This window comes from Rhineura floridana, chromosome 8 (assembly GCF_030035675.1).
Source record: "Rhineura floridana isolate rRhiFlo1 chromosome 8, rRhiFlo1.hap2, whole genome shotgun sequence".
Taxonomy (NCBI): Eukaryota; Metazoa; Chordata; class Lepidosauria; order Squamata; family Rhineuridae; genus Rhineura; species Rhineura floridana.
This window is the reverse complement of record NC_084487.1, coordinates 136,107,878-136,179,157: the sequence shown is the minus strand read 5'-3', so window position 1 is coordinate 136,179,157 and position 71,280 is coordinate 136,107,878. Positions and strand designations below refer to the sequence as shown.

The following is a 71,280-nucleotide window of genomic DNA, read 5'->3' as shown; positions in this document are numbered from 1 at the left end:
GGGCTTTGGTGGAAGCAACAGAAGTGGCTCCTTTAAGGCATATAGGCCACTGCCCAACCAACAGCAGCATGGCCATAGCTCAGTGGCAGAGCATTTGGTTTGCACGCAGACTGGCCCAGGTTCAATCCCCAGCATCTCCAGACAGGGCTGGGAGAGGCCCCTGCCTAAAACCCTGGAAAGCTGCTGCATGTCAGAGTAGGCAATACTGAACCTCCTCAGTATTGTTGGCAGTAAAGCACCAACCCTTGCAACAACAAGTAACCTGAGCCAGTAGGGGGCGATAGACAGAAAGGCCACCTATTTTCCCCTTACTGATTCCTTGTTTGTTTTTCCTCAGGCTTTGCTTCCTCCTGGCTCTGCAGTAGCCACATGTATGTCTGTTGTCAGAATGATTTTATTCCCCAGTGGTAATAAACCTTACATTTCTTTACCCCTTCAACCAACAGCCTTTTGAGACTATTTTTGCATCAGGCTATTTGTGGCAATATATGCCAACTTACTTAGGCTCAGACTAAGGCAGCTCCCTATGATCGATGACTCTTAGTCTGCCTTCAGTCAGCCCTCACTTGCCCTGCCTTCTTACTTGCAAGCAATCCAGGGGGTGGCACTGCCTTTGAGCTTCCTCCCCCTTAGTCTCCTGAGTGTTGCCCCTCATTGAACTCAGCCGGGAAGAGGAGGATAGAGACAACTAGAATGAGTTGGCTCTGACTGTCTTTGGCTCTGGTTCCACCTCCCATTGGGGCTCCCTGCCTTTCTGCCCCAACAGTCCCAATGGGCTCCAGCCACCGTTGGATAGAAGCCTTTCCCATCACCCACTCCCTGAGCCTTTCAACTAGAAGTCGGAAGCAGGGCCTTCTGGGGCACTTTGCTGCAGTCGGTTGTCGATGCAACCATCTGCCCCCTCCCATGCCTCTTTATGAGCACTTCCATGCAGAGAAACACAAGGAGACACAATGGCCCAAACTGGCATGCGGGCAGACTGAGCCAGCAGGCACATGGGAACAGGATGGCTCTGAGCGGTAATTGCGAAATGGTTTGCCTGCCGCCACAAAGCATAATGGAAACTGCCATTTGTAAAGTTTTCTGGGAATTTGTAGCTCGGTCGGGAGAAACCACAGTTCCCAGGATTCTTTGAGGGAAGAAGTCACATGGTTTCAATGGGCTTCTGCTGGGCGGATGGGCGAGATATAAATCTAATTAACACCACCAACAACAACAGCAGTAATCATGTGTGTTGGATGTGCTTTAAATGCATGGTATTGGTGTGGTGTGGATCTGCCTTTAATCTACGCTGGCCAATATGGTGCACATCCTTGTACGTTCGTGGGGGGAGGGCAGGCTCCAACAGGGAACGCTGCTGCAGAAATCTCTGTGCCGTAAGCCACACTGCCCAACCAAGGGCAGCATTCAGTTCACCTGCACAAAGGTGCCCTCGAACATTGGTGCATCTCCATATGGATAGTATTCAGGCTGCCGCAACACCTCCTGCAGACTGCCAGTTGCTGGGGCCCAGCCAGGGAAAGGCTGCTCACGGATACCTTTGGTGAGATTCTGCAAGCCCTTCTGCTTAGTCCCTGGGAGACCGGAAAATAAAAATTAACAAAGAGGATTCATATGAGAAATGACAGGGGAAGTCCAGGGTCAAAACCTTCAGTCTGCAGGACCTGGCTTTTGTCTTGCAGCAGGACTCAGGGACCCTTCCCTTTTGCAGTTCACTCCCTGTGTCAAATTATCAGCAGCGGCTTGTGGTTCCATGTCAGTGGAATCTGCTCTGGGTTTTCGTCTGAACTTTTGAGCGCTGTCCAAGGTGCTGAAGCCTGACCCCAAATTTAGATTCAGCACCCTGGACAGCTCCTTGAAAGTTCAGAGTGAACCCCGGAACAGATTCCACCACCCCACTGACATGGACCTATCAGCCTCCATTGCAAATTATAGGTTGTAAGCCTCTTGGGGCAGGAACTTCTTCATAAAGCCGGTGTGGGGAACTTTGGGCCCTCCTGATGTTGCTGAACTATAACTCCCATCAATGCCATCAAGCATGGCCAATGTCCAGGGATGATGGGAGCTGTAGTTCAGCAACATTTGGAGGGCCAAAGGGTCCCCACACCCACAGTAAAGCATCACACACAGTGATGGTGCAAAAATAAAGCCTCATTATACCCCCTCCCACATATGTTAAAGTTCACTAAAGGCCACTAACTTAAAATCATAGAGTTGAGAGATGACAGGGACCCAAAGGCTATATAATTCAACCTCAAAATCAACTGGCCGCCAGTTCTTCCCAATAGATTTACATTATTTATTTATACACCACCCTCTTGCAAAACATATTGGGTGGTGTACAGCAACATAAAAGCATTTGGCTGCAGACCACAGCGCCTGCCAAGCGAGCAATGGCTCTGGACAAATCAAGCAAGTGAGCCAAGCCATGTGTGCAGGTGACAGGCAACACTATGCCTGCTTGCTCCTCTCAGATAAATGAGCCAACATGATCTGAGGGGAAATTCCTTCCTGTCCTCAAACACGGCCATCTGTTAGCTCTTGAACATGAGCAAAACCTTCCATCTCACAAGCCTTTCCCTTGAAATCAAGGCAGAATTCCGTGGAACTCAATTATCTTCCTCCCCTCTCAAGAACCTGGGCACCCTAGGTCCTACCTGCAGGGTACGTGTTCATGGCTGTGGGACTGAGTGGAGACTCAGGAGTTATAGGGCCTTGCTGGTTAACATGGCACAAGGCATCCCTTGGGTCACAAAATACTGGCTCATGATTCCAGGTGGGGAAGGGCCCCCCCATGTCCTTTGTGCCTCTGGGGCTCTGTGCCCGTGGAGGCCTCTCTTCTCTGCAAGTGGCCCCCATCAGCTGACAGGCTGTAAAATGGCAGTAAAATGGCTGCTTATATGCCTGCACATTATGGCATCATAAGGCAATTCAAGCCAGTGCCTGGAAACTGGCAGTAACAAGGTTATTGCTGCCTACAGCACTAGAGCTCCTGGAGTGGGGGCACTGTGGCTTTTTGTGCCTTGGGACACATCCTCAGTGACCAGAGTCAATGGCTCCCTTCATGGGCATCATCACTGGCACTGCATGATTGGTGGGCCTTGGTGGATTGTCCATGGAAGTTTGGTGTGTGTGTGTTCTTTTTGTGCCATGTAGGATTTTCTGTGGTGTTTCCCCCTCCCAATCTGAGCATGTGTAAGATACGGCTGCTGTTCTGCCAGTGTAACCCCCCCCCCGAAGCGTTGGAGTAGAGCAGGAAGGGCTAGCCTGTGGCCTTCCAGATGGTGCTGGACCACAAGACCGAACAACCCCAACCATTGGCCGTGCTGCCTTGGGCTGATGGGAGTTGGAGTCCAACAACATCTGGAGGCCCAAAGCTTCCCCATCTCTGGAGCATAGGTCTGTAAACACACTAGTCACCAGATCAAAGCTTTTCCATTAGCCACAGCTGGAGGGAACACAGGTTGATCTGCTGTGAAATCTCTCTCAAGCTGAATTTTTTAAAAAAAATGCATTCAAGCTGCTCCCACCAGATTTTACAGGGAAAGAGGCAGGGTTTGTCTAGCGTTGTGTGGCCCTAGTTTCAGAAGAGAGAAAAATGGAGACATGCTGAAACCACTGAGTGTGTTTCTACCCTAGGAGTGCTCTGTTCAGTTAAGAGTTGAAAGAGATGTTGATGTGGCTTTCAGTTGAGTACCGTTTGCTTCTGTCAGCCATGGAGCATATTTTTGAAGAAAGCCAGGTAGTATTGTACACACCTGCTGGCTTTCAAAACCACTATTTACCATTTTTTTACAACCTCTGTTGCAGGTGCCCATCAAGAATTTCAAGTCCCATGGCCTTTTTTGTTAGTTCCATTAATTAATTGCAGGGGGAATTTTTTATTCTGTGCATTCAGCATGGATTTAGCTGAATCCACGATGCTTTGCTACCGGAAGCTGAGCCCATCTCTTTCATGCACTCTCCTAGGGCCAATACCTTTTTAAAAAACAGTCGACTGTCTGAGATCCCAAAGAGCCACTGCCAGACCACCCTTCCTTACCTTGGTACCTTCCAGATGTTTTGGACGACAGCCCCAGTCCAAAACATCTGGTGAGCACCTGGTTGGGAAAGACAGGAATAATTATACTGGGCTAGATGCAGCAATAGTTTGATTTGTTATGAGACAGGTTCATCTGTTTAAAGCAGGCCCTCCAGATGTTGCTGAACTACAACTCTCATCATCCCTGGCCATTGGCCATACTTGTTAGGCTGTATGAGCAGCCAAAGCAGTCTCTAGCCCATCCGACTGGTGCAGGACTGGACCGCCTGAAGTACTTCCCTTCCCTTCAGAGGTTAGAATATTTGTAATAGTTCCATGACATCACAGCAGTTCAGCTAATGGCTAGGAGCTGCATCCTGAGAAGTTATACATGAATCAGCTTCTAAACTATCAAATCTGGGGAGTAGTTTCACTCATCCCACGTTACTCTTCCTCAAGAGGTGGCAGAATTTCTTCATCCTTTGGCTCAAAGTCCCCGCCCAGTTTGATCCCGAATTTCTCGTGGAGTACTGCTGGGATCTCAGAGGTCTGCAGGGCAGTCTCTGTACGCTTCTCTCCCATTGTGGAAATGAGACGCCAACCCATGTAAGTGAGGCGCCCGCCATTTTCTTTGTGCAGGGAGCAGAAAGATTTGCACGTGAAGATGGAACTGGGTGAAGTCTGGTGGTAGAGGCACACGCTGGTGAAATCGTCCAGTTTCTTCTCCTCTAGGGTGAATTGATATAAGGGTCTCCCCTCCCTCCCAGAGATTTCCCGGCGCTCCAGCACCCAGATTTCCCCTGTCAGGTCCAGCCAAAAAATACCCCCTTCCTGGACTTGCTCCGTTGCGAGCTTCAATTCTAACGGCTCCATAAAACCTTCACCAAAGCCAACGTCGCAGAGCAGCCGTTGCCCATCCAGCTGCACCAAAATCACCATGTGGTCCAACGGGGGACCATAACGCCCCGTGAAACGGTTCCGGACACGCCCAGCCACAGCTTTGGCATCAAATCCTAACACCTGCAGTAGCCACAGGAAAAGGCCGTTCAGCTCGAAACAGAAGCCTCCCCGATGGCGCCGGATGATCTTGTCGTAGAGAAGGGGCAAGTCCAGGACAATGAGCTCCTTGCAATGGATGCCGAGGCTCTCAAAGGGCACAGAGAGGAGGTGGCAAGGGTGGAGATGGCACAAGGTCTCCAGGGAAGGCTGGGTGGGGCCCCGGTACCCGATCCTCTGCAGATAATGTCCAGTGTCCATACTGGACCGGTTTCAGGAACTAGAAGAGGAGAGTGAAGAGGTAAATCAGGATTCCTATTCTCTCAGTTCCCATAATTCACTTTTGACAGTTACTGTCATTGATGGGGAACCTTTTTCAGCCCAAGGGCTACATTCCCTTCTGGACAACCTTCCAAACTCTGGGGTGGGTGGGTGAGTGGGTGGGGGAGATAAAAGCCAGTGGAGCAACAAATCTAAATGTCATATGTGCACCAGTTTCTACACACACTCACAGACCTGTCTCTATCCTTCTTGGCAGACAAGAGGCATTAATCAGAGTTCAAAGGCACATCCCGGCCAGGGCAAAAACGCTTGGTGCAAAGCTGGGCTGGTAAGGGGTGTGGCCTGGAGAGAATTCCGAGGGCCAGAATCAGACCACTTTCAGCTTCCAGACCTGAAGCTCCCAACCCTCCGTTTGTTTATTTAAAAGCATTTGTAAAATGCTTAATGTTTTTTAAAAACTCTCAGTGGTGTACTCTGCGCACAATCTAAAGACAATATCTATAGGTTACAATGAATGGGGGCAGATCCACACTATACAATCTTTAATTCTTCACATTTATTTATTTATTTATTTATTTATTTATTTATTTATTTCTCACCTTTCCTCCAAGGAGCTCAAGGAGGCATACATAGTTCCCCCTCTCCATTTTTATCCTCACAACAACCCTGTGAGGAAGGTTATTTAAGGCAGTGTGAGGCAGTGACTGGCCCAAGGTCACCCAGTGAGCTTAACAGCTGGGTGGGGATTCGAGCCCTGGTCTCTCAGGTCAGGGTCCAACCATGAAACCATGTGTTCCTCCTCTCCAAACTGTATTCCAAGCTCAGGACACTCAAGAATCTTGGCTGTCACCCTGTTCCTGCTTGCTGGCCTGGTTCCAACTCTCCTGCTCTGGAAAATACCTTGATTGGAATTTCTGTGGGTAAAAGCCGGCGGTTTTGCTGTGTCGAGAGAGCGAGAGAGGAAAGCAGAGCTGTCACATGACCATTGGCATACCACACATACATGCGCAAAAGACTTCCCACTAGCTCCTATTTCAACTCTGTGGCAGCATATTAACCCTTAGTAGCCTCTGGCCAATTGAATTCACTAGGGACCTGAATCAATAGTGTAACAGAGCAATGAAAGCTGGTGTTTTATGTACGTGTGTGTATGTGTTATAATATGTGTACAGCAACCAGCCAGATACATATACTACAAATTTAAACCAGTTGCAAATAGGAATGGGGGAAAATTTGATTCAGTTCACATTTAAAGCCAAGTCTATCAAATTTGCGGATCCTGAAATAATATAAGAACTGAATCACAGCCATCTTTCAAAATTTGCAGTTCTCCCAATTTTACAATGTAGTTCTCCAACCAATGTTTACAAAAATGCATCTATTAGGGGAAAGTGTGCATAAGATGAATGTATTTGTGAAAATAACAAAAGTACATTATATTAGGAGAAATTGCTTGCAAAAATGTTTACATCAATCAAAACTGCATAAACAATTGTGTTTATTGGGGGGAATTTGCACTAAAATGCTGAAGAATTTTTATGGGATTTTTTTAAAAAATTGCAAATTGTTTCAGAAGTGTGGAGAACTGAATTTAATATTGGAAAAAATGGAAAGAACCAAAATTGACAGAGCCTTACATGCATAGTTGCAAATCAGTTTAACTGTTCTAAACAAGGACTTCAAGACTAGTTCTGCGTAGACTGTGGCAGAGATAGGGAATCTGTGACTCTCCAGGTGGCAGAGGACTCCATCAGCCCCCCAGCAAGCATGGCCGATGGTCAGGCTTGATGGAATCTGAAGAGACACAGATTCTCCATTCCCAGATTGGCACTTTAAAAAAAATGCTGACAGTCTGATGACACTACCCAGAATTCCTAGAGGAGAGCTATGTCCATCAAACCAATTTAAATGTATAGCATTGTGTTCTGAGGTTCCTTCAGTTGACAGTCACATCTCCTTAAGAGGAATTAGTTAATCATCAGGAAAACTTATTGATGTCGTCCAAAGTGCAGTAGTGTTAAGTGGACAGCACTAAAGTGCAATGAAGAGCATCCAATCTTATTTCAAAAGACTGCAAAACTGTGACTGTAGAATCTTGAAGGTGGCCAAATTCATACAAATGAATACCCAAAGCTTGAGTTCCAAGTATCTTCCACATTAAGACAGGGCTAAGGGAACCTTGGCGAGAGCCAGTGTGGCATAGTGGTTAAGGTGTTGGACTACGACCTGGGAGACCAGGGTTTGAATCCCCACATAGCCATGAAGCTGCCTCTCAGCCTCATGAAAACTCTATTCATAGGGTCGCCATAAGTCGGAATCGACTTGAAGGCAGTACATACATACATAAGGGAACCTTAGGCCCAGGGACCAAATGGAGTCCTCCGGCCGTCTCTATCTGGTTCTCGGGACTATCCCAAGGCCACGCCCTCTCCCCAGGTCATATCTCTGATTGGTCCTGCTTTGCACCCAACGTGAGTGTTTTTGCCTGGGTGAAGTACGTCCTTGAACTCTGCTAATGCCATCAACCAAGACTGCCATCAACCAAGATGGCGGTGGAGACTTCTTTAAGGGGCTGATGCCCCTACCGCCATCTTGGTTGATGGCAGGCATGCGTGTGCACGTAGCATACCACACATGCGTGCCATCAACCAAAATGGTGGCGGGGACATTAGTCCCTTAGAGAAGCCTCCACTGCCCTCTTGGTTGATTGCAGCCATGCACATACAGCAGTAAGAGACAGGAGAGAAGTGGGATAGGCAGGAGCCACGCAGCCGGGCACGCTGGTGCCCAAGGGCCCAGTAATGCCTGGTGCCGGCCCTGGTAAGGACAGTGCTGGAATGCAGCCCCTTCCCATCCCCAGCTGTTGACAACCATTATGACTTACTTATCTATTAACTTATTCCTTATTTACTTACAATCATTTATTGAAAGCAGGCTTCTTCAATCTAATGCCCTCCGGCCGTGCTGACTTGGACTGATGGGAATTGTAGCCTAAAACATCTGGAGGGCACCAGATTGGGGCAGGCTGATTCAAAACATTTATCCCTTGCCTTTTGGCATCAGTTTGTCTTTTTTAAAAAAACAAAACAAAAAGCTGAAATCTGTATTTCATCACAAAATGCACATTTACATACATTTTTTATTGCCACGTATTGAATTTCTACATGTAGTTTACTCTAAAATGCGTCTTTCAAAATGCATTTGGGCATATTATTTCAGCCTAGAACTGCATCCCAATTCCCGAAGCATAGTCAATATTGGGAAGGGCGGTAGCTCTGCGGTAGAGCACCTGCTTTGCATGAAGGAAGTCCCAGGTTCAATCCCCAGCAAGTCGGTAGGGCTGGGAGATGTTCTTCCCTTGCTCTGCTCTTGCACTACAGCCTACACTGAGCTAGATGGACCAATAGGCTGAGTCAGTATAAGACAACGTCCGGTGTTCTATGGCCCCAGCAAATTGATACACAGAAATACACAGTATGTGAATGTAGAGCTTCCTTCTTAAGCTTGCATGGATGGAACGGTCAGTTTTGATTCTCTCCATTTCTCCTTTTTCCAATCTTAAATTCAGTTCTCCAGATTTCTGCAGTAAGTAGCGATTTAAAAAATCCTCATGAAAATTCTTTAGCATTTTAGTGTGAATTTCTACTAAAAACACATTTTTGTATGCGGTTTTCCCTTACAGAATTCTGCAAAGCAATTTTCCCTAATATAATGCATTTTTGCATGTTATTTTCACGACTATCTGCATTTTATGCACAATACAATATGCATTTTATGCACATTACTTGGTTGGAGAACTGCATTGCAAAATTTGAAGGTGTGTAAATTGTGAAGGATGGCTCTGTTTTGGCTGGTGTATTATTTCAGAAAGTGTGAATTTGGTAGGTTCGCCTTTAAATGCAAACTGAATCACATTTCTCCCCCATCTGTACATCATGGAGAACTGAAGCCTCTTCCATCAAGGATGTTTCTAATTCTTGTCACGGTTCCATCATCTTTTAAAATGTGTTCTGACTGTAAAAAGTGCCGTTCCCAAATGGCATAGGCCAAGGTCACCCACAGGGATTCAAATGCATTATTTGGTTGTTTATAATCCAGATGGATATAGAGAAATGGTCTTTGGGGGAGAAGATGATGCATCCCACATGGAACAGGACCAGAATTGTTACTATTGCACAGAGCTCATAAATAGATGATAGTTACGCATTAGACAAGGACTCGCGGAAAGGAAGCATTCAATCCATTTTTTCTTCATGGGACAACAATGGGCCAATCGAATCCATGGCTGGAAGCAGGTGGTAGACTCCCTCACTTTAGAACTGGCGGGAGGGATTTCTTGAAGGAGCTTGAAGCTCAGCTAATCCTGCTTTCATTTTATTCACACTTTCCTCTAACATATGCATTTTTGTAAACATTTTGTGAATGTTGCCATTTGGATAAGTTTTCCTTGGGAATATGTACAGGCAAGGTTTGAAACAGATACAGGAAAGGAATTTTGGGAGAATAGACATCTTAATAGCAGCTATTTTCCCTAACCAAATCAAGTTCAAATGGCTCCAACTGCTAAGTTCCCTCCAGATCTATTTGTACACAGACCCAAAATTTCTATTCCTCATCTGTTGCAAAGTGCGTGGAGCAACAAACGTTTACTCATACAGCCCTCTATATCCTCTGTCCAGCCAAAGCAAAAGCACTCACGTTGGGTGCAAAGCAGGACCAATCAGAGATATGACCTGGGGAGAGGGCGTGGCCTTGGGATAGTCCCGAGAACCAGATAGAGACGGCCGGAGGACTCCATTTGGTCCCTGGGCCTAAGGTTCCCTTATGTATGTATGTACTGCCTTCAAGTCGATTCCGACTTATGGCAACCCTATGAATAGAGTTTTCATGAGGCTGAGATGCAGTGAATGGCCCAAGGTTACCCAGTGAGCTTCATGGCTATGTGGGGATTCAAACCCTGGTCTCCCAGGTCGTAGTCCAACACCTTAACCACTATGCCACACTGGCTCTCGCCAAGGTTCCCTTAGCCCTGTCTTAATGTGGAAGATACTTGGAACTCAAGCTTTGGGTATTCATTTGTATGTGCATGTACACACTAGGAATGTGCTAGAATTCCGCCCAATTGGGATTTGGTACCAAATTTTCCATTAATTTGCTTATTCTCTTTTGTTGCAGATCGGATGTTTATGTTGCGTTTTCCATGATTGATTTTGAACAGAGATTTTTCTTATTTTAAAAGAAAAAGTGCAACATTGTTTCATTGGTGAACTACATTGCAAAATTTGAATAAGTGTGAATTTTGAAGGATGTCTGTGTTTTGGTTCTCTTATTGTTCCAGAAAGTGTGAATTTGATAGATTCAGCTTGAAATGCAAACTGAATCTAATTTCTCTCCCATCCCTAATCTGAGCACACTCACTTTTGTCGTATCCACCACTAGTATGCAACCCCAGGAAAGGTTGACCATGAGAGGATGTGGCCCTCGAACTGAAAAAGGTTCCCCACCCCTGCTAAAGGAAGTTCTTCCAGGTCCCCAGTTTGGCTTGGGTTCACCATAGGCTCCCAGACATGTTCCTCTGAGGAGATCTCCCCAGGTTCCTGGTTGGGCAGGAGCCTGAAACTTTGGGGATGGATGGCAGACGATCTGGGATGCTGAAAAGGAGCATGCCACACTGAAACATTTTGCAGATTAAATAAACAAATATCAAAAGCCCTTTTCCTCCCTTTTTCTCCCTCACTATTGAAGCAAAGTAGAAGATGAACATTTAATGTAATGCATGCAAATACACCCAGTTACCAATAATATTTTTTTTGTGAATAGTGTTTTATTGAGATTTCTTGTAAATATAACAACAAACAAGTAAAACAACAATCAAAGTACAATAAACATGTCACTCTATATAAAATAGAAAAAAAGGACATTCAGCAAGAGAACTTTATTCTGTATATAAAATAGAAAGAATACCAGAAAGCAGAATAATAGAATTAAAAAGCAGGGTACACATCCCACCAAAAGAAAGTTAATGATGAGGGTGGTCTCACTTCTGCCCCATCTTCGATAGCATAACATAACATCCTAGTCTGTGTCTGTGTTAGAATTGCTTTTAATATGTTTTCTTTAATAATATGTTTTTAACCCTTTTTAAAAAGATGTTTTTAAAGCTTTTTAAAAATGTTTTTAATGTTGTTTTGTTTTAATGTATTTTAAGGTCTTTTTAGGATGTTTTAAAGTGTTTTTAGCATTTCTGTTTGCTGCCCTGGGCTCCTGCTGGGAGAAAGGGCGGCATATCAATCAAATAATAATAATAATAATAATAATTATAAGGGATACCATGTTGGAGTAAATTTATTGGAGGATGTGTCCCCCCAAGCTTTTCTTCACTCGAGCTAATTTTTCATCTAGTGCAAGTTGTCAAAGTCTAGTAAACCAATTTTTTAACAATAAATGTTCTGCCCCATTCCAATTTTTGGCTATTTCAAGCTTCACTGCAAGTTGGAATCTAGATAGGACAAACACCTGAGTTTTAGGAACAATGGAACCCCCTTTAAGGAAAAGAAGTGCCAATGCCAGATCCGGGATAATTGTAGCTTCAAGAACTTTACTATTTGGAAAACATCACTCCAGAATTGTCTCACTTTATTACAGTTCCACCATAAATGTAGGAAAGAGCCACGGATCGGACATCCCCTCCAGCACAGAGGGGAGATGGAGAAGATGATATACTCCAGTTTGACCAGAGTGAGGTGCCACCAATGTATAACTTTCAATGCATTTTCTTTGACTGAGGACTGAGGCTGCTTTTGAGTGTGGGCCTATCCATACATCACTCCATTCCTCTTCTGTAATTTCCCCCTTCCCCAGATCTTTACCCCAAGCTTTATGTGCCAAATTTTCTTTTCCATATTTAAACTCCTAAAGGAGGCTATAAATTATAGAGATAGTGCCTTTTTGGCCAGAAGTTCCCTGTTTAAACAGGGCTTCATAGGATGTCAAAGAACATGGCAAACCTTCTGCTTTATAAATTGTGTTTATAAAGGAGGATACTTGTATGATTCTATACCAGGTGACTCCTAACCCAGAAAGACATTTTTCTAATTGAGAAATTTGTAAAGGACATCCTCAATCAAACAGATCTCACATCATTAGCAATCCTCTCTACTCCCAACCTTCAAATTGCCTATAATTGTCAATTTATTTATTTATTTATTTGTTTGTTTGTTTCATTTCTATACCGCCCATAGCTAATAGCTCTCTGGGCGGTGTACAAAACAAGATTAAAATACAATATTAGAATAAAATCAGTAACAAATAACAACAAAATTAAACTAAAACATTAAGCATAAAACATTGAACATGAAAATGCCTGGGAGTATAGCCAGGTCTTAACTTGGCGCCTAAAAGAAAGTACCGTAGGTGCCAGGCGTATCTCCTCAGGTAAGCTGTTCCACAATTCGGGGGCCACCACAGAAAAGGCCCTAGATCCAGTAACAATCCTCCGGGCATCCTGGTGAGTTGGTACCCGGAGGAGGGCCTTAGATACTGAACAAAGTGAACGGGTAGGTTCATAGCGGGAGAGGCGTTCCACAAGGTATTGCGGTCCCACACCGTGTAAGGCTTTATAGGTCAAAACCAGCACCTTGAATCTGGCTCGGAAACAAATAGGTAGCCAGTGCAAGCGAGCCAGGACAGGTGTTATATGCGCGGACCGATTGGTCCTCGTCAACAACCTGGCTGCCGCGTTTTGCACTAGCTGAAGTTTCCGAACAGTCTTCAAGGGCAGCCCTACGTAGAGCGCATTACAGTAATCCAGTCTAGAAGTTACCAGAGCGTGAACAACTGAGGCGAGATCATCACTGTCCAGATAGGGGCATAGTTGGGCTACTAAGCGAAGATGGTAAAACACATTCCGTGCCACTGAGGCCACTTGAGCCTCGAGCGACAAGGAAGGGTCAAAAAGGACCCCCAAACTACGAACCTGTTCCTTCAAGGGGAGTGTAACCCCATCTAGAACAGGATGAACATCCACCATCTGGGCAGGGAAAGAGCTCACCAACAGTGTCTCAGTCTTGTCTGGATTGAGTTTCAGTTTATTAGCTCTCATCCAGTCCATTATCGCGGTCAGGCAATGGTTCAGCACATCAACAGCCTCACCTGAAGAAGGTGAAAAGGAGAAGTAGAGCTGCGTGTCATCAGCGTACTGATGGCAACGCACTCCAAAATTCCTGATGACCGCACCCAGAGGCTGCATGTAGATGTTAAAGAGCATGGGGGACAAAACCGACCCCTGAGGGACTCCACAATGGAGAGTCCAGGGTGTCGAGCAATGTTCCCCAAGCACTACCTTCTGGCGACGATCCGCTAAGTAGGAGCAGAGCCACTGCCAAGCAGTGCCCCCAACTCCGCGAGCCTCCCCAGAAGGATACCATGGTCGATGGTATCAAACGCCGCTGAGAGATCAAGGAGAATCAACGGAGTCACACTCCCCCTGTCCCTCTCCCGACAAAGGTCATCATACAGGGCGACCAAGGCTGTTTCAGTGCCAAAACAGGACCTAAAACCGGATTGAAACGGATCCAGATAATCGGCTTCATCCAAAAGCGCCTGGAGGGAATGGCCAAGGAGCTAGTTTGCGGACCCATTGAGTCCAGATGTTCAAGGTAGCTCAAGAAATGGGGTGTGATTGAGCAAACAGCCAATTTAGACAGTGGTAACAAAGGGAGTGATTGTGCTGATGCGCGTTTCACTTGCAAAGCAAGTTCTATTGAAATCCAAGGTATAGTAGGTCTAAATGAATCATTTGAGCTAGTTGTTTAATCTGTGATGCTTCGTAAAATTGTTGCAGATTTGGCATGCCAAAACCTCCCTTATTACTCTGATACAGAATTGCTTTACTTAAGAGTGAACGTTTACCACAGTTACAATAAGAGTCAAGCATTTGTTGCCATTTCAGAAGGAGTGTCTCAGGGAGATAAATGGGAAGAGTTTGGAACAGAAAAAGGCATTTGGGCAGAATGGCTATGTTCACTGCAGCCACTCTGCCAAACCGAGAAAGGGACAGGTTTTTCCAAGAATAAAGCTGTTTTAATAGCTCGTATTAATGGATTGAAGGTACACTTTTTAAATTGTTTTGAGTCTTTGGTAATAGTTACCCCTGGATATTTAAAGCCACCAAACACCAGTGGGAGACCAAATAATCACTCAGGTGATTCTACTCAGATGAAACTGTGTTTTTGTATTTTTGGTTCTTCAACACATTACACTTAATTTTATTTGTTAAGTTATTTGCATTTTAACTGTGATTCGTACACAGCATAGATATATATTTTATATAAGTTTGGGGTAGAGAAATATAATAACAATACTTATCAACAAGTTAAATTCTGTTCATTTGGGTCTGAACAGAGACAATGATTTCCAGCCCAATTGCAGGTGTCAGTTTACACAGCAACACTAAGATGAATGCATTTTCACCAATTACTGCTGTTGTGAATGGTCACTCAGTTTACATTTTGGGAAACTCTAATTCAGGGACAGCCAATGTGTTGCCCTCCAGATGTTATTGGACTCCAACTCCCATCAACCCCAGTCAGCATGGCCAATGACCAGAACTGATGAGAGTTCTAGTCCAGCAGTATCAAGAGGGCACCACGGTGGTTATCCCTGCTCTAAGTGAATGGCCAGAGGCTGCACTTTTTCATTGCCTTTTAACTCCAAATTCTACATTTTTCTTTTCTTTTACACCCTTGGGTATGTAGACATGCTACCTGGGGATCACATCTCATGCATCTGATGAAGTTGACTATAGTCCACAAAAGCTTCTGTCATAATAAACTTGCTCATTTTTCAAGTGCACAAGACTCGTTATTGTTTTTACATACTTAGTAGTGAATCGACAGTTGATTCTGGCATCAACTATTACTCCTCACCATGTTTCAGGTGGGCTGTCTGCATCATCGTCATTTGGTGCCATATGTACATTTAAGCAATCAAAATTACTGCCTCAATTTTTGAAAATAAAAATTCTAAAAGAAGAAATGTTGAAAGCACCACAAAGGTTATCAAGGGAATTCAGTGTGGGGTCGTGACCTTGTGAATACCAGCCACTTTTTGCCTTGCACCGGAAGCTTCTGCTAGAAACCAGAAGAATCTGTTTCCTCTGACCTTGATGCTGGAGAGTAGATCAGAGCAGAATATGATCAGATTGCCTCCAGAACAAGATGTCTCTGCCTTTTTATTTAATTTTGTTTACACAGTTCTAAGGATTCAGTCTGCAATCCTAAGAACATAAGAAGAGCCTGCTGGATCAGGCCAGTGGCCCAACTAGTCCAGCATCCTGTTCTCACAGTGGCCAACCAGGTGCCTGGGGGAAGCCCGCAAGCAGGACCCGAGTGCAAGAACACTCTCCCCTCCTGAGGCTTCTGGCAACTGGTTTTCAGAAGCATGCTGCCTCTGACTAGGGTGGCAGAGCACAGCCATCACGGCTAGTAGCCATTGATAGCCCTGTCCTCCATGAATTTGTCTAATCTTCTTTTAAAGCCATCCAAGCTGGTGGCCATTACTGCATCTTGTGGGAGCAAATTCCATAGTTTAACTATGCGCTGAGTAAAGAAGTACTTCCTTTTGTCTGTCCTGAATCTTCCAACATTCAGCTTCTTTGAATGTCCACGAGTTCTAGTGTTATGAGAGAGGGAGAAGAACTTTTCTCTATCCGCTTTCTCAATGCCATGCATAATTTTATACACTTCTATCCTACAACCACTAGCATGGGAGAAAGCCCCATTGAACAGTATGGAGCTGACTTCTGAGTTGGCATAAATGAGATTGCGCTGTGAAAGATGCTAAGCGAGAAACAGACCTTTTAGAGACAAAACAGGGAAAGGTAAAACTGTAAATATCCTCTCCAGGCAGCACATTGATTGAAATAAATTTCTTTTCAAAGATGGAAAAATGAGATCCAGAGAGCATGGTTTTACCAGGCTGAAAGCATCACCGAAATCAGGGTGGGGAACTGCTGCCTCCCCAGGTGTTGCTGGGCTCCAACTTCCATCAGTCCAAGTCAGCATGACCAATGATTAGCATGATGAAAGTTGAAGTCCAGCAACATATGAAGGGCCACAGGCTCCCCCACAACTGACCTAAATAGTATGAGCTCCTTCCATCATAATACAAACTCCAAGTTGCAGAATATAATCTTACCTGTGTGCTTCTCCCAGGTGTTCATAAGCAAACAAGGAAGAGTTTTTCATGCTACCAGCTTATATTAAGCTGGAGAAGATGAATGGCTTTCAAACAACTTGAGAATGCAAAATGTTGAAAAATCATACAGATCACCAGACTGTTAACGTTTTCAGGGGGGAACCTACACCATATTTTTATTTATTTATTTGGAACTTTTATATTCTGCCTTTCCAAAAAGGTCAAGGTGATTAAGCAAAGAAACTGAAACAGTATGTCTATAGCTAAAGAATACAATAAAAATATAAACAAGATGCAAAAACATGTGAAAACGTAAGTATTTAACAGAAAAGACAGAGAAGCAAAAACAAAACCAGGAGAGGAGCAGTAATAATCCATCAGCCTAAATTCACTAAAATCCCTAACATGTGACGTCTGTCCTTAAAAGGAAGGTGTCCACACTCTGACAGAAAACCAGCTTGGAAAGGGCAATGTAGATCTCTCTGGACTGGGAGTTCCAAAGTCTGCATGCACCCACATCGAGGCTTCCAAGGAAGTGCTGGTCAATGCTGGTGTTAAGAGAGGAAAAGGCATTTAAAATTTCCTAGCTACAAAAGGCCTGAGGTTCCCTCTGAAATTAATTAATCAGATGTGGACAAACATAGAGGCAGCAGCACGTGTCAAGAACTGGTTGGTAAGGGGTTGCTTGAATCACTATTCAGTGCATCGATGACAAAAACAATGGAAGAATAGTATGATACTCTGCAATTCCGAGGATTTCAGTGACCCCCAATATTAGGATTGAAAGAAATGGCTTTCTGCTGAATTGAACAAACGAGCCACCTAGCCGAGCACTGTCCATCCTGACTAGCAAATGACATCCAGGACCTCCGGTAGATGTCCCTCTATGTCCCAAGATCCTTTAATGTCAGACACCCTTAGGCATGTGCAGCATATGCTCCAATAGTAAGCTATGAGTCTCTAAGCTACCTTTACAGGGCTCCTTTAACTAATTTTTGAAGACCTGCATGGTTTGGGACAATAGAACCTCCTTCTTCAGCTGCCTATATCCACGGTATCAGAAGACAGACACCATCTTGGCTTTTTCTTCCCTGCCATTTGTCAAAGGTTTGAGGTTTCGCTAAGAAAATTAAGACTTTGGTTCTGCTCTGCAGAGATTGTTCCAATCCCTTTGTGGCTTTTCTGTGGATCATTAACTGCTTGCTCTTTCTTGGGTCTCGTGTGGCAAGCAATCAATGTAGCAAAATGGGGAGGAGGAAGTTAATTTAATGTTTCAACATGGAAAGTTGTGATGAGGGAAATGGCACAATGTTCATTCATCTGTTGATTTGTATGCTTCTTTCCCACAAAATTGTGCCCAAAGCAGATCCCAGCATTTCAAATGAACAACAATAAGTGTAACCATTCAAAAACATATGAGGAATGAGTAGAAATAATCATAATGTCAATAAGTAAATTTAAAAAAAATCATGCCTTATATAAAACAGTGCAAAGCAAACAAAATAATACAAACAAACTAGCCTAAAACTGAAGAGGAGAGAGAATAATGCCTGACACAAAAATAAAGTGGTAGTGTATGAGACGGGGGTGGGTGGGTTAGAGAATCCCACCATTCCAAGAAGGCATGCCATAGAGGTTCACCACAACATATCTACCTGCACTGGATGGTAGCCACATCTCCAACATATGAACTGCTACCTGTATGTAAGGGCTCCATGGAATTTAGACACCTGGAATTTAGATATCCTGACCATGTGGAGCCCTTACGTATGTGGAACCCTTACATGCAAGTTGGAGTTCCTTTACAGCAAAGATGCAGAACCTGCAGTCTTCCAGATGTAGTTGGACTCCAACTCCCTCCAGCCTCAACCAGAGTAGCCAATGGCCAGGGATGATGGGAGGTGTAGTCTAGCAACATCTGGACTACCACCGGTTCTCTGCCCCTGCTTCACAGACAACCATGTGGAGTTCAAGATTGCTGAAGGAACTTGGTGCAATGTCAAGGAGAAGCCCCACACCAGAGTGCACCTGAAATTGCCCTACGCAGGAGTAATGTGTAAATAGGGCTATAGTTTACAAAACACAACACTAGTCTACAACTAGTTGCATGGATTCCCTAAACCAGGTTTTTGGACTACAATACCCATTGTCCCTGATCATTATCCATGCTAGCTGGGACTGATGGGAGTTGTAGTCCAAGACATCTAGAGGACACAATGTTGTGGAAGGCTGCACTAAGCTTTACACCTGTTTCCTTTCTTCCATGCTATAGGGTGTTTTTTAAAAAAACAAACAGTTTTTTCTTGGGTATAGAAAATAAAAGAGAAAGGGGGATTGTAACAAATTAAACCAGAACTATCACTAGAAGCTAAAACTACTTCAGACACATAATGAGAAGACATGATTCACTAGAAAAGATAATAATGCTGCGAAAAACAGAGGGAGTAGAAAAAGAGGAAGACTAAGCAAGAGATGGATTGATTCCATAAAGGAAGCCACAGACCTGAACTTACAAGATCTGAGCAGGGTGGCTTATAACAGATGACCAAATGATAAGACCTGGCAGCACCACAAAGTACAGAATAAGGCCTGGCACTGACTTCTTTTAAAGTAGGGAAGTCAGAAAGGCATCCTGAGGACACCCTCTCCTCAACATCTTTGTTACAATGAATTATACCCACCAGAGCCACAGAATGCAATTGTAAAAATACTTTTTTAATATGTTTTTATGTTATTTTTTAATTGTATTTAGCCAGCGGTGGCTGGTCCTATTAGGACTGGTAGCGCAGAAGGCAAAGAGGGCAGCAGTAGGCGGAGACAGAGCCAATGGCAGGCGGGGCCAATCACTTCTAGTTTTGTCCCCATCCTCCTCCTCCCTCCCGAGTTCTACAAGGGGCAACACTGAGACTAAGGAGGAAGGAGCTGGCAGCTAGGGCCATCCTCTGGACTAGCTGTCAGTAAGAAGTCAGGCATGTAGGGGTTGGCTAAAGGCAGACTGAGGTTGGTGGGACAGTGCCCCACTTGTCCTAATGGTCCAGCCTCCACCATGTATGGGTCAATTTAGCTTCAGTTTGTATCATTGCAATTCTGGTCCAGCTATAGCCAAGGTTTCCTTGGCTCCTTTCAGTCTTCCAGCCAGGGCAAACGAACAGTCTATGCAATCAGGAGCAGTGACATGAATTTCCTCCTGATATTTCCAAAGAGCAGAGGGTGGACAGTATAATATGATCTCAAAACAACTCTCTCAGTGCCCCTGAGTGCCTCTGAGTGAACGGCTGAAGATAGACTGACTTCTAATATTGAAACTCAATAGTTGACAGCAGGGGCAAGGTGCCTGTGACCTTTCAGATACTGTTAGACTCCAGCCCCAACCAGTATGGGCAGTGGTTGAAGATGATGGGAGTATGAATCCAATGGTATGGAGAGACACATGTTTCCCACCTGTCTGCCTCAGCCACGGGCTTCCAGGTTTCTGGGATACCAAGGAAGTGATAAGCAAGATCCAGGTTTGCTTACAAGGAGAGTTTAATTGAGTAACTTACATAGCACACAGGCGTACCCAATAATGGGGAACAGGCTGCAAGGTTCTGCACAAACCGTTGACCAGCCTGAACACCCAACTGGGCTACCAGAATAGATTATATAGTATACTTGTTTACAGACACAGCAGTGAGTAATTAATAGCGACAAAGCATGATCTCAGAGCATTTGATTAAACATCTTAATATAAGGCACTTTATCAGCATCGCACAGCATAGGCATAATTAATCCTTGGCAAGGCATCAGACTGCTACAGGGTATGTAAGATCGTTAGCCCTTTAGATAAGGTACCAGGTGCTAGCTCTGAGCTAACTGCTTACATTGACTGGCATTTGACCCAACTTGCCGCCTAGAAGATGCTAGATGCTAAATTCTTCTTGGAAGCCAAGGCTGGGGAGGAGAACACCCCCCCATGCCTACAAGCAGCTATTCACTAGGCTTTGCCTGCCGGCCCACTAGACCACCTCTGAGCTACAGGTTGAATTCAAGGTCAGGCACTGACAGCAAGTATGTAACATTCAAGCCAATATACAAAGATGCCAAAGGCAATTTTTGTTTATTCCGGTCCCTGTATCTGCAACAGCTTTGCCCTTGCCCCATGGACATCTTTGTTCCTCAGGATATAAATGATAGGGTTAAGCAAGGGCGTGATGACAGTGTAAAGGATGGCGACATGCTTGTCACGATCAGGAGCTGAGCCCAAGTGGAGGATCATGTACACAGACATGACGGTGCCATAGAAGATGGTGACCACCACAAGGTGGGAGCCACATGTGGAGAAGGCCTTGTGCCATTCTGCTCTTGTCTGCATTTGCAACACAGAAGACAGAATGAGCCCATAGGAGGTCAGGATAACAGAAAGAGGACCCATGAGGATCAGTGCAGCTACAACAAATATGACTGCCTCAGTAACATGGGTGTCTTCACAGGCAAGTTTCAGCACCACGGGCAGCTCACAAATGAAGTGGTTGATGTGGTTGGGGCTGCAGAAGGGGTGGTGGTAGGTGGAGGTCACATATATCACAGAGAAGAGGAAGCCCAGATGGCTGAGGCCGGCTGCATTTGGCGCCACCTGCCTATGGCGATGGCATATACCAGGGGATGCCAGATGGCCAAATAGCGGTCGTAGGCCATGACACCCAAGAGAAAGCATTCAGCATTACCCATGGACAAGATCATATACCTTTGGGCAGCCAGCAGGAGAAGGAGATGACTCCATTGCCAGACAGCAAGTGTGCCATCATTTGGAGTAAGGTGCTGGTGACATACAGATCTCCACACTTGAGATGTGTGTGAGGAAAAAGTACATAGGTGTGTGGAGTTGGGAGTTAGCCTGCACTAGCAAGATGATAATCAGGTTCCCTGCAATGGTGAGTGTGTAGATGATGAGGATGACCACAAAGAGCCCAATCTGGGTCTTGCGGTGACTGGTGAGCCCGACAAAGATGAATTCTGTGATGGTGGTGAGGTTCTGAGGCCCCATACTAGCCTCCTGACTGCAGAGAAAGGAGAAGAACAAGACACTGTGAGATTCACTTAGAAGCAGGGATAGGGAAGAAAGTCACTCAATTTGCATTTGAATGCTAACCTACCTGATTCACACTTACTGAGCCAATGAGCTCTCTTTTGAAATGTACACTTCTCCAAATCCTGTGATGCAGTCCGCCCACCAAAAAGTGTGCACAAGAATGCATCTCTTTTTGAAAATAACATACAAAACTCCCTTAGGGGAAATTGCATGCAAAAATGTGTCTATTAGACAAATTTGCATACAGGCATACAGGAGATAAAATGGAAAATGGACTGCCTTCAAGTCAATTCCGACTTAGGGCGACCCTATGAATAGGATTTTTCCATGGTAAGTGGTATTCAGAGGGGGGTTTACCATTGCCTTCCTCTGAGGCTGAGAGGCAGTGACTGGCCCAAGGTCACCCAGCAAGCTTCATGGCTGTGTGGGGATTCGAACCCTGGTCTCAAGGAAGGCAAGAATAAAACTCATGAAGATTGGGCTTGGATGGGCAGCTGGTTGGTCATTGTGACAACAGACTAGATGTGCCATTGACCTGATCCAGTGGGCTTTTCTTATATTCTTATTTTTTAAACTGATTTCTTAGAGCTCTGTTTTGTGAATATACCTCTCAACAGTTCCTAGTTGAGAAGACATCCCAGTTTTACCCTCTCCCTCCTTTGCCATTAGCGGTATAGCACCAGTGATGGGTGGCAGCCACAGAAGAGACAAGAAAAATAGGTCCTCCCCTTCCTCTGTCGCAGGGCTGGTCTCAAGGGTTGGCATAGTTGGGCATCTGCTGAGGGGCCCCATCTCATCAGGGTGACCACTGACAAGAGGCCCCCAGGACCTGCCATTCCTCCTCTTCACCACTGTTAACCTGCTTCTTCACTTGCTTCTGGTTCTGGCCCAGACAAGGGAACAGCAATAGACAAAGGAGGACCAGTAGATGCCCCAGCTACCTTGTTTGGTTGTCTCGCTGCCTGACAAGGAAATAAGTGGCAGCAATGGTGAGGAAGAACAGTGGCAGCAGCTGGCGATAATGACCATCAGGACATAAATTGAGCCCTGCCAGATCAGACCAAAAGCCCATCTAGTCCAGTATCCTGTTTCCACAGTGGCCATGGGAAGCTGGCAAGCAGGACCTGAGCCCAGCAGCACCCACCACGCTTGCAATTCCCACAAACTGGCATTCAGAGGCATACTACCTCTGATAGTAAAGGCTGAACATAGCCTTCGTGGCCAGTAGCCATTGATAGCCTTGTCGTCCGTGAAGTTATCTGATCCTCTTTTAAAGCCATCTAACTTTGTGGGCTATCGCTGACTCCTGAGGGAGGGAGTTCCATAGTTTATCTCTGTGGGGAAGAAGAAAACGTTGAAGCCCCCCCCATTGCTTCAGGAAGCTTCCATCATCCCCCCCCCCATTTCTTTTCAAAAAATTGCTGGGCTGAATCCTTTGGCTGAGCACCTAAGCAGAACCATCTAATCTGGCTCCCATTCAAGTCTCAAACGTTGTGGGCAATTCACTCTGAGCATGCATCCGTTTCAGTTTCTCTACCATGTGCAGAGTGTATTCGCTGTTGTGCCTTTTCCCTTCCCCCAAACCAGGCTCAGAAGTGGACTCAGGGGGAGGGCAGAAAAACAGGGCCAAAATGAGAGAGATAAGTTTTATAAGCCCTAAACCGGTGACCTGGAGGAGTTCCTCCAAGGGGTTTTAAAAGAGTTTGCAAGAACTATAGCTCCCATAACTCATCATGCCCCATCATTCTGGGAGATGGAGGGAAGGCAGTGAGCAACAGAAAAGTCCCAGTTCCAGGTTTCGGAAGGTAAGACACCTTCCATGGACCCTTTCCTCTTGCAGTGCATCCTGCTCCTCACTGCCATTAGGTTTGGAAAAGGACAGCTGAAATGATCAAGGGGCTGAAGCAACTCCCCTCTGAGGAACGGTTACAACAGAGGAAGTTTTTTCAACCCAAGGGCCACATTCCCTTCTGGACAATGTTCCAAGGGCCACATGTCAGTGAGGAGCAGGGCCAGAAGCAAAAGTGGGCAGAGCAATAAATATAAATGTCACCTTTGTACAATAGGCTAGATTCTACACACATCCCTCTCCATCCTCCATTCAGGCAAGCAGCACTGGTGCCAGGCATGCTGGGCCCTGGCACATGCATGTATACCCCACCTACCTCTCCCTGAAGGGCCCCTCCCTAAGGAGAATCCTTCAATGCAGGATTTTTGGGGTGGTGGGATTTGAGGGACTTTTTTTTTTTACTTATGTTAAATACAAAAATATGAGGTGGCTGAGCTTTTTCCTTTTCCTTCTGACATGGCCATGGCTTCCATTATTGTGACTGCAACCTCCCAAGAGCGATGCTATCTTATCATGATGGTGCATCATTCCCAGGGGTGTTCTTGCAAGAAAACGTTTAGGCATTTTTGTTTATTCGGAGAAATTCGCACTAAAATGGTAGAGAATTTTCATGAGGATATTTTTTTTAAAAAAAAATGCAGATTGCTGTAGAAATGTAGAGAACTGAATTTAACACTGCAAAAACTGAGAAACTGGGAGAACCGAAACAGACAGCTCTTTCTATCCCTAATCTGCACTAGACATTTAAAGCAGTTATCATACCACATTATTGTTGCGCTGCAGCCAACTCAGAAGGGACAGGAAGGGGGGAGGCATGTGTTTCAGGCACCTCCGCAGCCAGAAGAAGCCGAGTTGTGGATTGTTGTGTCTGAGCAGAATTGTGCAGGAGGGGGGTAGCCTGCTCTTCAGCCAGTTCCCACGAGTAACGCCCTTTCTGAGGAGCCGAGCGCACCGCCCCCAGTTGATGCAGAGGACTTGGGGGAGGAAGCTTCAGAGTCAGTGCCAGCTCCTCCTTTTCCAAGCAGTTCCCAGGAGGATTCCAGCATGGCACCGCCTCCTGACCTCAAGCCTGTTACTCGGGAGCAGGTGCCTTCCGATGAGCTGTTGGATGCGCGCCCCCTGTCTCCGCGTTCCTGTCGCCGCGAGAAATGGACAGGGCAAAGACAGGAATTACGAAGGAGTCAGAGATTACATTCAAAAACATTTCCTATATAAGCCTGCCGCTCCCAGTGGGGAGTCGTTGAGTCAACTTCCTTCACACGCCACAGAGCATGTCTAGAGTGTAGTTACGGATTCTAGTGAGTTAGCGCAGGGTTTTCTATGAAGCGCAATGCCTTTGATGTATCCATTACTCTAATAAAACGAGATTTACTTGCACACACACTCCAGCCTCATTCTTTCAGCTCTGAACGGGACAGTTTGACTCAACCACCATCCCTACTCGAACCTGTTCCCATGGCGGATGACATGGACCAGAACGGAGCCAGAGGGGGAGTACCTATCACCATGGAAGCCTTGTATGCCAAGATCCAGAACCTCCGAGTGACTACGCAAGCCCTACAAGCCGAGAATCAAAACCTCAGAGCCGCAACGCAAGCCTTGCAAGTGGATAACCAGAATCTCCATGCCTTGGTTGCCCAAGTCCAGGCTGTGCCTCCCGGGGCGGCAGCCCCTGTGAAGTCTCCAGTGGGGATCCCTGTGCAATACGGGGGCCAGAGTGAACAGTTTGCCACGTTTCTAGCCCAATGTGGGTTGTACATTCAAGTGCGCAGAGCTGAGTTCCCAACTGATGAAGCGAAGGTGGCGTTCATCATCAGTTTATTGGAAGGGGAAGTGGCAAAATGGGCCACCCCATATTTGATTTGCAACGACCAGATATTGCGCCAGTTTGATGCCTTCAAGAATGTGATGGGGGACATGTTCCAAGACCCCCAGAGGAAGGAGACGGTTGCCCGCCAGTTAGGGACCCTGAGACAGGGAAAGGGGTCTGTAGGGCAATACACGAATGCTCAGGAGACGGAGTACAATGACCCAGCCTTGATGTACTTCTACAGAAATGGACTGAGTCCAGAAGTGTGGGATGAACTGGCGTGCTCCACACACCCCGACTCACTGAGGGGTTTGATTCAACTGAGTTTGCAGATAGACAGCCGCTTAGAAGGAAGGAAGTTGGAGTGAAGAATGGAGCCTTCACAGAGTCAGGTTGCTGCTCCGCTGCCCCGTGTGCGCCCCGTGCCCAATCCTGGCATCCCTACAGTCTTGGGAGAGGAGCCCATGCAGATTGGGGGGCTAGACCAAGATTGACAGAGGAGGAGAGGGAAAGACGCCGGAGGGAAGGACTGTGTCTCTATTGCAGAAAGTCTGGACACCTCGCCAGAAATTGTGCAGCCAAAACCAGAAGATCCCAGCCGCCGGAAAACTTCACATCCAGCTCTCGTAGAGGCTAGAGAGTTGGGGGGGTGCTACAGACACTGAGCCTCCGTTACGACCCCTTCCCTCCCAAGGGGCCCTTCTGTTGCCCATTCGCATCACCCTATCCTCAGGCGAGAGCTTCTCAGCCAAGGCTATGATCAACAGCGGAGCATCCTCTTGTTTCATAGACCGGGAGTTGGCGCTACACCACGCTATTCCCACAAGAGAACTGAGCCAGCCGTTGGCAGTGGAAACTATAGATGGCCGGCCTCTGAAGTCTGGGGGGGTGACTCTGGTGACTGAGTCCATGGAAGTGAAGGTCCCTGGGCATCAGGAAGACCTGTCGTTCTATGTGGCATCCTTGCCACGTTTCCTGGTGGTGTTAGGTATGCTTTGGCTGGTTAGACACAACCCCACCATCTTTTGGGATGAAGCTGTGGTGGATTTTACCTCCAAGTACTGCCATCAACATTGCCAGCCTGACGAGGAGCCACAGGTGTTGGCAGGAGCATCTCCCACAAGGGAGATAACCTTGCCCGCCAAGTATGGGAGTTTTTGGGACGTCTTTGATAAAAAGGAAGCGGAGCAACTCCCTCCTCACCGGCCCTATGATGGTGCCATTGATTTGGTGCCTGGAGCATGCATCCCTGCCGGGCGGATCTACTCTCTATCTGAATGTCAGCTCTACACTGCCTCAGCAGTGTCGGGGGGGGCTGGAAATCCCTGGGTCTTTGGCAGGGAAGGAAAGTCCTTAGCCAGCAGTCGGGTTGTAAATCTGCCAGGCCTATCCAAAGCGTACTTGCCGAGTCAGAAGTCCAGAAGCGAGGTCAGTGGAGGTCCAGGATCAATTGCCAAGGAGGTCACACAAAGAGATGCTGCAGGGAAACTAGGTCTACACAAAGCCACGCCTGACGTTGCAGTCAGCAACAAGCTGGAGCCAAGGTGTGCCTTATAAAGAGCAGGATGGACAGCAGGTGTGAGCCCTCAGCGTTTGGGCCTTAAGGAGACAGGCCTGCCTCTCTTCTGCCTGACCTTCTGCTGTCTACGTTCTGCAGGTGAGGGGGCAGTATCCTGTTCACTGTCTGTGTCTGGCTGCAGGGCCTTTGCTGTATCTGGGGTGCTCTGCAGCTGAGGGGGAGAAGGAGCTGGATTCTCAGGAGTCTCCTCCGTGTCTCCTTCTGGGTCTGCTGCTCCTGGGTCTGCTGCTGTTACTCCCGAGTCGTCCTCATCTGAGGAGTCCTCTGACGGGGCCATGACACTGAACCAGAGTTGGCAGCGTTAAGGGAGTTTCTGGACGCCAATTTGAAGAAAGGCTTCATTCGCCCTTCGCAGTCCCCCACTGGTGCACCCCTGCTGTTTGTGAAGAAAAAAGGGGGGGAGCTCTGTCCCTGTAATGATTATCGTGCCCTAAACCAGCTCACTATCCCCAATAGTTACCCGCTGCCGCTCATTAGGGAAATGTTGGAGAGGTTGTGTTCCGCCAAAATTTTCACAAAACTGGACTTGAGAGGAGCTTACAACTTGGTGAGGATTAAGGCAGGCCATGAATGGAAGATGGCATTTAAGACCCGTTATGGTCAGTTTGAGTATTTAGTAATGCCATATGGGTTGTCGGGAGCACCTGGAGTCTTCCAAAGTTTCATGAATGACATCTTCCGGGACTTTGTGGACCACTTCATGATAGTTTATCTGGATGATATTTTGATTTACTCAGATACTCCCGAGGAACATGACTCACATGTGCGTGCAGTGCTGCAGAAGTTATGGGAACACCATCTTTACGCGAAGCTGGAAAAGTGTGGGTTTGACCTAACCATGTTGGACTTTCTGGGGTATCGGATCTCACCAGCAGGAGTAGAAATGGACCCAGAGAAAGGTTGTTGTGTACTCACGTGGCAACCCCCCAAGACCAAGAAGGATTTGCAGTGTTTCTTGGGCTTTGCGAATTACTACCATTGTTTCATAGCCAACTACTCCCATCAGACCGCACCGCTCACAGATTGCCTGAAGGGCTCAGGACCTTTCCACTGGACAGAAGCTGCACAAGAGGCTTTCGAGAGCCTGAAGCGAAGGTTTGCTACCGAACCCATACTACAGCATGCCGACCTGGCGCTCCCTTTTGTGGTAGAGACGGATGCGTCGGACATCACGATTGGAGGGGTTCTTTTGCAACCAGCCCAGAAAGGGGGAGAACTGATACCTTGTGCTTTTCCAGAAAGCAAACCGACTCTGAACAAAACTACACTGTGTGGGAAAAGGAGCTATTAGCCATTAGGGATGCCTTTGAAGCCTGGAGACAACATCTGGAAGGGGCGCAGCATGAAATTGAGGTGCGCACGGACCATCGTAATCTAGAGAGTCTTCATACCGCCCATAAACTCAACTAGAGGCAAGTGCGCTGGGCTCAGTTCTTCACACGGTTCCATTTCAAAATTCATTATATCTCCCAAGCACAGAATAAGCGGGCTGATGCCCTCTCAAGGAAGCCAGAATTTCTGAGGGATCCCACCCCAAGACCGTTACTTTACATAATCCCTCCTGAGCAGGGAGTAGTAGGGGCCTGCCAAGATTCTTGGGAAGCTGAAGTGCGTGAAGCACAACAACAGGACCCTTTTGTGCAGGAGCAGCAGGTCGAAGAGGGCGCGTCACCCCAGGCAGAACAGAAGGACCTTATATGGAAGGATGGCATACTGCACCATCAGGATGCTGTTTATGTGCCCCCTGGAGAACTGCGAGGGAGAGTACTACGTCAGTGCCATGACGCCCCCATGGCAGGCCACTTTGGGGTTTTTAAGACCATTCAAGCTGTCACTCGGGAGTTCTGGTGGCCCAAGGTGAAGAAGGACGTAGAGCATTACGTTCGCTCTTGCCCCACTTGCATGAGGGCTAAACATGCCACCGGGAAGCCATCGGGGCTACTGGAACCCCTCCCTACCCCAGGAGGACCTTGGCGAATGATTACTATGGATTTTATAACAGACCTTCCACCTTCGCAGGGGAAAACCACAGTTTTAGTGGTCGTTGATGCCTTTTTGAAAATGGCTCACTTCATTCCGTGCTCAGGGCTTCCAAGCACTCAAGACACTGCCAAGTTGTATGTGCAAAATGTGTATCAGCTGCACGGTCTGCCAGACAGCCTGGTTTCCGATAGGGGCACACAATTCACCTCATGTTTTTGGCAAGCATTGTGGAAGTTGCTGCAAAGTGAGTTGAGACTGTAGTCCACCCATCATCCCCAAACGGATGGACAGTCCGAGAGGGTCAACGCAGTGTTGCAACAATATTTACGTTGTTTTGTGGGATATCAGCAGGACAACTGGATGTCCTACCTGCATTTAGCAGAATTTGCCTATAATAACGCTGTGCATTCGCACACGCAACAGACTCCTTTCTTTGCCAATTTTGGCTACCACCCCCGAGCCTTCCCTGCCCCAAAGGACAGTCTCTCAGTCCCAGCCGCTGAGGATTACTTGCAGGAATTTCACGCTATGCAACAGCTACTCCAAGAGCAACTAGAACAGGCCAAAGCGGATTACAAATGTGCAGCTGACCAGCATCGGAGAGAGGGGGACCTCATATGAGTGGGAGACCAGGTCTGGATCTCTACATGTTTCCTAGCTATGACTGGCCGGTGTCGTAAACTGCAGGATCGGCGTGTAGGGCCCTTTGAGGTGGAGGCTCAGATTAACCCCGTGGCTTACAGACTAAAATTGCCACCCACCTTCAAGATGCACCCAGTCTTCCACAGGGCATTGTTGACCAAGGATGCTGCCCCCGACCCTCACCATTCGCGAGTGGAGCCCGCGCTGCCATTGTTGGTGGAGGGGGAGGAGGAATACGAAGTAGAACAGATTTTGGACTCGCGAAAACGCCGAGGGCGTCTTCAGTACCTGATTCATTGGAAGGGGTACGATTCAACTGAACGTTCCTGGGAAACGGAGGAGAATGTGCACGCTCCGACTTTGGTGAGGGAATTCCATGAGGCTTATCCAGAGAATCCTAGACCTCAGGGGTGGGAAGGGTTAAAGCATGGAGGGGGGGGATGATGTTGCGCTGCAGCCAACTCAGAAGGGACAGGAAGGGGGGAGGCATGAGTTTCAGGTGCCTCCACAGCCAAAAGAAGCCGAGTTGGGGATTGTTGTGTCTGAGCAGGATCGTGCGGGAGGGGGGCAGCCTGCTCTCCAGCCAGTTCCCACGAGTAACGCCCTTTCTGAGGAGCCAAGCGCACCACCCCCAGTTGATGCAGAGGACTTGTGGGGGAAAGCTTCAGAGTCAGTGCCAGCTCCTCCCTTGCCAAGCAGTTCCCAGGAGGATTCCAGAGTGGCACTGTCCCCTGACCTCGAGCCTGTCACTCGGGAGCAGGTGTCTTCCAATGAGCTGTTGGATGCGCGCCCCCTGTCTCCGCGTTCCCGTCGCCGTGAGAAACAGACAGGGCAAAGACAGGAATTACGAAGGAGTCAGAGATTACGTTCAAAAACATTTCCTATATAAGCCTGCCGCTCCGTGGGGGGTCGTTGAGTCAACTTCCTTCACACGCTGCAGAGCATGTCTAGAGTATAGTTAGGGACTCTAGTGAGTTAGCGTAGGGTTTCCTATGAAGCGCAACGCCTTTGATGTATCCATTACTCTAATAAAACGAGATTTACTTGCACACACACTCCAGCCTCATTCTTTCAGCTCTGAACGGGACATTTATACAGATATGGCTTCCCCCAAAGAATCCTAGGAATTGTAGTTTGTTAAGGGTGCTGAGAGGAGGCCCTCCTATTCCCCTCACAGTCCATCCCTTTTTTGAGGCCATCTTGGTATCCAAGGTCTCTGGCAGGTAACCTTCTGTGCTCTGTGTGACACAATATCCTTTTACCGGAGATGTCGGGTAACTTATAAATACAAAGAGTGTCTCCTGAGCTCTGATTCCTAAACCACTTTGGCAGATATTTCTCCAGGTGGTCTGGGAAGCCTTCTAAGGTAAGAATCAACAGCACCCTGTCTTGTTCAACTGTTTACTGTTCTCAGCATTAAAAGATGGATGGTATCTTGGCTTTTCCCAACCTCTCTCTCTCTCCTCCTGTGACTTGAACATTCACTGAGATAAAAAAGAATGTGGATCTACCCTACAGAGGCTGGACTCATCCCTTGGGTGCATTCGTTTTGGTCATTAAGAGTTTGTTATTTCTCATCTCAATCTCTTGGGTGTCTCGAACACGTAATATAACAAAATGAAGGGAAGATATTTGAAATGTTCAATAAAGAAAGGAAAGAAAGGGGGGGAATGTACCTGGCATCATTTCCCAAACAATACATTGGCCAGCAGCCAGGTTGAAATACATTCTAATACATAAGTGCAATATAAAAATCCTAATTCGATTATTAGAATTGTAGGGAAATGGCAGTGTTTAATACTTCCCTTCATTTAAAACCAGGGTGTCTCCAGACTGGCATTATTTTTTGGGAGAGATTCGAGTGCATACCAGAAATTTAGGTTTGAGCAGCAGTCTGTTCTGGCAATTGAGGAATTTTCTACCTCATTCCCACCTTGTTCTGGTCCCTCCATAGGCCCAGCCTCCTTCGGCAGCCACCTCCCTGCAGATAGAAAATTAGTCTATGGTGGAGAATAGCTTTAGCCCAGCTATGCTCACTTTTGAGTAAAAGTTAGTTGGCTGCAACCCTTGGAGTCCTGCAACATATGCAGGGTCACAAGTTCCCCACTCCTAGGGTAGTCCTTATTCAGTCCAACCAGCTATAGTCAAGGTCTTCTTGCGTCTTTCTGATTCTAACTTCCTGCCAAGACAAAGGGGACTCTCTGGTCATCCTTTTCATTATGCATTCATGATTATTTTTGCTCATGATGGAATCAGGACAGTTATATGCAATCCAACTTTCATTACTGTTTGTGCCTGCATATTTTCCAAGGTGGACATACAGCTTCGTTTCCAGTTGGTATATGTCCCCTAATTCCCTGCTGAAACCCTGTAGTTTTCTATACCACAAATGTCCCAGTTTATTTTTTTGACCTGCAAGAGTTCCTCTCCAGATGGCAATAATGCAGAAACACCGGGGAAGCATTGCAGAACAACTAATAATGTGGGATGGTGTGTGGACGGTCCAGTATAATTCCACCACTAATCCATTATTATTGCATCAACGGCTTGTTGCAGAATACACCCACACACACACAGCCTGCAGGGGGCCAAAGAACTGGATGTGGAAAAAATGGATTTGGTGCCAGCATTTTGTCATGCGTTTTCCAAAGACCTACAGCGGGGGGTGTTATAGGAACTCAAAATCAGTCCCCTAATATAAATTAGACTGACACAGAAGCCATCCCTGAGGTGTCAGGATACCTCTTCAGAGAAAAAGGTGTGAGACCCCATGGAGATCCTCAGCACAACTGGAGACCTGGGAGAAGCCACTATAATCTTAAGGCAGCTTGAACTGAAGTACTTAGTATTGTGGACATCTCACCTGCATCTCCAATAGCCACATCCCAAACCCTGCCTTGACTTTTGATTATCCCCCTTTCTCCCCTTCCCTGACCCCAACAACAAGGGCAGTGAGGTTGTAGCCTTTGGGTCATGTGCATGGGTTCAACGGCATCCTTGAGGACTTACACTGGTGCCCCTAAAGCCTCTAGAACCCCCCCACACACACACACAAACCCCTGCTCACTGATCTCTTTGTCAAGAAGTGGTGAGGTAATTTTCTGTTTTCCCTTGAAAAGAACATAGACCTAAAAGAGGAAGTGGAAAGAGTGACACTCTTTCCCACTTCCTCTTACAGCTCTATGTGTTTTCCAAGACTCAGATTGGCACCTAAGCAGTAGAACAGAAAAGAGTGTCCAAGATGGTAGGATAGGAAAGGGGAGTGATTTGGAAATCTGTGGGGGGGGGAGTGATGTGGTGGAGGCAGAGGGGAAAGAAAGTGGAGTGCTGCAGGAGTCAAGAGAGAGTGAGAGAGAAGGTGCTCACCATATATACAAAACCACACACCAGTTCCAGTCAAACAATTCTTTTGCATTTGGGGACGGTGTAAAAGCAGGAACAGAACGGAACAGGCCAGAATGGGCCCTTTATAAAAGAAATTGATGCCAAAAACACTGGGATGTGTTAGAGACACTTGAGAACAACATTTAGGAACAAAACCCATTCCGATAGGATTTTATTAACCCTGTAACAACCAAAATGCCCTCCCGAACAGAATGAAACAGCCCGGAACGGCAACTTCCCAGTGAGCCAGACCTCTGAAATTCACCAGTCCCACATGACTACATGGGATGCATGCAATAAGACATAAAACTTCCACAAAAACCACGTTCCGATACCCGTTCCAGGCTATAATACGCTTTTACTTAAAACAGCCTGAAACAGCAACTTCCATATCAGCATGACTTGATGGGATTCATGCAAAAAGTCACAAAACTTCCACATAAGCCACATTCTATGCAATAATACATCTTTCTGAACAGAACCCAGAGCAACATCTGAACCAACCAAGTCAATCAAATGCACCAGCCATGCATAACTGTATGAGACAATGCTGTGGGCCACAAGCTTTCACAGCAACCACTTTCACTTGCATACACACAAGCATAGATTTGTGCTATGCGCTCCAATTGTTTTCAATGGTATATAGCCAAATATAACTTCAGTTAATTTACTCTTGTCCCTGAAGTGTCTGTAATTTTGGCACTTCCAGAAATAATTAGCATATTCGAAGAGGTGATAATGTTGAAGCCAAACACACTTTTGTCTTATGACACAACCTTTCAGCTTGGAGACTTCTATGTGTCACCTTTAATTTTCCAGTGCGCTTTCTTTGAGGAGAACCCAGCAATTCCTTTGGCCATACTGATCCATGATAAGCGCACAACAAATGTGCATGAGCGGTTTTTTTTATTTATAGGAAAACGTGTGCCCAAGATCAACAATGATTCCACTGTGATAGTCACAGACAGAGAAGCAGCCATTGTGCATGCTATTGAGCGATTCCAGGCTGTGCACATGTCCTTTGCTGGAACCATATTATAAAAGATGTAGAATTCTGGGTCTCTGCACATGAAGGAGGGAAAGGTGAAAATCAAGCTGCTAGCAAGGAAAGGCAATTATCATCCTTTGCCTTTCATCTTGAGCAGGAAGCCCCCTATTTTTCAAGTACCCCTCAAAAACCTACTCAAGGAAAGCTGATGGGGAAAAAAGAACATGTTCCATGGGAATCTATAACATGCTATCCACGCATAAGAAATTCAACCATACAAATGGTCTACATCAATGCAGATGACATGAAGTCTCTTCTGAATCAAAACTGGCTAGTTGACACTGTAATTGAGGGATCCCTAATTACTAGAACAAATCTAGAGACTGTGACAAGTACAGATGTTGACGTGTGTGTCTTCAGCCCATTTACTATGCGGTCCATGGAATTACAGGGACACACAACAAGTGTTCATAACTTTGGCACAAACTTGGATGTTGTGATGAAGGACATCTGGCTGATCCCCACCAATGTACACAGTTCTCATTGGGTACTAATGATTGTGTTCTTCAAGTGGAAAATTACTCTGTATCTTGATTCCAAACATGGCATCTTCACCAAGTACACCAACATGCTGCAAACATTTTTAGAGATGCAGTCAGCTTCAGCAATGAATTGGTCAAAGTGGATCATTCATGCACCTCTTCACATACCAGTTCAAAAGGACTCTTCCAACTGTGTGGTGTTTGTATGTCTGTTTGCACATGTGTTGTGCAGTGGGTCTCCAATCCCCTTCCCAGTAGACATGGTCCCTGTACGGCAGTGGATTGCTACGGAACTGCTCAGCAAGAATGCATTACTTCCACAACCAAGAGCAACTCAGAGACAGCAGCAGAGAACAAAGAAACAAATAAATCAGAAAGTGTGGTGACAAGTGAAGAATCCATGCCACAGGCAAAAATGTTTTCCTCTATAACATGGTCTTGTCTAATGTTATATGATTATTTTCAGTGTTGATAAATACTGTTCTATACTTGAAATGATCTTGCATGCCTAACTGCACAAAAGAGTACCCTTGTGTTCTATTTATTTTGCAAAATGTTTACAAAAGTATTGGTTCAGTTGCTGCTATTTATACTAGGTTACATTTATATCCTATTGTTGCTTTAGAATATATATATATATATATATATATATATATATATATATATATATATATTGTATACATTGTTTTAGTTCTTGCTATATGTGTTTATTTTTTACTGGATTCATATTTTTCCAAAGAATATAGCTAATAACCCTGACATGTGACTGCTTTGTTTTGTGATTTTGTTGATATACACTGGTACAGTGGTGTGGCATTTTTGGCAAAGGAGGTGGTACAATTATTAATTATTCCCCAATGTAAACAGCAGGTGCAGGGACTAATGCTCCCATGTCAGGACCCCACTAGGGATCAGCTGCCCTGCACCTTCAATTTAGTGTTGCAAAGCTCATTGTGCAATTGTTTATTGCATGATTGGTATCTCATCTAGTTTGGCCCTCAGACTGGCAGTGGCTGTCCAAGGTCCTGTTCTCCAGCCTTCTTGCCTGAGAGCCTTTTGACTGGAAAGTTCTTCTGCCTCCACCTCGTGCGCTCTGCCCAATGAGTGGGATTCCCTCCCACAGGTTCCAGACATTAATAACCTTGATTTTGAAAGTAGTTGTGTCAGAAACTCATTTCACAGAAAGCAAACTGGTGAGGTTTGGCCCAGAACTTGAATACAAGGCAGAGGTGGAGTCTGAGCCCAAGCACACAAGAGCACTTCTTTGAACCCAGTTTTTTCCTGTGATAGCACATCCATTTCACAGAAAGCAAACTCTATTTCTCTCCCCCTTCTGCCAGCCGACTTGCCCCTCCAATCTCTCTTTCTCTCTCTCTCCCGAATTCACCAGCCATTCGCAACCTTTTTATGCTCCCAGGCATTTTAATTTTCTTAACTATTTTAATCTTTTAATCTGTATTTTTAATTTTTGTCGTATTGTGTTTTTGTAGTGTTTTTTGTTGTTTGTTTGTATATGTTTTTATGATTTTTATTATGATATATTGTATTTTATCTTGTTTGTTCACCGCCCTGAGAGCTATTCTGCTAAGGGCGGTCTATAAATTGAAATAATAAATAAATAAATAAATAAACCTGGTAGCAGCACCAATAGTGCTGCTTAGTGGACCTACAAACAGCAAAAAAGGGTATTGCTGCTCACTCCAGAGGTTCCTGGGTCATCCTGTGTTATCTCCCATTTCCCAACAAAAGGAGAGGCAGTAACATGTGTGGCTGGTGAATTTGGTGGGTCTGGCTGATTGGGAAGTCACTGTTCTGGGCTGTTTTACGTAAAAGCATATTATAGCCCAGAACAGGTATCGGAACGTGGTTTTCGTGGAAGTTTTGTGTCTTATTGCATGCATCCCATGTAGTCATGTGGGACTGGTGAATTTCAGAGGTCTGGCTCACTGGGAAGTTGCCGTTCCGGGCTGTTTCATTCCGTTCGGGAGGGCATTTTGGTTGTTACAGGGTTAATAAAATCCTATCGGAATGGGTTTTGTTCCTAAATGTTGTTCTCAAGTGTCTCTAACACATCCCAGTGTTTTTGGCATCAATTTCTTTTATAAAGGGCCCGTTCCTGCCTGTTCCGTTCCATTCCGGCTTTTACACTGTCCCTTGAATTTGCATATTATAGATCCCCATCCCACCAACCACCATCAAATAACATTTCTTGATTGACTAAGCCATAAAAATAGTTGATCCTTTACTTTCCAGTACCATGCAAAAAATAAATCCAATGTATTTTATATTAGCTTTCATTCTATTTTACATATTTGGACAATATGTTTTATGCTGTTTCCTTTTATGTTGTTTGTGCTGGTCATTGACCTAATAAAGACTGTTTGACTGATGCACGGATCCTTATCCATCCTCATAATGTTTACAAGGAATGCCCTCAAAACCACTATCAAATCATATGTCACATCAGTGATGATAATTTCAATTTACAGTATACCCTCCCCTTCCTCACAAAGAAGTCCAGATGTTATGGGCATGAGGGTGGGGATGGATGATTCCTGTGGGTCCCCTTTCCAGTCTCTGATTTGGAATCCTGTGCCTTGGAATGAGGAACTCTCTGCTGGTCAAATGAGTCTTTTGTTAACCAAATAGATTGGCCAGGTAAGATAATGCGCCGGTCAGTTGCCTAGCAACGGTGAATGGGCCAGGGAGATCCTTTTGTCATTGAAACTCTTCAGGAGAGCCTCCTTCCCCCCCTCCTGGAGCCCAGGAGAGTTTTGTGTTTTTAGTGTGTCTAGAGAATTGCTGGGAACTGGAAGGCAGGGCAGAGAGAGACTGGCTGTCTGCCCCATGGCCTTTGGGGTACCTCCTGCAACCAGATGGAAAGACTGGATATTGGACTGCTGATGCATTGAGCCCCTTCCAACCTTGAGCTCAGGTTGGAATGTGTGTAAATAAATAAACCATATTTCATAAAGACACCGCAGTCTCAGCTGACCTTTTTCCCCAAAGGAAACCAAACCCTGGAGAAGCACAGAGACCCCCGAAATCTCACCGCTCGGAGATTGGGGGAGGCGCGCAACACCAGATTTCATCTGTCATCTCTCTTTGCTTTTTATGATGCTGGTAAGCACTGGATCTGTGTTGTTTTTGCTGTGCAGTCTACGAAAATAAGCTTTAATCTGATGTTGGTTTGGGGAAAACCTCTGCAAAATCATCTACATTCTATTGGATATGACTTTTACCCAGACCCCATGGGAAAGCAAAGAGTGTGTGCATGTGTGCTTTTTCTTTCTATCTGTCCAGGGAGGTGGAGAGAATGAGCAGGAGGGAGGAGAGAAGCAATCGGAGGCAGGGCTGCCAAATATAAACGATGGAATTCACTCCCACAAGAAGTAGGGATGGCCATCAACCTGGATGGTTTTATTCTATCTATCTATTGATCAGTTGATCAACCACATTCATATTCTACCTATTTTTCCAAGGAGCTCAAAATAGCATACATGGTCCTCCCCCTCCTCATTTAATCCCCACAACAACCCTGTGAGGTAGGTTAGGCTGAGAGGCAGTGACTGGCCCAAGCTTACCCACTGAGCTTTCATGGCTGAGTGCGGATTTGAACCCTTGTCTCCAAGGTCTTAGTCCCACATCCTAACCACTACACCTCACTGGCTTTAAAAGAGGATTAGACAAATTTATGGAGGATAAGGCTATCAATGGCTACTAGCCATCATGGCTATGTTCTCACTCCACTGTAGGAGATAGTATGCCTCTGAATGCCAGTTGCAGGGAATCACAAATGGGGACAGTGCTGCTGTGCTCAGGCCGTCGTTGTAGATGTTATGAATGGACCTTGGACTTCCTCACGAGCAAACACTCACTAGAAATGCAAGTTCCCCTATTGCGAAGATAGCGAAACCTTTTGCTGGAGTTCATCTGCACATCATTCCTTAAGCATGTATGTATTTACCCTTAGCTCAATGACACACACAGAGAAAGTAAAATAAAGAGTGGTTTTATTAAGGGAAGAAACAAGGGAACATATTGCAGTGTACAATTACAGTTAATATTTGAACAGCATCTAACTATTACTCATTCATGCCTTTTTGTAGTGCTAAATAGACTAAAGCAAAGAAACTAAATCCTGCACACACTTCCAAATCCAATTCACTCACACAGAAGAAAAAGGAAAGAAAGAAAGAAACCCAGAAGTTGTGTATACTGCACCTTTCCTGGAGAGTTGCTGTGAGACTAAGGATAAGAGGGAGACTTTTATATCTAGCCCAATGAGCCAAGGCCCTGCCCTCGTGTAACCAACCAGATTTGATAGTTCTCACCCAAATCCTTAGCTCTGAAGCTCTGGTTTCTCATGATCATGCTGGGGAGCAGCTGTTGGAGCCCTCCAGAAGGGGAACTCCCAACCCCTTCAAACCACTCATGCTTTATACTTTTTCTAACTAAATTGACCCCAATGTAAACCTGACCAGGAAGATGTGGATGTGACAGATAAGGACAATGAAAGAATTTAGGATCACCAGTCAAGGAATCTGATTTTTTCCAGAAACCATTCCTTAATAAAAATGAAATGGACTGCCTTCAAGTCGATCCTGACATATGGCGACCCTATGAATAGGATTTTTATGGTGAGCGGTATTCAGAAGGGGTTTACCATGGCCTTCCTCTGAGGCTGAGAGGCAGTGACTGGCACAAGGTCACCCAGTGAGCTTCATGGCTGTGTGGGGATTTGAACCCTGGTCTCCCAGCTCAATCTCCCAACTGTAAATTCCTGATGTTTCAAATAATCATAATCCTGTCTCCTCCTAAAGGTTAAGATTATCATAAAAATTATGCAAGCTGTTTCTTTGTTTGAAAGAAGTGTCTGATTCTTACTGGGCAACATTCCCTAAATTTTCATAGGAGTCAGGAAATCCATACCCTCAAGCTTTCAAGATATGTACTCAGAAGTCACGGAGAGGCACTTTCCCAGGAATCTTTGTTGTTGCAGGTTTTTCCAAACTCTGGTTCACTGAGGTGAATCAAAGATTAAAGATCCCCAATATTTTATTCCTCATTACATGGACTTCTTATGTGAATCTGGTTGGCCATTGTGAGAACTGGATGCAGGACTAGATGGGTCACTGGCATGATCCAGCAGGCCCTTCTTATGTTCTTCATTTCCAGATATGCTCACTAAGGGCCAAAAAAGGTAGGCAATAGCTAATACAGCCTCTGAATTTCTCCCAGCTCTTGAGAGGTAACAAATTTTCTTCTGGCCATGTACCAATGGCATGGAGTGAACTTAAACATAAGAACATAAGAAGAGCCTGCTGGATCAGGCCAGTGGCCCATCTAGTCCAGCATCCTGTTCTCACAGTGGCCAACCAGGTGCCTGGGGGAAGCCCGCAAGCAGGACCCGAGTGCAAGAACACTCTCCCCTCCTGAGGCTTCCGGCAACTGGTTTTCAGAAGCATGCTGCCTCTGACTAGGGTGGCACAGCACAGCCATCATGGCTAGTAGCCATTGATAGCCCTGTCCTCCATGAATTTGTCTAATCTTCTTTTAAAGCCATCCAAGCTGGTGGCCATTACTGCATCTTGTGGGAGCAAATTCCATAGTTTAACTATGCGCTGAGTAAAGAAGTACTTCCTTTTGTCTGTCCTGAATCTTCCAACATTCAGCTTCTTTGAATGTCCACGAGTTCTAGCATTATGAGAGAGGGAGAAGAACTTTTCTCTATCCACTTTCTCAATGCCATGCATAATTTTATACACTTCTATCATGTCTCCTCTGACCCGCCTTTTCTCTAAACTAAAAAGCCCCAAATGCTGCAACCTTTCCTCATAAGGGAGTCGCTCCATCCCCTTGATCATTCTGGTTGCCCTCTTCTGAACCTTTTCCAACTCCATAATATCCTTTTTGAGATGAGGCGACCAGAACTGTACACAGTATTCCAAATGCGGCCGCACCATAGATTTATACAACGGCATTATGATATCGGCTGTTTTATTTTCAATACCTTTCCTAATTATCGCTAGCATGGAATTTGCCTTTTTCACAGCTGCCGCACACTGGGTCGACATTTTCATCGTGCTGTGCACTACAACCCCGAGGTCTCTCTCCTGGTCGGTCACCGCCAGTTCAGACCCCATGAGCGTATATGTGAAATTAAGATTTTTTGCTCCAATATGCATAAATTTACACTTGTTTATATTGAATTGCATTTGCCATTTTCCCGCCCATTCACTCAGTTTGGAGAGGTCTTTTTGGAGCTCTTCGCAATCCCTTTTTGTTTTAACAACCCTGAACAATTTAGTGTCATCAGCAAACTTGGCCACTTCACTGCTCACTCCTAATTCTAGGTCATTAATGAACAAGTTGAAAAGTACAGGTCCCAATACCGATCCTTGAGGGACTCCACTTTCTACAGCCCTCCATTGGGAGAACTGTCCGTTTATTCCTACTCTCTGTTTTCTGCTTCTTAACCAATTCCTTATCCACAAGAGGACCTCTCCTCTTATTCCATGACTGCTAAGCTTCCTCAGAAGCCTTTGGTGAGGTACCTTGTCAAACGCTTTTTGAAAGTCTAAGTACACTATGTCCACTGGATCACCTCTATCTATATGCTTGTTGACACTCTCAAAGGTTACTGAAACAGGACTTTCCCTTGCAGAAGCCATGCTGGCTCTGCTTCAGCAAGGCTTGTTCTTCTATGTGCTTAGTTAATCTAGCTTTAATAATACTTTCTACCAGTTTTCCAGGGACAGAAGTTAAGCTAACTGGCCTGTAATTTCCGGGATCCCCTCTGGATCCCTTTTTGAAGATTGGCATTACATTTGCCACTTTCCAGTCCTCAGGCACGGAGGAGGACCCAAGGGACAAGTTACATATTTTAGTTAGCAGATCAGCAATTTCACATTTGAGTTCTTTGAGAACTCTCGGGTGGATGCCATCCGGGCCTGGTTATTTGTCAGTTTTTATATTGTCCATTAAGCTTAGAACTTCCTCTCTCGTTACCACTATTTGTCTCAGTTCCTCAGAATCCCTTCCTGCAAATGTTAGTTCAGGTTCAGGGATCTGCCCTATATCTTCCACTGTGAAGACAGATGCAAAGAATTCATTTAGCTTCTCTGCAATCTCCTTATCGTTCTTTAGTACACCTTTGACTCCCTTATCATCCAAGGATCCAATCGTCTCCCTAGATGGTCTCCTGCTTTGAATGTATTTATAGAATTTTTTGTTGTTGGTTTTTATGTTCTTAGCAATGTGCTCCTCAAATTCTTTTTTAGCATCCCTTATTGTCTTCTTGCATTTCTTTTGCCAGAGTTTGTGTTCTTTTTTATTTTCTTCATTCGGACAAGACTTCCATTTTCTGAAGGAAGACTTTTTGCCTCTAAGAGCTTCCTTGACTTTGCTCGTTAACCATGCTGGCATCTTCTTGGCCCTGGTGGTACCTTTTCTGATCTGCGGTATGCACTCCAGTTGAGCTTCTAATATAGTGTTTTTAAACAACTTCCAAGCATTTTCGAGTGATGTGACCCTCTGGACTTTGTTTTTCAGCTTTCTTTTTACCAATCCCCTCATTTTTGTGAAGTTTCCTCTTTTGAAGTCAACTTCATGGTCCAGGAGCCATGTGGAGCCCAACTCTCACATGACTCTGCCATATTGATCACTCAACACTTTTGCTTAAAGCCTAGCCGTTGCAGCACCTTGCCCAGAGCCTCATGGATATCCTTGTTTCTCAGAGTATATATGACAGGATTAACCAAGGGGGTGACCATAATGTACACGACAGCAATTTTCTTGTCATGATCAGGAGTTGAGCATGACTGGGGAATCATGTACATAGAGATAACAGTGCCATAGAACAAGGTAACCACAAGCAGATGGGAGCTACATGTGGAGAAGGCCTTGTGACGCCCAGCGGTTGACCACATTTGCAATACCGAAGAGAGAATCATCCCATAGGACGTCAGGATAATCAAAAGGTGAATTAAGAGCAACAGTACTGCTGCCAAATAAATGGAAGATTCTGTGCTCTGAGTGTCAGTGCATGAAAGTTTCAACACTATTGGTAGCTCACAGAAGAAGTGGTTGATGCGGTTGGGTCCGCAGAAGGGGAGGCGAACGGTACTGCCTGTGTTTATTGAACCAAGGAACAAGCCACTTGTCCAACAGGATGAGGAAAGCAGTACTTGGCACCACCAGCCCATGATACTGGTATATAATAGGGGATGGCAGATAGCCAAGTAGCGGTCATAGGCCATGACAGCTAGAAGGAGGCATTCAATACCACCCAGGGAAGATGAGATGTACATGTGTACCATGCAACGGCAGAAGGAGATGAATCTGTTGCCAGATAGGAGGTTTGCCATCATCTGGGGCAAGGTGCTGGTGACATAGCAGATCTCCAGGCCTGATAGGTTAGCCAAGAAGAAGTACATGGGTGTGTGAAGGGAGGGTTCAGCCCATACCAGCATGATGACCACCAGGTTCCCCATAATGGTGAGGGAGTAAATTATGAGGATGACCACAAAGAGTAGGATCTGTGTCCTTCGGTCATCGGAGAATCCCACCAAGAAGAAATCTTTGACAGTGGTGAAGTTCTCTTCTCCCATCCTAGCCTCTTCCCTGCAAAGAAAGGGCAGTGAGAGACCAGCGGCATTCTCTGGGAACATCAAAACATAGCCTTGTGTTGGGACCTGCAAGACTGGAGAAAAACCGAACCAGCCATGAACCTCAACATGGTGCGAAACAAATCTATGTCTCAGTATTCCTTTTCACTTTTCTTTGGGTCATTATGAGGGTGCGAACAATGTGCTTATTGTTTATTAAGAAGGTTTATTAGAAGGTGTGTGCTTTTTCCCCCTTGACACTGTTGGCTTTAATTACTTGGGTATGTCGGTTTTAGTTGTGTGTATTCTGTAGTTTGTGGTATATTGTTAAGTGAACAGCTCTGGAATATTTTTTTTGTTGTTAAGAGCCCTACAGAAATGAGCTAATAAATAACGATTAGAAATAGATGAACACCACTCACTTAATTCTTATTTTTGTGAGTTATGGATTTTGAATTTATTCAGAGTAGACCTACTGAAATGAATGACCGTTACTAACTTAGATCCATTAATTTCAACAGATCTACTCTGAGTACGTGTTAGTTGAATACAGCTATCTATCTGTCTATCTATCTATGGGAGTTTTGTTATTTGCTTTGTAGGGTCTATTTGAATTATGTGGAAGTGTATGGGGGGGGGAAGAGTTCTTTATTCCCAGTAGTGGCTGGTGCCCATTTGGACTGCTGAGGCAGAAGACAGAGAGACCAAGCGTAGGCAGAGCCAAAGCCAATGACAGACAAAGCCAAACAAGGAAGCAATCCTAACTACAGGAAGCCAGTGTAATTTACACCGGTTTACTCAGTTTACATGTGACACGTTACCCTGGTTATGTTGCAAACCTACTTCAAAGCATGGTTTGACATCCTGGCTTGCCCTCAGTCCTGAACTATGTAGTAGGTATTCAGACATAATATTTGAGCAAGGTTAAGTAAAAGAAGCCGTGGGTAAGCATTACCTCTTTATAGCTTCCCTATGTTGTCTTTCTTCTGAGCTTGTGGTCAAAAGTATCTAACGGAGATGAGAAATTACTGTGATTGGCGGTTGGGCAAAAGCAATGCCACTTTTGTGCACATTTCCCCCTCCTTGACAGTGTCATCCTATCAGGGCTGGTGCCGGACTTCGGGAGGAGGGCTCAGCATGGTGCCGCTGATGGGCCTCCCGAACATACTCTCCCAACCAGGGCGGGACTCCTGCTTTCTACCACTGCACATGCTGCATTTGCTCAGCTAATACTGCAACAGCAGAAAAGCCGCCATTCACCAGCCTCCTGCTAATCCACTCACCTCCTTCCCCGTCAGGACCCCAGAGGTGTTTCAGTGCTGGGTGGTGCACTGTCACTATGGAGTGGAAGACAAATTCAGCTCCCATCCACAATGGCAGCCCAGCAGGCTTAATCACAAACGAATGCAATTCCACAGCCGGCTAGGACTAGAGGTCTACAAGACAGGCCCTTGTGAACCCCTGAGGCCCTCGGCCAGTGCCTAACCTGGATGACCGCTGGCGCCCAGCCTGATGTTGTACAGAAGTAATCTCTCCTTTGAGTATAGTGAGACCCTAACCCTGCCAGATAAATGAGCTTCAGATTAAAACCTTACAAAATCTAAAAAGAACAGAAGGAAAAAGGAGATCTTTTAAAGGGCAGACCCAAAATTAAATCTAATCCTCTGCATACAGCAGCACACAAGCTGAAATCAATAACTAATCACGATGGGCAGTGTCCACAAATGTTAGGACTTGACTACATGGCCACAAGACGAGTTCCTTCTTCCACAAACTGATTTCCAGTTTAATCTTACCTTTGCACACCTCCGAGGGCTTCCCCAAGTATTGATGTTTCTCGTGCAACAAGTTTTTGTTAAGGAGTACAAAGGTTTTCAGTTGACTGTTGCAAAAAAATGATGAGGAAATTTGCTTGAATATCAGTGACAGGGTAGGGAAACCTACACCTTCTCTTACAAAAGGGCTATTTAGGTTTCCCTCGCTAAGGCTGCCTGCAAACATACGAAGAAAGAAAAGCCACTGTAAGGGTTTTGCTTTGGGGTGAGATCTGCTTCTCCCTGCCTTCCCTCCTACTCTGACACATAGATTGTGGAATGGCAGCACATTGCTTTTCTTCCAAAATGTGCGTCAAGTGTTCTTTCCTCTTTGTTCCCCTCACAAAGTTCCTACTGCGGCTATCCAATTAAATGATCGTTTGGCACTTTCGTTTAAAAGAAATACCCCACCCCTTAATTTGCACTTTTCAATTAGCTTGGGGAAGTGGAGCAACGTGGGTTGGCTGAGATGGCTTCCTGGCCAACCCGATCAGCAGCGTGTGCATCCATGCGCTGGGAAGAGGGTGGGAAATTGCTTGACAACTGACAGGAGGGGCTGCAAATCAGCCAAATCCGACCTCTCCTGAAGTGGGGGGAGCCCTACCAGTCCCAGGGAGAAGATGATAGGTATGCTGTTTGCAGCTCTGGTCAATGCACTTTCACAGCAAGGTTACAGCTGAATTTATGTGCATTTCTACACAGCCTTAAACAACAAAGTCCTCTGGAATTAATTATGGACTTTGAGCACATACATGAATACACACAGAAATGCACACAAGTATGGATTGAATCTGTTATTACTTGAGAGTACAATGCTATACTGGCTAGTGTTGTCCATTTGACTGGAAGGAAATCATGATGCCCACCTATCCAAAGGAGATGCCTCTCCTCTAGGGAAGAAACTACTTAGTACTGACTCAGTCAGAGTGGTCCGTCTAGTCTCACACTGTTTATCTTGCTGAGCAGCACCTCTCCAGAGCAAAAAGTAGATGTCCTTCCTTGTAGAACCTCATCCAGAGATCCTCTAAGAGGAGATGCCAGGAACTATATCCACGCAGTGCATGTCCTCTGTGTCATAACATTAAGGTTCCCAATCCACTTGGACAGAGGCTTTTAAAGTGAGGGTTAAATACAGCCTGGCTTCTACCTAACTGTTCTCAGCGTTAGAAGATAAACAACTTGGTGAATTGTTTCTCCTTGGGGTTTGTTGAAGGTTTGAGGATTCCGTAAGGTGATAAAGACTGTAAGTCTACTCCACTGGAGCTGCTGCAGTCCCTTTGGACTCTCCCTCGCCCATAAACCAGCTCATTAAAGTTCTATACTTTTTACTTCAGCCACTTGAGAGTGAAGCTTTCAAAATAGCAGTCAAAAAATCTGGTGGGAAGCCATGGCTGTCCAAAGTGAAATCAAGCCCTGGTGTGGATGTGGCCAGGGACAGCTTTGGTTTAAATTTGGGTGGGAGGCTGCATGTGCCTGCTGTAGAATAAAAAGTTGGGGGAAACCCTGAAAAGCAATGATGCTGTTCACAATGTTTTCCTTTTGGAAAAGAAAGGAGCTTCCCCTCTGCCCAGTGTCCACCCACCCAATCTTCTCCCCTCCTAGTCCCTCCACCTGGTCAGTGTTGGACTACGACCTGGGAGACCAGGGTTCGAATCTCCACACAGTCATGAAGCTTGCTGGATGACCTTGAGCCAGTCACTGCCTCTCAGCCTCAGAGGAAGGCAATGGTAAAACCACTTCTGAATACTGTTTACCATGAAAACCTTATTCAAAGAGTTGCCATAAGTCCAGTCGACTTGAAGACAGTCCACTTCCATTTTCAAATATTATTACACAGAAATAAATCCCATTGAACTCAAAAAGAATGCAAATGATCAAACCCACCCTGCCTTCTCCCTCCTATCCCCTCCCTCTTGCCCCTTCCCTCCCCCTTCCTTTGCCCCTCCCTCCCCATCCCCATCCCCTTCCAATCCCCTCCTTCCCCTTCCCCCTCCTCCCCCTTCCCCTTCCCTTCCTCCTCCCCATGGTCAGTTTTACCTATCTTAAGCATGATTGCACGGAAGTAAATACCATTGGACTCTATAAGCATGCAAATGATCAAACCTGCCCTCCCCTCCCCCTTCCTTTGCCCCCCTCCAATACACTCCTCCCCCTTTCCCCTCCCCCTGCCTCCCCCATGGTAAGTTTTTTCCTATCCTAACCATGATTGCATAGGAGTAAATCCCATTGAATACGATAAGCATGCAAATGATCAGACCAGCTTTTCCCTTCCTTTCCCTCTCCTCTCCCTTCCTCCTCCCCTCCCCTCTTCCTCTTCCCTTGCCCACTCAGCCCTCCCTCCCTCCATCTCCCCCAGTCAGTTTTACATTTCCTAAGCATGATTGCATGGGAGTAAATCCCACTGAACTCAATAAACATGCAAATGATCAAACTGTCCTTCTCCCCTCCCCCTCCTGCCTGCTGCCACCCCCTTCTGCCCTCTGCCCTCCCTCCCCTCCCTCCTCCTCCCCTCCCCATCCCCTGTGGTCAGTTTCACCTATCCTAAGCATGATTGCAGGGGAGTTAATCCCACTGAACTCAATAAGCATGCAAATGATCAATCCATTCTCAGAGTCACATCATTCTTCCCATTCTCACTAATCTAACCTCCAGCTATAACAAATTTAGCAAATGTCTGGACTAAAACTGATGCATGGAATTATGAATGGAGATAGGATCTCAGAGACCTGGAAACAAACTAGAATGATTGTCATCCCTAAACTTCATAAAGAACCAGGTTCTCTGGGGTCCTGTCGCCCAATATGTCTCTTGAATCAAGATGCTAAGCTACTTATGGCTCAGAGACTAAATGTCTATATCTCTAGATACATTCGCACTGATCAGTCAGGTTTTATTCCTAAGTGGCAACTTTCAGATGCTATAAGACGGGTTCTTAATATTGTCCATCATAGTTTATGAACAGGTGCTCCTCTTGCACTACTTTCCCTAGATGCTTTCAAAGCCTTTGATAGTCTTGAATGGCCTTTCCTACTCTGCTTATTAATTAAGTTAAATATTGGTCCTTACTTCCTTAATGTCATTCATCAGTTTTATTTTGGTTTGCAAGAGACACTATTTATCAAAGGATTTGATTCCCCTTTTATTAATTTAACAAGAGGCACCAAGCAGGGAGTACTGGCCAATAAGCTTAGAGCAGACCCTAGTATTAAAAGTTTGGTAATTAATGGCCAAGAGCACCTTATCAACCTCTTCAGAGATGATGTCCTATTTTTACAAGAACCTCATGCCGCACTCCCACGGCTGCAAACCAATTTAGTGGCAGGGTTAGAAATCAACTACAGAAAGTCGAAACTTTTTTGCATCAATTTCTCCTTATGAGCACAGGCTCACCTGAGTGATTATTTGGTCTCCCACTGGTGTTTGGTGGCTTTAAATATCCAGGGGTAACTATTACCAAAGACTCAAAACAATTTAAAAAGTGTACCTTCAATCCATTAATACGAGCTATTAAAACAGCTTTATTCTTGGAAAAACCTGTCCCTTTCTCAGTTTGGCAGAGTGGCTGCAGTGAACATAGCCATTCTGCCCAAATGCCTTTTTCTGTTCCAAACTCTTCCCATTTATCTCCCTGAGACACTCCTTCTGAAATGGCAACAAATGCTTGACTCTTATTGTAACTGTGGTAAACGTTCACTCTTAAGTAAAGCAATTCTGTATCAGAGTAATAAGGGAGGTTTTGGCATGCCAAATCTGCAACTATTTTACGAAGCATCACAGATAAACAACTAGCTCAAACGATTCATTTAGACCTACTATACCTTGGATTTCAATAGAACTTGCTTTGCAAGTGAAACGCGCATCAGCACAATCACTCCCTTTGTTACCACTGTCTAAATTGGCTGTTTGCTCAATCACACCCCATTTCTTGAGCTACCTTGAACATCTGGACTCAATGGGTCCGCAAACTAGCTCCTTGGCCATTCCCTCCAGGCGCTTTTGGATGAAACCGATTATCTGGATCCGTTTCAATCCGGTTTTAGGTCCTGTTTTGGCACTGAAACAGCCTTGGTCGCCCTGTATGATGACCTTTGTCGGGAGAGGGACAGGGGGAGTGTGACTCTGTTGATTCTCCTTGATCTCTCAGCGGCATTTGATACCATCGACCATGGTATCCTTCTGGGGAGGCTCGCAGAGTTGGGAGTTGGGGGCATTGCTTGGCAGTGGCTCTGCTCCTACTTAGCGGATCGTCGCCAGAAGGTAGTGCTTGGGGAACATTGCTCGACACCCTGGACTCTCCATTGTGGAGTCCCTCAGGGGTCGGTTTTGTCCCCCATGCTCTTTAACATCTACATGCAGCCTCTGGGTGCGGTCATCAGGAATTTTGGAGTGCGTTGCCATCAGTACGCTGATGACACGCAGCTCTACTTCTCCTTTTCACCTTCTTCAGGTGAGGCTGTTGATGTGCTGAACCATTGCCTGACCGCGATAATGGACTGGATGAGAGCTAATAAACTGAAACTCAATCCAGACAAGACTGAGACACTGTTGGTGAGCTCTTTCCCTGCCCAGATGGTGGATGTTCATCCTGTTCTAGATGGGGTTACACTCCCCTTGAAGGAACAGGTTCGTAGTTTGGGGGTCCTTTTTGACCCTTCCTTGTCGCTCGAGGCTCAAGTGGCCTCAGTGGCACGGAATGTGTTTTACCATCTTCGCTTAGTAGCCCAACTATGCCCCTATCTGGACAGTGATGATCTCGCCTCAGTTGTTCACGCTCTGGTAACTTCTAGACTGGATTACTGTAATGCGCTCTACGTAGGGCTGCCCTTGAAGACTGTTCGGAAACTTCAGCTAGTGCAAAACGCGGCAGCCAGGTTGTTGACGAGGACCAATCGGTCCGCGCATATAACACCTGTCCTGGCTCGCTTGCACTGGCTACCTATTTGTTTCCGAGCCAGATTCAAGGTGCTGGTTTTGACCTATAAAGCCTTACACGGTGTGGGACCGCAATACCTTGTGGAACGCCTCTCCCGCTATGAACCTACCCGTTCACTTTGTTCAGTATCTAAGGCCCTCCTCCGGGTACCAACTCACCAGGATGCCCGGAGGATTGTTACTGGATCTAGGGCCTTTTCTGTGGTGGCCCCCGAATTGTGGAACAGCTTACCTGAGGAGATACGCCTGGCACCTACGGTACTTTCTTTTAGGCGCCAAGTTAAGACCTGGCTATACTCCCAGGCATTTTCATGTTCAATGTTTTATGCTTAATGTTTTAGTTTAATTTTGTTGTTATTTGTTACTGATTTTATTCTAATATTGTATTTTAATCTTGTTTTGTACACCGCCCAGAGAGCTATTAGCTATGGGCGGTATAGAAATGAAACAAACAAACAAATAAATAAATAAATAAATTGACAATTATAGGCAATTTGAAGGTTGGGAGTAGAGAGGATTGCTAATGATGTGAGATCTGTTTGATTGAGGATGTCCTTTACAAATTTCTCAATTAGAAAAATGTCTTTCTGGGTTAGGAGTCACCTGGTATAGAATCATACAAGTATCCTCCTTTATAAACACAATTTATAAAGCAGAAGGTTTGCCATGTTCTTTGACATCCTATGAAGCCCTGTTTAAACAGGGAACTTCTGGCCAAAAAGGCACTATCTCTATAATTTATAGCCTCCTTTAGGAGTTTAAATATGGAAAAGAAAATTTGGCACATAAAGCTTGGGGTAAAGATCTGGGGAAGGGGGAAATTACAGAAGAGGAATGGAGTGATGTATGGATAGGCCCACACTCAAAAGCAGCCTCAGTCCTCAGTCAAAGAAAATGCATTGAAAGTTATACATTGGTGGCACCTCACTCTGATCAAACTGGAGTATATCATCTTCTCCATCTCCCCTCTGTGCTGGAGGGGATGTCCGATCCGTGGCTCTTTCCTACATTTATGGTGGAACTGTAATAAAGTGAGACAATTCTGGAGTGATGTTTTCCAAATAGTAAAGTTCTTGAAGCTACAATTATCCCGGATCTGGCATTGGCACTTCTTTTCCTTAAAGGGGGTTCCATTGTTCCTAAAACTCAGGTGTTTGTCCTATCTAGATTCCAACTTGCAGTGAAGCTTGAAATAGCCAAAAATTGGAATGGGGCAGAACATTTATTGTTAAAAAATTGGTTTACTAGACTTTGACAACTTGCACTAGATGAAAAATTAGCTCGAGTGAAGAAAAGCTTGGGGGGACACATCCTCCAATAAATTTACTCCAACATGGTATCCCTTATAATTATTATTATTATTATTATTATTTGATTGATATGCCGCCCTTTCTCCCAGCAGGAGCCCAGGGCAGCAAACAGAAATGCTAAAAACACTTTAAAACATCCTAAAAAGACCTTAAAATACATTAAAACAAAACAACATTAAAAACATTTTTAAAAAGCTTTAAAAACATCTTTTTAAAAAGGGTTAAAAACATATTATTAAAGAAAACATATTAAAAGCAATTCTAACACAGACACAGACTAGGATGTTATGTTATGCTATCGAAGATGGGGCAGAAGTGAGACCACCCTCATCATTAACTTTCTTTTGGTGGGATGTGTACCCTGCTTTTTAATTCTATTATTCTGCTTTCTGGTATTCTTTCTATTTTATATACAGAATAAAGTTCTCTTGCTGAATGTCCTTTTTTTCTATTTTATATAGAGTGACATGTTTATTGTACTTTGATTGTTGTTTTACTTGTTTGTTGTTATATTTACAAGAAATCTCAATAAAACACTATTCACAAAAAAAATATTATTGGTAACTGGGTGTATTTGCATGCATTACATTAAATGTTCATCTTCTACTTTGCTTCAATAGTGAGGGAGAAAAAGGGAGGAAAAGGGCTTTTGATATTTGTTTATTTAATCTGCAAAATGTTTCAGTGTGGCATGCTCCTTTTCAGCATCCCAGATCGTCTGCCATCCATCCCCAAAGTTTCAGGCTCCTGCCCAACCAGGAACCTGGGGAGATCTCCTCAGAGGAACATGTCTGGGAGCCTATGGTGAACCCAAGCCAAACTGGGGACCTGGAAGAACTTCCTTTAGCAGGGGTGGGGAACCTTTTTCAGTTCGAGGGCCACATCCTCTCATGGTCAACCTTTCCAGGGGCTGCATACTAGTGGTGGATACGACAAAAGTGAGTGTGCTCAGATTAGGGATGGGAGAGAAATTAGATTCAGTTTGCATTTCAAGCTGAATCTATCAAATTCACACTTTCTGGAACAATAAGAGAACCAAAACACAGACATCCTTCAAAATTCACACTTATTCAAATTTTGCAATGTAGTTCACCAATGAAACAATGTTGCACTTTTTCTTTTAAAATAAGAAAAATCTCTGTTCAAAATCAATCATGGAAAACGCAACATAAACATCCGATCTGCAACAAAAGAGAATAAGCAAATTAATGGAAAATTTGGTACCAAATCCCAATTGGGCGGAATTCTAGCACATTCCTAGTGTGTACATGCACATACAAATGAATACCCAAAGCTTGAGTTCCAAGTATCTTCCACATTAAGACAGGGCTAAGGGAACCTTGGCGAGAGCCAGTGTGGCATAGTGGTTAAGGTGTTGGACTACGACCTGGGAGACCAGGGTTTGAATCCCCACATAGCCATGAAGCTCACTGGGTAACCTTGGGCCATTCACTGCATCTCAGCCTCATGAAAACTCTATTCATAGGGTTGCCATAAGTCGGAATCGACTTGAAGGCAGTACATACATACATAAGGGAACCTTAGGCCCAGGGACCAAATGGAGTCCTCCGGCCGTCTCTATCTGGTTCTCGGGACTATCCCAAGGCCACGCCCTCTCCCCAGGTCATATCTCTGATTGGTCCTGCTTTGCACCCAACGTGAGTGTTTTTGCCTGGGTGAAGTACGTCCTTGAACTCTGCTAATGCTTTTGCTTTGGCTGGACAGAGGATATAGAGGGCTGTATGAGTAAACGTTTGTTGCTCCACGCACTTTGCAACAGATGAGGAATAGAAATTTTGGGTCTGTGTACAAATAGATCTGGAGGGAACTTAGCAGTTGGAGCCATTTGAACTTGATTTGGTTAGGGAAAATAGCTGCTATTAAGATGTCTATTCTCCCAAAATTCCTTTCCTGTATCTGTTTCAAACCTTGCCTGTACATATTCCCAAGGAAAACTTATCCAAATGGCAACATTCACAAAATGTTTACAAAAATGCATATGTTAGAGGAAAGTGTGAATAAAATGAAAGCAGGATTAGCTGAGCTTCAAGCTCCTTCAAGAAATCCCTCCCGCCAGTTCTAAAGTGAGGGAGTCTACCACCTGCTTCCAGCCATGGATTCGATTGGCCCATTGTTGTCCCATGAAGAAAAAATGGATTGAATGCTTCCTTTCCGCGAGTCCTTGTCTAATGCGTAACTATCATCTATTTATGAGCTCTGTGCAATAGTAACAATTCTGGTCCTGTTCCATGTGGGATGCATCATCTTCTCCCCCAAAGACCATTTCTCTATATCCATCTGGATTATAAACAACCAAATAATGCATTTGAATCCCTGTGGGTGACCTTGGCCTATGCCATTTGGGAACGGCACTTTTTACAGTCAGAACACATTTTAAAAGATGATGGAACCGTGACAAGAATTAGAAACATCCTTGATGGAAGAGGCTTCAGTTCTCCATGATGTACAGATGGGGGAGAAATGTGATTCAGTTTGCATTTAAAGGCGAACCTACCAAATTCACACTTTCTGAAATAATACACCAGCCAAAACAGAGCCATCCTTCACAATTTACACACCTTCAAATTTTGCAATGCAGTTCTCCAACCAAGTAATGTGCATAAAATGCATATTGTATTGTGCATAAAATGCAGATAGTCGTGAAAATAACATGCAAAAATGCATTATATTAGGGAAAATTGCTTTGCAGAATTCTGTAAGGGAAAACCGCATACAAAAATGTGTTTTTAGTAGAAATTCACACTAAAATGCTAAAGAATTTTCATGAGGATTTTTTAAATCGCTACTTACTGCAGAAATCTGGAGAACTGAATTTAAGATTGGAAAAAGGAGAAATGGAGAGAATCAAAACTGACCGTTCCATCCATGCAAGCTTAAGAAGGAAGCTCTACATTCACATACTGTGTATTTCTGTGTATCAATTTGCTGGGGCCATAGAACACCGGACGTTGTCTTATACTGACTCAGCCTATTGGTCCATCTAGCTCAGTGTAGGCTGTAGTGCAAGAGCAGAGCAAGGGAAGAACATCTCCCAGCCCTACCGACTTGCTGGGATTGAACCTGGGACTTCCTTCATGCAAAGCAGGTGCTCTACCGCAGAGCTACCGCCCTTCCCAATATTGACTATGCTTCGGGAATTGGGATGCAGTTCTAGGCTGAAATAATATGCCCAAATGCATTTTGAAAGACGCATTTTAGAGTAAACTACATGTAGAAATTCAATACGTGGCAATAAAAAATGTATGTAAATGTGCATTTTGTGATGAAATACAGATTTCAGCTTTTTGTTTTGTTTTTTTAAAAAAGACAAACTGATGCCAAAAGGCAAGGGATAAATGTTTTGAATCAGCCTGCCCCAATCTGGTGCCCTCCAGATGTTTTAGGCTACAATTCCCATCAGTCCAAGTCAGCACGGCCGGAAGGCATTAGATTGAAGAAGCCTGCTTTCAATAAATGATTGTAAGTAAATAAGGAATAAGTTAATAGATAAGTAAGTCATAATGGTTGTCAACAGCTGGGGATGGGAAGGGGCTGCATTCCAGCACTGTCCTTACCAGGGCCGGCACCAGGCATTACTGGGCCCTTGGGCACCAGCGTGCCCGGCTGCGTGGCTCCTGCCTATCCCACTTCTCTCCTGTCTCTTACTGCTGTATGTGCATGGCTGCAATCAACCAAGAGGGCAGTGGAGGCTTCTCTAAGGGACTAATGTCCCCGCCACCATTTTGGTTGATGGCACGCATGTGTGGTATGCTACGTGCACACGCATGCCTGCCATCAACCAAGATGGCGGTAGGGGCATCAGCCCCTTAAAGAAGTCTCCACCGCCATCTTGGTTGATGGCAGTCTTGGTTGATGGCATTAGCAGAGTTCAAGGACGTACTTCACCCAGGCAAAAACACTCACGTTGGGTGCAAAGCAGGACCAATCAGAGATATGACCTGGGGAGAGGGCGTGGCCTTGGGATAGTCCCGAGAACCAGATAGAGACGGCCGGAGGACTCCATTTGGTCCCTGGGCCTAAGGTTCCCTTATGTATGTATGTACTGCCTTCAAGTCGATTCCGACTTATGGCGACCCTATGAATAGAGTTTTCATGAGGCTGAGAGGCAGCTTCATGGCTATGTGGGGATTCAAACCCTGGTCTCCCAGGTCGTAGTCCAACACCTTAACCACTATGCCACACTGGCTCTCGCCAAGGTTCCCTTAGCCCTGTCTTAATGTGGAAGATACTTGGAACTCAAGCTTTGGGTATTCATTTGTATGAATTTGGCCACCTTCAAGATTCTACAGTCACAGTTTTGCAGTCTTTTGAAATAAGATTGGATGCTCTTCATTGCACTTTAGTGCTGTCCACTTAACACTACTGCACTTTGGACGACATCAATAAGTTTTCCTGATGATTAACTAATTCCTCTTAAGGAGATGTGACTGTCAACTGAAGGAACCTCAGAACACAATGCTATATATTTAAATTGGTTTGATGGACATAGCTCTCCTCTAGGAATTCTGGGTAGTGTCATCAGACTGTCAGCATTTTTTTTAAAGTGCCAATCTGGGAATGGAGAATCTGTGTCTCTTCAGATTCCATCAAGCCTGACCATTGGCCATGCTTGCTGGGGGGCTGATGGAGTCCTCTGCCACCTGGAGAGTCACAGATTCCCTATCTCTGCCACAGTCTACACAGAACTAGTCTTGAAGTCCTTGTTTAGAACAGTTAAACTGATTTGCAACTATGCATGTAAGGCTCTGTCAATTTTGGTTCTTTCCATTTTTTCCAATATTAAATTCAGTTCTCCACACTTCTGAAACAATTTGCAATTTTTTAAAAAAATCCCATAAAAATTCTTCAGCATTTTAGTGCAAATTCCCCCCAATAAACACAATTGTTTATGCAGTTTTGATTGATGTAAACATTTTTGCAAGCAATTTCTCCTAATATAATGTACTTTTGTTATTTTCACAAATACATTCATCTTATGCACACTTTCCCCTAATAGATGCATTTTTGTAAACATTGGTTGGAGAACTACATTGTAAAATTGGGAGAACTGCAAATTTTGAAAGATGGCTGTGATTCAGTTCTTATATTATTTCAGGATCCGCAAATTTGATAGACTTGGCTTTAAATGTGAACTGAATCAAATTTTCCCCCATTCCTATTTGCAACTGGTTTAAATTTGTAGTATATGTATCTGGCTGGTTGCTGTACACATATTATAACACATACACACACGTACATAAAACACCAGCTTTCATTGCTTTGTTACACTATTGATTCAGGTCTCTAGTGAATTCAATTGGCCAGAGGCTACTAAGGGTTAATATGCTGCCACAGAGTTGAAATTGGAGCTAGTGGGAAGTCTTTTGCGCATGTATGTGTGGTATGCCAATGGTCATGTGACAGCTCTGCTTTCCTCTCTCGCTCTCTCGACACAGCAAAACCGCCGGCTTTTACCCACAGAAATTCCAATCAAGGTATTTTCCAGAGCAGGGGAGTTGGAACCAGGCCAGCAAGCAGGAACAGGGTGACAGCCAAGATTCTTGAGTGTCCTGAGCTTGGAATACAGTTTGGAGAGGAGGAACACATGGTTTCATGGTTGGACCCTGACCTGAGAGACCAGGGCTCGAATCCCCACCCAGCTGTTAAGCTCACTGGGTGACCTTGGGCCAGTCACTGCCTCACACTGCCTTAAATAACCTTCCTCACAGGGTTGTTGTGAGGATAAAAATGGAGAGGGGGAACTATGTATGCCTCCTTGAGCTCCTTGGAGGAAAGGTGAGAAATAAATAAATAAATAAATAAATAAATAAATAAATAAATGTGAAGAATTAAAGATTGTATAGTGTGGATCTGCCCCCATTCATTGTAACCTATAGATATTGTCTTTAGATTGTGCGCAGAGTACACCACTGAGAGTTTTTAAAAAACATTAAGCATTTTACAAATGCTTTTAAATAAACAAACGGAGGGTTGGGAGCTTCAGGTCTGGAAGCTGAAAGTGGTCTGATTCTGGCCCTCGGAATTCTCTCCAGGCCACACCCCTTACCAGCCCAGCTTTGCACCAAGCGTTTTTGCCCTGGCCGGGATGTGCCTTTGAACTCTGATTAATGCCTCTTGTCTGCCAAGAAGGATAGAGACAGGTCTGTGAGTGTGTGTAGAAACTGGTGCACATATGACATTTAGATTTGTTGCTCCACTGGCTTTTATCTCCCCCACCCACCCACCCACCCACCCCAGAGTTTGGAAGGCTGTCCAGAAGGGAATGTAGCCCTTGGGCTGGAAAAGGTTCCCCATCAATGACAGTAACTGTCAAAAGTGAATTATGGGAACTGAGAGAATAGGAATCCTGATTTACCTCTTCACTCTCCTCCTCTAGTTCCTGAAACCGGTCCAGTATGGACACTGGACATTATCTGCAGAGGATCGGGTACCGGGGCCCCACCCAGCCTTCCCTGGAGACCTTGTGCCATCTCCACCGTTGCCACCTCCTCTCTGTGCCCTTTGAGAGCCTCGGCATCCATTGCAAGGAGCTCATTGTCCTGGACTTGCCCCTTCTCTACGACAAGATCATCCGGCGCCATCGGGGAGGCTTCTGTTTCGAGCTGAACGGCCTTTTCCTGTGGCTACTGCAGGTGTTAGGATTTGATGCCAAAGCTGTGGCTGGGCGTGTCCGGAACCGTTTCACGGGGCGTTATGGTCCCCCGTTGGACCACATGGTGATTTTGGTGCAGCTGGATGGGCAACGGCTGCTCTGCGACGTTGGCTTTGGTGAAGGTTTTATGGAGCCGTTAGAATTGAAGCTCGCAACGGAGCAAGTCCAGGAAGGGGGTATTTTTTGGCTGGACCTGACAGGGGAAATCTGGGTGCTGGAGCGCCGGGAAATCTCTGGGAGGGAGGGGAGACCCTTATATCAATTCACCCTAGAGGAGAAGAAACTGGACGATTTCACCAGCGTGTGCCTCTACCACCAGACTTCACCCAGTTCCATCTTCACGTGCAAATCTTTCTGCTCCCTGCACAAAGAAAATGGCGGGCGCCTCACTTACATGGGTTGGCGTCTCATTTCCACAATGGGAGAGAAGCGTACAGAGACTGCCCTGCAGACCTCTGAGATCCCAGCAGTACTCCACGAGAAATTCGGGATCAAACTGGGCGGGGACTTTGAGCCAAAGGATGAAGAAATTCTGCCACCTCTTGAGGAAGAGTAACGTGGGATGAGGGAAACTACTCCCCAAATTTGATAGTTTAGAAGCTGGTTCATGTATAACTTCTCAGGATGCAGCTCCTAGCCATTAGCTGAACTGCTGTGATGTCATGGAACTATTACAAATATTCTAACCTCTGAAGGGAAGGGAAGTACTTCAGGCGGTCCAGTCCTGCACCAGTCGGATGGGCTAGAGACTGCTTTGGCTGCTCATACATGGGCCAGCCCATTGTTTCTGATAAATTTTCCCCACCCCCAGTAAAAGAAGAGTACTTCCCCCAGATTTTCATTACCAACTGACTGTCCATGCCTTATTTTGCAACAGGCAACACTCAGAGCTCAGAGGCGACTGCTACAGACAGGAGAGGAATGTTTTTTGTTTAACTAGGTTATCTTCAAATGCTCCTCTCTCATATCCTGTCCACCTTTATGAGCTGCAGCAAAAGGCCGGACCAAGCCACTCAGTGGCACCAGCCGTGACAACTAGGCCAGCATTATAGCACTATGGAAAAACTGTAGAGTAGGCATATATGGAAGAATGATGAATCTATCGATAGCCTTGGTACTGAAATTTGTGGCACTGAAGGATTGGGGAATACGAACACCAGGATCAGCGGAAAGGCCAGCAGCCTGAAGGAGAACCTAGCCCTGCCTTGAAAAGTTACAAGGAACTTGAGACTAAGAACCTGTGTCTGAGTTGTTTCCTCCCCAATCAATTTTCCTTTTGAATCATGTTTCTTTAGTTTGTCTGTTTTTAGTGATTTATTTATAAGCAGCTCTGAGAGCCTTTTCTTTTAACTGAAAAATAGGGGGGAATTAAATAAATAAAATAACACACTAAAAAAAAACACAAGTGAAGGATTTGTGACGTTTGCAGTGGGGATTTTTGGATGTTGATCCAACCAGAATAAAAACAAACCCTCAAACACCATTACTTAAGTTCATGCAGAATTTTTTTACTCCTTAATGACATAATCTGGTAGACCTGTTATGAACAGCCTCTCTCAAGGCTCTAAAATTAGGGACTTGAACAGGAGCTGGTATGTGTGTTATAAATATGGTGGAGAAATTAGACTCGTTTCACATTTAAAGGCGAATCTACCTAATTTGCACTCCCTGAAACAATTGGGACTTCTCTGCATTTTAGAATGCAGTTCTCAAGCCTACTAATGTGTACAAAAATGCATATAAAGTATACATAACATTGCATGTATTAGTAAAAATAACCCGCATACAAAAATACACTATATTAGGGGAAACTACCTACAGATATGTGTGTATTAAAAGAAATTTGCACTAAAATGCTGCAAAATTTTCATAAGGACTTCTTTTTTTAAGTGAATTTGCAGACTGATGGCAAAATATAGTAGACTTAATTTAAGATTGGAAAAATGAGAAATGAAGAGAACTCAGTTTGACAGCTTGGCCCATGTTTGTTGTTGTTATGTGCCTCCAAGTCGACAAGGACTTATGGCGACCTGATGAATCAGTGACCTCCAAGAGCATGTGCTAGGCATCAAATAACACAATTAAAATGCAGTGTATTTTAAAAAAGAAAAAACATACTAACAAATTAACAAAATTACTTTGCATGTCCTATCTCTTTCAGGGTGTGTGTGGGGCTGTCTCACCCTCAAAAACCATGTGGCCAGTCCTGGTTTCATGCCCAGAGGGGCTTCACTCAGACCTAGGGTTGCCAGGCTCAGGGCCTGAGACTGATCCTGTATCTTTAGGAGAAGAGATAGTCAGCCAAGTGCAGGTGTTCTTGCAACACTGTAATGGGAAAAACCACAAGATGGAATTCTCCCTCCCTCCTGCACAACTTTTAAAGATACAGAAGACCTCTTGGAGGCTGGGCCTGGCAACAAAGAGCTCTTCTGTATCTTTAAAAGTTGTGCAGGGGGAAGGGAGAATTCCACCTTGTGGTTTTTCCCATTACAGTGTTGCAAGAAAACCTGCACTTGGCTGAATTTTCTCTGCCCTTAAAGATACAGTCATTCTCAGGCCCAGAACCTGGCAACCCTACTCAGACCAAATGATGCTTCTGGACATGAAGTCCAATTGAGGAGTATGACTAACAGCAGCCTCCTCTGGGTGCTTCTTTGTTAATGGCTTACAAAAATCAGTTCTAAGGCAGCCCCTGTCCTCAGGCTCACCATCTAAAAAGACACGACACATTAGGAAAAAGGAATGTGGAGGGGGGAAGGGAGGAGGCAAGCTCGAGCAGAAGTTCTTCAAGTTACAGGTGATGTCAGTGGCGGTTCTGGTTGCCTTGCCCTTGGTAAAGAGCAGTCCCTCCCCAGAAACATTCTTTCCAACCCCCACCCCAGATCAGTTCCTAGAGCAGAGCAGGGACCTCGGGACAGGAAGACAGGGCGGCTTTCTCCGCACAGATCTCCCCTCAGACAGACAGCTGATCTGAATGCAGTCGGGGTCCTCACAGGAGAGGGCTTGAAGGAGACACCCCCCTCTTCCGTTGCCGGCCAGTAGTGATTCTGGCTCGCTTGCCGTCCTTAGAAGCACTCACCCCCCACGCACTAATTTATTATATTTATATCCCACCTTTCCTTCAAGGAGCACAATGACCCTGTGAGGTTGGCAAGGCTCAGAGATCCATGACTGAGTGAGTGGGGATTCGAACTTGGGCCTCCTCAGTTCTAATCCAAAACTGACCATTTCACCACAACGACCATTTTCTGCATTCTGTGTATAGATTGCAACATACCCTCTTAGGCATTCCAAGATGGAGTTCGGGGTTCAAATAGAAGCTGAGAGATTTGGCCCGTTTGTCCAGTTAGCCGCAGACTCGCAGGTCCCCAGCACATGCCTCAAAGTCTCTGTATGGCCATTTTAAGTTGGGAGGCGGAGGGGTTCAGTTCAGAGGAGTTCTGTGCATCAGCTTTCAGACTTTCAAGGAACTGTAGGTAAAAGGACTGCTCATCAGAGTCACAACTGACTCTGCAAAACTCCGATAGCAATACTAGCATATGAACAAAGCAGATAAGGAGACCCACCTTATTCTCAAGAAAACTGCATGGGTGGGTGGAGAGATGTGGGGATCCTGCAGCCAATCCATGGGGATTTGTCACAAGCTGGCTGGTTGGGGGGGTAATGAATATTGTGTAGGAGAGAAATGTTGAGCCCCCTTCGGGTTTAGGCTTAGGGAGGCGGGGCCAGTTGAAAGGGAAGGAGCCAACACTGAGACATAAACAAGCTTTTTTGACTTGTATGAACCCAGAATTTCTACGGTGTGGAACGTGGCAGGTGTCACAGCTGTGAGCATTGGGAATGGAGGGGAGGAGAATGGAATCTGGAAAATAATCAGGAATGGAGGGGGTGGTATACTATGAATAATTGTTAAACTAGGGTTGGGGCTAGGACTGCACAGGGTTTGCCACTTTTATTTTCTAGCAGTTTTCCCCCCTAACAGTCACATGCCAGGCAGACATTCAACAAGTGAAGGTTTTTTTCCCATCATTGTGTCTCCAAACGCTGCCCCTGTTTAATTTATCTTTGGCGTTAGAGGCACACAGGAGTGGTTTTCTTTGGGAAGATGATAGTCCTCACTTTACTGGCAAAACCACTGACCTGCTGTGTCAGACACGATTTTAGGAAGGTGCATCGCTCAGGAGCAGAGTACCTGCTTTGAATGAAGAAGGTCCAAGGTTCACTCCCCAACATCTCCAGGTAGGGCTGGGAATGTTCTCTGTATGAAACCCTGGAGAGCCTCTGCCAGTCAGTGTAGACAGTACTGAGCTAGATGGACCAACTGTCTGACTCAGTATGAGGGAGTTTTTTCTGTTTCTAACATGGAATGGGAGTTTTTTTCCCTCGAAGGAAAATTGAAGTGTGAAGGTCAGAGATTTGAGGGGAGGAGTTCTCAGGATTGTGGCTGGGTAAGGAAAGTTACATCTCCCTTCTGTGCTGAGGTCCTCATGAAAATGGGGAGGGAGCTGCTATTTCATTTTTAAAAATCCTAATCGGGCTGTTAAGGTAATGTCTGATTTGGCAAAGAGTTTCTTGATTTAAACGTGGGTTTCTTGGGTTTCATACAGGTGATGAATTTGCTAAGAATAAGAGAGAGAGAGAGAGAGAGAGAGAGAGAGAGAGAAAATAGGTAGCAGTCTAAAGGACTGTAGCTCAGTGGTAGAGCTTTGCATCTGCTTTGCCTGCAGAAGGTTCCTGGTTCAATCCCCAGCATCTCCAGGTGAGACTGGGAATGTCCCCTGCCTGAAAGCCTGGAGAGCTGCTGCCAGCCAGTGTATGCAATACTGAGCTAGATGGACCAATGGTCTGACTCTGTATAAAGCAACTTCCTCCGTTCCTAGAGTTGGGATGGATGAAACTGTGTGTGTGCGAGAGAGAGACAGAGAGATTCTGTAAAAATGAGGTTGCCTCCTTTCTTATTTTCCATCTCTATTTCCCCTCATCTGCCCATAAAGGCCTTGTCAGCAATGGTTCTGCATAAGGAAGTTCCCAAAGTCCACGTTTTCAGCACGAGGGCCGGAGATGTGATTGTCCGCCCTGACCTGAACTGTTACCTACTCCTCTCCAATTTACCAACCCCGCCCTGCGCTTAGCTCTGGCCTTTGCACCCTTCCCTATGGAATGGTGAACACTATTTCAGCTCCCGTTGGCACAACTCCGTCTACGTCATCAGGGACAACAAACTCCTGGAAACCCAGGACCTGTGTACAGAGCCTAGAGGACAGGCCCGTCGCCTGCATCCCAGCTGCTGCACCGGGCAACATTACTTTATTGTTGCCGGTGGCTCCTTTGGCATTATTCTGAGCCCGGGCACCGTGACGGCAGTGAGGGACTTGACCACAGGGGAGCCAGATCCAGATGTGGACCCAGGACACCATCAATGGTCCAACGAGAAAATGGGAAGCCAACGCAGTTACCTCTATTGGCAGCTGTGGGATAACTTCAGTGGAGAACTCTTTCCACCCCAGCGTTCTCAGTTTCTTGCTGGGAGGCCTTGGCCTCGCCAAGGGGCCTGCATTCGGGGCCTGGGAGCTGCTGAAGACTCTCCACAACTACTCCGATGTCCCCATCACCAAGCTACAGGGAGTCTTCCGGAAAGTGGGCTGCACCAGAGACAAGCTGGCTGACGTCGGGTGCGGCTGGATGGTGGCATCCCTGCCCGATTCTCCAGAGGTAGGCTCTGTTGCCATGGCGCTAGCCAAGGCCCAGTTTTCGTTACCAAGCCAATACGGGGGAGTGGGCCTAAACACAGAGCAGGAGGAATGGAGAGACACCCGTGAGAATGAGGAGACCCTGCAACTCACGCTACAGCCTGAAGAAGTTGCCTACGTGTGGCAGTATCGGCTAGGCCTAGGGAAAGAGGCCATCTTATTTTGCAGGGAAATTGAGGTCACTCACAGCTGTGACCCGCCCTCTGAGGACCCTCTGCCTTCTTCATCCTGAAAATCAACCTGCTCTCAGGGGAACCTCAACGTATTTCTGTACACCGCTTGGGTATTCTTGAAATTCAGATTCTGAAACAAATAAACTCAATAAATCAGAGGCGGGGAACCTGTGGCCTTCCAGATGTTGGTCTCCAATTGCCATCAGCCTCAGCCAGCATGACCAATAGTCAGGGCTGATGGGAGTCACAATCCAGCAACATCTGGAGGGCAACAGATTCCTCATCCCTAATATAAAATATTTCTTGGGGAGTGTGTGTGTTTGCATTCACAAGAGCTTAATAAACTGCTTAAACACACTTTTTATTCTTGATTGAACCAAGGACTTGCCAAATCTCACCATGAGATGAGAATCCATTCTAATGCATCTGTGGTTAATTATTTTGATAAATGGATTCCCCACCCCTCTGGCCTCCATGCAGTGGTGTAGAGTAGAATTTCCTAAAGTGGCAAATAATGCCCCCTCCTGTGGCAAATGGGACTGTGCAATGGGACCTAGGGGTCAAAAGGAGATCAAAAATGGCCTTGGGGTAGAAAAGAAGATCACGAGGTATAGTGAGAAAAAATTAATTACAAACTATAAGCCTCAGGAATAAAGAGCATGGGCATGTACAGAGTACACCTCCCTTGCCATTGCAGAATCTCTATATTCAATAAAATGATTCCACAATGCAACAGTATTATCGTTTACATTTTATGATTCCTGGTGTTAGGTCCAAACCCAACAACAGAGCTGTCTCTGCCTACCCCAGCTCACATCCACCCGGGAGGGGTGCGGGAGTTGAATGCAAAATGCCCACTACCAGAGATCAATTGACAAGACGACACAAATTTCCTTTGCAAAGGGGTCCCAAATACTTACAGCTCAAAGCCTTCAGAAAATGGGAACCCCGTTTATTGGTAATCAAAGACTTTATAGCTTTCCCCGTTGGTTACAATATTGGGGATCAACGTCATCTCATTAAACAATAACTATCTCATAGTCTAGAAAGCTGTGTCAAAATGAGGGAAAAGGGGTGCATGGAAGGAACATTGGATGGAGACATTTAATTCCGGGCTAGCATGATTCACATGCCCTTGAGATAAGCGCTTTGCAAGCGAGAACAAAGAATGACTGTGGTGAGGCACCGTTTGCAACCGGGTGCCCTCAAGAGAAGCGCTAGCCTTGATAGGGCTATTCTACATTTCAAGAGATATGTCAAAGTTTCTTTAGGGCACTAGGGGATGTAATTATCAATTAAGCTTATTTTGCAACTATATGTGTGAAGCATTTAGAACGGGATGACAGGTCAAGGGATGTTTCCAGCAAACTGGCTTTTATTCATGGAGCCGCTGGAGTGTAAAAAAAAAGGTCAGTTCACCAGGGAATAAACTGAGATGAATTTAATCAGAATAACTTTGTTTTTCTGCCTAACAATCCATCCTATCAGCCCTCAGAGAATTCCTATTCTCTTGAGGAGCTGCATTTCCGTATCTTGCTTTACAGTAGGGCCTCAGTGCCATTTCAACAAAATTAGTCTGCTGTCTTCTAGGAACAGAGGAAATCACTTTTTGGAGGCAAGATGAGGCAAGTTGGATCAGGTTTGGAATACATTGCAGGCAACAACAAACAGCTATTAAAAGAGCGGTAACTAAAACAAGCTAGAACATGATTTTATGCCAATCAGGCCATCCAGAAAACCATTCGGAGACACCAGAGAAGAGGGAGAAATTTCCAATGCATTCTACATCACGATATATTTTCCTAATGTCATTAATGTGTTTAATAACATCAGCCTTACTGTCTGTGATCTGGGTACAACATTCGCTCCCCATTAATGAGCAGACTCCCCCCGGAGCTTAATAAAAAATCCAAGGCTAACCGATTTTGTAAAATTACAGTTCTAATTTGTCCCTGCTCGTTGGTAAGGTCTGAGAAAGAAATGACTGAGTCGTTCATAAACCGTTCAAAAGCCTGAGAGAGTTCTACTAACTCTTGGTATGTTTTAGCTGCCCCGTACTGTGGAAGTACCCCTCTTAGTACTGCTTCCCCCATTCCTCTCTTATTCCGGCGTCTTAAAACCGGTAATGAGAGTGAGACCCTCAGTCCGGGAACAACCCTTCCCAGCACGCAAGTCCAAACGCCCGCTGTGGGAAGTTTTCTTACCGCTGAGTGCCCACAGAGCCACCAAAGTCCGGTTGGAGTTAAGTGATCCAGTAAGTCTGCTAAAAACGGAGCCAAGTGGTGTTCTGAAAACGTAAGCTTCAATAGGTGCTGCCAAATAGTCAACCATGCAATATCCTTTGTCGAGTGGGTTCCGTTTACGAAATTCCAATTACCCTTAGTTGTTGGGGAAATTATGGTTTCACACAACATTCCTCCCGTGACTTTCCTTCCGCTGCTTACGCAAACTGGGCTGGAGATGGGTCCGCTGATGACCAACCCTCCCTCTATCTCTTGGGAACTGAGGTGTGAAGCCAAGGAGATGTATTCCTCCAATGGCAGAGGGGCCCCTGTTAAGGGGACTCCTGCCTGGCCATGTGGCGGTGTATGTGCGCAGACGTAACAAGTGCCATTTTTCGGGGCGGTTTCTTCCAACAGGGCCACAAAGGTATTACCTTTGCATCCATCTCCAAATTTCGTTTCCCTGGATTTCATCAAAGCAGTCAATTTAGTGTTTGTATATACCTTTGTTGGTGCCTGTCGCAAGCCCCCTTGTCTTTTCAATTTGTGTTGGAGCCAGGCATAGCATGAAGGCTCGTCTATACTCACACAAAACTTTAAGTGTCCTGGTTTTCTGGACTGAAAAGAAAGCATGTTACATTCCTTTCTTATAGTTTGTTCATCTACATCGGGGGGGCAACCATAATTTGGCATTGGTCGGTACTTTCTGCATTTCAGAGCCACTCGAGCAAACCATTCTATTTTGACTTGGGTGCAGTGCGTAACCCATTTACCTGTGTAGTTATGTTGTAAAATCACAGACTCTTTGTGGCACCATCGCCCCGCTATTTCTGCTGTAATCGTCCCCTCTTCTATTTGATCAACACTGTATAAAAACGGGTCGGGGCAGTCCCGGGTTTTGGGTATTATTCTCCCAAAATCCACTAACTTTTCGTAATCAACATCAGCACATATCTTGACACCTGGGGGGCAACAGATAGTCGATATGGGGCAAGACATTCTAAAACACATAAATGCGGAAAGCAACGTTCCCAGACATAAGGTGTGTGTAAGTGAGCAAGTCATTTTGTGGCTGTACTGGGCTGGATCGGTTAATCAGTTCTTAATTGATGTCTGCATCCTGGAAGGGAAACTGAGCCGCTCGCCACTGTCCTGTTTCTTCATTCCTTTGCAAGTGCAACTTTGGAACCAGGGGAGGCGGAGATGCAGTCATGACAGCTGGCTTTACATGTGAATGGTGTATCCAGGACTTCCGCCCCTCCAAGAAAACTGCCGCTTGAGTTGATAAAAGGATCTGGTGTGGACCCGAGTAACGTGGCTGTAGGGAGTCCCCTCTCACAAACTTCTTTGCCCAGACGAAGTCTCCTGGCCGGTATGGATGTATCTGATCCTCGAACGGTACAGTTTTGGTATATCTGGCGGTTCTCCACAGCTCCTGCACCTTGTGCTGCAAGGAAAGATACTGGGACACAGTTATATGATCCCCCCCCAATAGTAAAGCATCCACACTTGGCAAAGACCCCCCTTTTGACGGGGGTCTTCCATACATCAATTCAAAGGGGGAGAGCCCCAGAGCTCTCGTGGGGCGCGTGCGGAGATGATACAATACAATAGGGAGTACCTGAGGCCACTTTAACCCGGTTTCCTGTGTATACTTAGCCAATGCCGTTTTAATTTCCCGGTTCTGTCTTTCCGTGGCCCCGGAAGATTGCGGATGATACACAGTGTGGAACAGGTGTTTTATGTCCAGTCCTTCCTCTATTTTCGCTAAAATCTTGCCGGTAAAGTGTGTTCCTCGGTCTGAATCTATTACTTCCGGCACTCCAAACCGGGGGATGATTTCTCGCAACAAGATTCGGGCCACTGTTGTGGCTGTGGCATTTGCAGTGGGGTACGCCTCGATCCATGCCGTGAGGGGACAAACGAGAACCAGCAGATGCTTCTTTCCTCCTACTTTACGGAGGTCCACAAAGTCAATTTGAATGTGCAAGAATGGTGCCGCCGGCGTCGGTCTACCCCCTTGAGCGGCCCTACTTGGAACTGCGGGACCGTTTGCCTGGCAAGTGTGGCATGCTTTCGCTATTGCCGTACATACCGGGTGAATGCCTGGGGCGTACCAGGAGCGGGTGATCGTGTCTGCCAGGGCGTGGGTCCCATAATGGCCCCCGCGGTCGTGGAACCATTTTGTCGTGGCTTGGTATAGGGATCTAGGTAAGCATGCCCGTCCATTCGGCATGGTCCACAACTGTTGTTTTAGCGTGGCCCCTAGATCTGTCCATCGCTTGATTTCCTGTGGAGGCACTGAAACAGTTATGGGAGGAACAAAGGCAGCTGTTACTAGGGCCAGCGTGGGCCAAGTCAATGGGAGAAGCGCGGCTTGCCTAGCCGTTCGATCTGCCAAAGCATTCCCCAATGTAACTGGGTCCTGTTCCTTGGTGTGTGCTTTGCAGTGTACGACAGCCAATTGTAGGGGTTCAAGGATCGTTTGTAACAACTTTTGCACTAATTCTAGATGTTGAATAGGTTTTCCTCCCGCAGTAGTGAACCCTCTATATTTCCATAAGTGTATATGACAGTGAATCACCCCGAAAGCGTACCTGCTATCTGTGTGGATTGTCACCTTCCTTCCAGCCACTAGCTGACAGGCTCGGGCTAAAGCATAAATCTCAGCTGCTTGTGCGCCCCATCTGTCCGGGAGTGCAGTTGCCTCCAACACTTTCTGCTGAGTTGTTATTGCAAACCCTGTATATCTTACCCCATCCTGGTAGTAAGAGCTTCCATCAGTGAATAAAACAAGGTCCGAACCCGGTATTGGTTCATCTGAGAGATCCGGTCGTATTTGCAAGGTGGTTTGCAATACTTGTAGGCAGTCATGGTCTGGAAGAACGGGGGGAAGGTCTGGTAACAAGGTGGCTGGATTCAGTGACCCACAACGCTCAAATCTCACGTTTGGATCTTCTAGCAGCTCCGCTTCCAACTGCTGCTGCTGTTGTGCTGAAAAGACCTGCGTGGTGCCCTTTCGCAGTAGGGCAGAAAGGGCATGGGATGTCCAGACAGTTGTGAGATGACCGAGGGTCAGTCCTTTCACCTTAGTTAACAATAAAGTGGCTGCTGTCAATGTGCATGTGCAAGTCGGTGTGCCCCGTGCAACATTGTCTATTTGTTGTGAATAGAATGCCACTGGAAAATGATTAGGGCCATATAACTGAGTCAAAACTCCACTGGCAAACCCCCCCCCGTTCATGGACAAACAGATGGAATGGCTTACTGTAATTTGGGGGTTTTAAGGACATGGAGGTGGCCACACTTTGTTTTAATAGTTCAAAGGCTTTCTCATTGTCCCGGCTCCACTGTATTTCATCTGGAGCTTTATTTGCAGTAAGTGAGTGTAGAGGTTTGCTTAGCTCCCCACAGGAGGGCAGCCATGGTCTGCAAAATCCAATCAGTCCCAAAAACCCTCTTAGCTGTCTCTTGTTTTGAGGCAGTGGGCAGCTCAGTATTGCAGCGACCCTACCAGGGTCCATTTGTCGTCCGTCCGGAGTTAAAATAAAGCCCAGATATTTAACCCATTCTGATAGCCACTGTATTTTTTTCGGGTCTATTTTGTGACCCCTAGAATATAAATACAACAGAAAAGCTTTACCGTCTTGCCACAGCGCCCCCTGGTGTTCATTCGCGATTAAAATGTCATCCACATACAAAACCAGCGTTGAACCCCGTTCTGGGGTGAACCCCTCAAGATCATTCCGTAAGCACTGGCTGAACACCCCGGGAGAATCGCAATAGCCCTGAGGAAGCTTAGCAGTCATGGAATAAGAGGAGAGGTCCTCTTGTGGATAAGGAATTGGTTAAGAAGCAGAAAGCAGAGAGTAGGAATAAACGGACAGTTCTCCCAACGGAGGGCTGTAGAAAGTGGAGTCCCTCAAGGATCGGTATTGGGACCTGTACTTTTCAACTTGTTCATTAATGACCTAGAATTAGGAGTGAGCAGTGAAGTGGCCAAGTTTGCTGACGACGCTAAATTGTTCAGGGTTGTTAAAACAAAAAGGGATTGCGAAGAGCTCCAAAAAGATCTCTCCAAACTGAGTGAATGGGCGGAAAAATGGCAAATGCAATTCAATATACACAAGTGTAAAATTATGCATACTGGAGCAAAAAATCTGAATTTCACATATACGCTCATGGGGTCTGAACTGGCGGTGACCGACCAGGAGAGAGACCTCGGGGTTGTAGTGGACAGCACGATGAAAATGTCGACCCAGTGTGCGGCAGCTGTGAAAAAGGCAAATTCCATGCTAGCGATAATTAGGAAAGGTATTGAAAATAAAACAGCCGATATCATAATGCTGTTGTATAAATCTATGGTGCGGCCGCATTTGGAATACTGGGTACAGTTCTGGTCGCCTCATCTCAAAAAGGATATTATGGAGTTGGAAAAGGTTCAGAAGAGGGCAACCAGAATGATCAAGGGGATGGAGCGACTCCCTTACGAGGAAAGGTTGCAACATTTGGGGCTTTTTAGTTTAGAGAAAAGGCGGGTCAGAGGAGACATGATAGAAGTGTATAAAATTATGCATGGCATTGAGAAAGTGGATAGAGAAAAGTTCTTCTCCCTCTCTCATAATACTAGAACTCGTGGACGTTCAAAGAAACTGAATGTTGGAAGATTCAGGACAGACAAAAGGAAGTACTTCTTTACTCAGCGCATAGTTAAACTATGGAATTTGCTCCCACAAGATGCAGTAATGGCCACCAGCTTGGATGGCTTTAAAAGAAGATTAGACAAATTCATGGAGGACAGGGCTATCAATGGCTACTAGCCGTGATGGCTGTGCTCTGCCACCCTAGTCAGAGGCAGCATGCTTCTGAAAACCAGTTGCCGGAAGCGTCAGGAGGGGAGAGTGTTCTTGCACTCGGGTCCTGCTTGCGGGCTTCCCCCAGGCACCTGGTTGGCCACTGTGAGAACAGGATGCTGGACTAGATGGGCCACTGGCCTGATCCAGCAGGCTCTTCTTATGTTCTTATATGTTCTTAGTAGATCTACACAATATGTTGAAAGCACATCCAACTTGCATTTAAAGCACATGACTTCCCCTAAAGAATCCCTGGAAGGGTAGTTTCCCCCTCACAGTTATAGTTCCCACCACCCTTAACAAGCTACAGTTCCCATGATTTTGTGGTGTGATTCATATACTTCAAAAATGTGTTGAATGTGCTTTAAATGAATGGTGTGGATCTGCAATAGGTATGATGTGCATTCATTACTGAGTTGAAAAGAACAATTGTAAAAGATTTCTCTGAAACGGGAAGGCTTGTAGCTCAGTGGTAGGGCATATGCTGTGCATGCAAAGGTCCACAATCCAATCTCTGGAAAAGACTATTGCCTGGAATCCTGGAGAGCCAATGCTAGTCCATGTCATCAGTACTCAGCTAGATGGCACCAAATGGCCTCAGCAG

The 71,280-nt window shown here is 45.6% G+C and overlaps 3 protein-coding genes, 1 long non-coding RNA gene and 2 pseudogenes across 6 annotated transcripts in view; 2 read left to right on the top strand and 4 right to left on the bottom strand.

Annotated features, from left to right (window-relative positions):
- LOC133363378 (Golgi-associated RAB2 interactor protein 3-like) overlaps positions 1–6,188 on the bottom strand; it is an 8,254-nt gene extending 2,066 nt beyond the window's left edge. The window contains exons 1-3 of the mRNA XM_061582773.1: positions 5,899–6,188; positions 4,846–5,297; positions 1,417–1,574 (exon numbers count right to left, since the gene is read on the bottom strand). Coding sequence (XP_061438757.1) covers positions 1,417–1,574; positions 4,846–5,278 — 591 coding nt within the window. The 5' untranslated portion in view covers positions 5,279–5,297; positions 5,899–6,188. The remainder of the gene's footprint in view (positions 1–1,416; positions 1,575–4,845; positions 5,298–5,898) is intronic.
- A 14,403-nt stretch (positions 6,189–20,591) lies between these two features.
- On the bottom strand, positions 20,592–21,518 carry LOC133363377 (olfactory receptor 2D3-like; annotated as a pseudogene).
- Positions 21,519–41,876: 20,358 nt separating this feature from the next.
- Positions 41,877–42,952, bottom strand: LOC133390064 (olfactory receptor 2D2-like). Its single transcript, XM_061637922.1, has one exon. It carries the CDS (start codon positions 42,950–42,952, stop codon positions 42,008–42,010), a length of 945 nt encoding a protein of 314 aa, XP_061493906.1. The 3' UTR covers positions 41,877–42,007.
- An 8,622-nt stretch (positions 42,953–51,574) lies between these two features.
- On the bottom strand, positions 51,575–61,324 carry LOC133390063 (uncharacterized). 2 transcript variants are annotated; one of them, XR_009764298.1, is made up of 3 exons: positions 61,245–61,324; positions 60,956–61,148; positions 51,575–52,186 (listed from the first exon to the last, which is right to left on the bottom strand). It is a non-coding gene; the product is annotated as an uncharacterized LOC133390063 (long non-coding RNA). The 2 variants fall into 2 exon arrangements; XR_009764297.1 differs by having other exon boundaries at positions 60,956–61,163; positions 61,245–61,308.
- On the top strand, positions 56,412–59,153 carry LOC133390062 (arylamine N-acetyltransferase, pineal gland isozyme NAT-10-like). Of its 2 annotated transcripts, none has more exons than XM_061637921.1 (2): positions 56,412–56,801; positions 57,403–59,153. In XM_061637921.1, exon 2 carries the CDS (start codon positions 57,422–57,424, stop codon positions 58,232–58,234), a length of 813 nt encoding a protein of 270 aa, XP_061493905.1. In that variant the 5' UTR covers positions 56,412–56,801; positions 57,403–57,421; the 3' UTR covers positions 58,235–59,153. The 2 variants fall into 2 exon arrangements, with proteins under 2 accessions (XP_061493905.1, XP_061493904.1); XM_061637920.1 differs by having other exon boundaries at positions 56,414–56,500.
- A 98-nt stretch (positions 61,325–61,422) lies between the features above and the next one.
- LOC133390061 (uncharacterized) lies at positions 61,423–63,900 on the top strand (annotated as a pseudogene).
- The last annotated feature ends 7,380 nt before the right edge of the window (positions 63,901–71,280 follow it).

Coding starts and splice junctions, on each gene's coding strand:
- LOC133390064 (XM_061637922.1), bottom strand. CDS start 42,952: ATGGGAGAAGAGAACTTCACCACTGTCAAAGATTTCTTCTTGGTGGGA.
- LOC133390062 (XM_061637921.1), top strand. CDS start 57,422: ATGGACACTGGACATTATCTGCAGAGGATCGGGTACCGGGGCCCCACC.